We start from the raw sequence: 72,089 nt of genomic DNA on the forward strand, positions 1-72,089 counted from the left end.
TTGTAAAATTTGGTTGACTTTTGGTCTAAGATCATCCCTACTCCTTTTTGGAAAGAGGTTCCACCACTCCATATGATCTTATATGTCGTGTTGTTTTCTTGTTTTGACATGGTTCCCTGCTCTTTCCATCTCATCTCTGCCAGGCCAAGAATATTTATTTGGAGCCGTTTCATTTCTTTTAGAATGTTGTTTAGTTTTCCTTTTTGGGCACAGGTCCTGACATTCCATGTCCCAATTTTGGTTTTGTCACATTTGTTAAATTTATTTCGCCTAGTAACTGGCTGACGGTTCGGTGTGACCTGACGAACATCACGCTCCCAACCGAGCGAGGCAGCAGTCTTCCGTGAAAACATGCTCCTCTTTACGCTGTCACCGTTTAACTTTTTGGACTTATTCATGCAGTTAACTCGGCAAAGTTACAAGAATGGTTTGCCATTGCCTATTCTTGTCGCCCTCTGCAGTTGGCCAGCTTGACCTGTTACCGTTCGACACCACGAGGAGGTTGCAGTAGGGCTTGATGATGATCTATCTTTGCAGACTTGGCATCATCCATTTGTCTTCTTCCTATACTATTGTATTTCTACCTCCTTACGTGTTTTCCCCATCTCTCTTTCTCTCTCTCTCTCTCTCTCTCTCTCTCTCTCCTCTCTCTCTCTCTCTCTCTCCATCTATCTATCTATCTATTTATTTCTTTTTTTCTCTTTCTCTATCTCGCCTCTCTCTGTGTGTGTCATCTCTGTCCTCTCCCCCCCCCTCTCTCTATCCCCCTCTCTCTGTGTCCTCTCCCCCCTCTCTCTCCCTCTTAATTTATCTAGATCTCTCTTCCAACCCTTCCTTTATTCCACTATCTATAATATATCAAAATGGAACTAAGAATACGTGAACGGAAAACAAAGAACGCTAAAAGGATGTGTTTTACTGGGCACGGAAAGAATTCAAACACGATTTAAAATAGATAGTTACAGACAATTTTAAAGGTATGAGTGGGGTAACTGTTGCACGTTGGAGAATTGCGTTTTAGATTTTATAATAGATAGACTCGTTCATGATTTTAATGACATCAAAATAAAAACTCGAACCTAAACAGCGTGGCTCAGCAGTATGCTCTTTGCTTCGGACCCTGAATTTATCGAGTTTGACTACCTGCTGTGCTGTGTGGTCTTGAGCAAGTCACCCAGTCTAAGCGTGGTAAAGTTATGGCCTGACACAGACCAAAAAATGACGTCAAAATGCCAGTCTTTTGCCACAAAATCGTGAATTGTATTCAATAGTTCAACCATTGAAATAACTTGTTTCCATGAGCTCTACTAACGACTACTCACTAGGCGGTGCAAAAACCAAATAATGACGTCAAACTGCCAGTCCTTTTGGATTTCAGTGTCAGGCTATAACATAACGATGGCTACGGTCTAAGCTCACTTTGCGGCGGCAGTGTACTGCTTTGACGCCTGGTTATGCCAGTCTTCCCTTGGAATAGACCCGAAATAAGAATGTCTCCTCAAGGATGAATGAAGGGAATTTAACAATTTATTTATTTTATACACATGGCAGCGTAATCTATGTTGCCCTGGGACATTGTGTAGCCACTGGACATGGCAGCGTGTTCTATGTTGCCACATTGTGTAGCTAATGGACATGGCAGCGTGTTCTATGTTGTCACATTGTTTAGCTACTGGACATGGCAGCGTGTTCTATGTTGCCCTGGGACATTGTGTAGCCACTGTTGTGTAGCCACTGGACATGGCAGCGTGTTCTATGTTGCCCTGGGACATTGTGTAGCCACTGGACATGGCAGCGTGTTCTATGTTGCCCTGGGACATTGTGTAGCCACTGGACATGGCAGCGTGTTCTATGTTGCCACATTGTGTAGCCACTGGACATGGCAGCGTGTTCTATGTTGCCCTGGGACATTGTGTAGCTACTGGACATGGCAGCGTGTTCTATGTTGCCCTGGGACATTGTGTAGCCACTGTTGTGTAGCCACTGGACATGGCAGCGTGTTCTATGTTGCCCTGGGACATTGTGTAGCCACTGTTGTGTAGCCACTGGACATGGCAGCGTGTTCTATGTTGCCCTGGGACATTGTGTAGCCACTGGACATGGCAGCGTGTTCTATGTTGCCCTGGGACATTGTGTAGCCACTGGACATGGCAGCGTGTTCTATGTTGCCACATTGTGTAGCCACTGGACATGGCAGCGTGTTCTATGTTGCCACATTGTGTAGCTAATGGACATGGCAGTGTGTTCTATGTTGTCACATTGTAGAGCTACTGTACATGGCAGCGTGTTCTATGTTGCCACATTGTGTAGTGTAGCTAATGGACATGGCAGCGTGTTCTATGTTGTCACATTGTTTAGCTACTGGACATGGCAGCGTGTTCTATGTTGCCACATTGTGTAGCCACTGGACATGGCAGCGTGTTCTATGTTGCCCTGGGACATTGTGTAGCCACTGGACATGGCAGCGGGTTCTATGTTGCCCTGGGACATCTTGTAGCCAACTTGACAAACGACATAGTGGTAATAAAATTATAAGTAGACCCATATAGAGCCACAAGACTAATGGAACCAGGGTTTTTCTCAGTTTCTGTAGTATCAAAAGGAGATTGATTGCTTCCATTTTGATGGATAAAAGTATTTAACATGTTTCTCATTTTTCGTAAACATAGACAAGTAAATTAACTTGCCGGAGTACTGCTGCTGTTGTTGCTACTACAGCTACTACGACTACTACCACTAGAACTATTTCTACCACTACTACTACTACTACTACTACTACTACTACTACTACTACTACTACTACTACTACTACTATTTCTATTGCTACGACGACGACTACTACTACTACTACTACTACTACTACTACTACTACTACTACTACTACTACTACTACTACTACTACTATTTCTACTACTACTACTACTACTATTTCTACTACTACTACTACTACTACTACTACTACTACTGCAACAACAACAAAACTACTACTACTACTACTACTACTACTACTACTACTACTACTACTACTACTACTACTACTACTACTACTACTACTACTACTACTACTACTTACTACTACTACTGCTGCTGCTACAACAAGAACTACTACTAATATTACCACTACAATCACCACCATAATTATAACTACCACTATTGCAGCAAGGCTATTAGTACAGTACACTTTGTCCTCAGTGGAAGTAACTTACTTGATCTTGTTTACAAAAGACGGGGAACGTCGTGTGAAACTGATTTCGAGGAACCTTTAGAAATAGAAGGGGGAAAAAAAAAAGAAGGAAAAAGGCCGTTTTTGGTGATAAGATAAAGAGAAGCCACTCTGCCGTAATGAAATGACAGCTAAATTAGATACACAAGTCGACAGTTACATTCTCATAACAGTAAAGCTTTGTGTTAACTCCGGATTTGTTGGCCCTCCCCTGCATCATCAACTTTTTAGGAGTACTAAGTACATATGACAATAATAAATAATGATGATATTGGTGATGACGACGACGACAACAATCGTGATGAAAATGATGATGATAATGATGATGATGATGATGATGATGATGATGATGATGATGATGATGATGATGGTGCTGATGGTTGAAATAATAACAACAATTATGGCAATGTTCATAAAGATACTATTATTATTGTATTATTATTATTATTATTATTATTATTATTATTATTATTATTATTATTATTATTATTATTATTATTATTATTATTACCAGGAATCATTATTATCACTATCATTATTATTGTTATCATTATAATAATAACAATAAAATGGAATATAAATTGTAGCGTCTATAATTTCATTTTATTTGCTTTAAACGTTCATTTGTTTATTGTTGTGCTGAAGAAAGATTTGCACCTGAAACGTCCAATGTCTGTATTGTTCCCATCCGAAGCCTTTTTCCATTATCACCTTTTCGTTAGTATGTCAGAGTAGTATTATGTGTACGAAAATGGTTCCGCCATCCATACCCCCCCCCCCCCCCCCCTTCTCCCTATACCTACTCCGCAGACCACCTTTGACATTCTCCCGTTTACCCAATGTACATGAGAGAGCAGACACTTCCCACGAAGAGTGGGAACAATAATAACAACCATAATAACTAGGATGGATGGATGGATGGATGGATGGATCGAGGACTGGATGGTTTGACGGATGAACGAGTAAATTGATTGATGAATCAAGTTATGATTTATCTATAATATAATAAAAGAGTACATTATTTATTGATAGTGCTGTTTTTGTTAGTTTCTTGTCTTCTTTGTGTGCTTTTTGTGCGACTACAATGTGGTCTTGAGGTACGACACTCGCCATCGGTCCTGGGTTCGAGCATAGATAGTAGAACGCTACATTATAATATCCAGTCTCTTTGGTTCGAGTCCCGTTCTGAGCGTCGCACAGTTGAATCATTGTAAAAGGCCCTTTACTCACATTCTCGCATCGTACTCGGGTGTAAAATGAGTAACTGGTCGTTAACATCGTTGTCTGTGTCAGAAAAATAATAATAGGCGTCATGACTCGTCCTACATGTTAATAGTTGCTGTTGGTTAGGGACCCGTTGTAAATCGCTTTGCTTGGTTTTATAAGGCGCAATATTCACTAAACGTGCTCAAAGCGCTTTACAAAGTGTCCCTGACCAACGACAACACGTGACATGTAGGACGAGATATGACGTCTGTCAGGCGATGTTACAATATTTTTTTTACGACAGAGACAACGCTGTAAACGGCCAGGCACGCATTTTATACCTGAGTAGGTGAGAGAATGTGAGTAAAGCGCCTTTTCCAACAATGCGCCGAGCGAGGCTCGAACCTAGGACCTTCCGATCCAAAAGAAGGTGTCATACCACAAGAACACATAGTCGCACAATATTACTACCGTATCTACAACTTGCACCAGGCCAGCAGAATTTATATCATATCTATATTATTTTATATCCCCCCCCCCAACCCCCCACCCCCTGCGCCTTTTCAAATAAAATAAAAACCTTAAAGACCCGAGTTATACAGAAATTTTCTGTCGACTACCACAAGCACTATAATATACACTAAACAGCTTTACTTCTGACTCTGACTATAAAACATAAACATTTAAAATAATTTTCTTATCGGAAAACATGTACGCTAGGCATGTTGAATGGTTTATACTTTTATTAAATGCTATCGGCGAGCTCCAAAATAGGCAAAACCAGCGTTAATTTTAAAACGATGATGGAGCCGTAAGCTATGGGAAAAGCAGAATGAGAAAACGTGTTTTGACTTTGGCCATAATTGAATATAATGTAGAACACGATAAACTCATTAATAAAGGTGTTTACGATTCAAAATTACATCCAAGTCAAGATAAATGCTTTTTGTGACGCATGGGAATGATGATAATTTGGTATAGTCATCTCCACTAGTAAATTAAGTTTAATAAGTTTTGGTCGAAACAGTGAAAAATACTCACAGCGTTACTATGAGGAAGGATGAAGAATGGGCGCAAATAGTCCTTATTTCTTTTTTTTTTTTTCTTTTTCCTTTTTTTTTTTTTTTGTATTACAAAGATAGAAATACAATTGCTTTCTAATCTTTAACCAGTTAACTAACTGATACATTTTAAAAATCTGGCCAGAAAGGTTATTTTTCAAATATCGATCGATTATGACATTTGAAAAACGAGTTTTCTGGCCAAATTTTTAAACACGTGGCGATGCCCCAGGTTTAATTAAGAGTTTTTGCCAAGACGAGGGTCATTTAAATCGATCGATATTTGAAGAAGGAGCCATCTGACGGGGGAGGGGGTTTCCTAACAGATTTTAATGATTGTCGAGACGCTACTGAAAAAGCTGTCAAATATTCTCGTTAGCCGATCGTATAATAGTATGCAGATGACGTCACTCGGCCTTTGTTATGTTTTGCCATCCGCGTTTGTGAGTTGTTTCTCACTAAACTGTATTAACCAGACTATAAAAGTTCATGGTTACACAGAGTTTGGTGTTAGTCCCTTATACTTCGGATGGCAATGTGTGAACTCCTTGGTCAGCGCATTCTATCTATATAATCGATATTGTAAAGTAATTACTCCTCCGAGACTGGATTTTCCATTGACCTCAACAATTAGAGAAAGAAACCCCCTGGAAGAGAACGAGCAGCAAGAGCTCGTTTACCATGGCATGCCATTTGTTAAAGCCTCTTTGAATACAAAAGAACGAAGAAAAAGGCGTAAGAGCCCCAGAAGATATTGGTTAAACAAGATATTACGAAGGCAGTAATCATCCAAGGTCAATTAATTATCAACGAATACAATATTGCGTTACATCTACGTGATTCTATTTTTCCAGGTCCTTTTAAGGGCCGCCCAAATAATTCCGATATTTGTCAATTTCTCAATGAAACGATTGTTCAATTATTCATTAATTCCATTTCAACATCAATACTAAATAAAAATTAAATATTACATAGCGCTAAAATCCACCACAATGTTTAATGGTGCTTTACAAGACATAGGTGATATAGGAATTTTAAGACATTTGAATGTTAAATTTAGAAATATTAAGGGAAAGTCTTCGGTTTAGACTTTCAGCAATCACATGAACGCTTCTAGTCAAGACCGAGAGAGTATTCCAGATTGATGGTGCAGTAAAGTAAAATGCACGTTCCAAGAATTTTGTTTTGGACCTTTTTCTTTCTATGTTGTTAGCAGTGGAGAATATGAGGTGGTCTGTACTCCGATATCAATGGCATTAGGTAATAAATGACAATAACTACAACTTCTACTACTGCCACTACCACTACTACTACTACTACTACTACTACTACTACTACTACTACTACTACTACTACTACTACTACCACCACCACTACTACTACTACTACTACTACTACTACTACTACTACTACTACTACTACTACTACTACTACTACTACTGCTATTTCTATTGCTACGACTATTGTAAAAACAGAAGGATGAGTCATCATTCAAGTTCAACTAAGTGTAATCTGTTAGAATGTGGTGAGAACAGATCTTTTCTCCTCAGGCTTGCAAAAGACAAGAGTGTCACGTCTACCGTAATGTATTCAAGGGTAGTAGAGTCATTGAAAGGACATAAGTATCCGACAATAACTGACACATTTTTGTTGTTATGACAAGACGTTAAGCAACCTAAGACCTCAATACTCGGAGACCTTGATCAAATAGGCCCTTTGTCTTACATTCTTGTTTCGGTGTGCTAATTCTGACAATTTTGACGTTCAAACATTGCCGTGAACCTAAGTCTCTCCTCTCCTGTTCCGACCGTATATTTTCGTCTCGTCCCACGGAGATATTATTATAAATAGTCCTTCAGAGTCATTAGGCAAAATGGAGCCGGAGTTTATCTCAGTTCTTATAGCACGAAAAGGGCAGTAGCAATTGATTACTACCCTTTGTATAGGACGCTAGTCTATGGGAAATAATTTCCGCCAGCTTTAACAGGCCCAGCTACCCAATCACTGTCGGGTGGACACGGGGTCAGAAAAAAACCCAGACAAACTCGACTTCACCCGGAATCATCTCAGTCCCGTTGAGTGTGAGGCGAGTGCTCTACCAAATGAGCTATTGGAGCCCCCCCCCCCCCCCCCCCCCACGAACGATATAACGAACGATATAGCTTATGCTGCCGTCTCTTCAGTTTGAGAAAATTAACTTCAAATGTAAATGGATCAATATCCTCAACTTGTCTCTCAGGGCTGAGCCTGTTTGTTTTATATTTAACTGACATAGTCCAAGGAGAAATTGAACGCGTCAAATGGCATGAATATACAAGATAACAACAAACATTTCGGGCTCAGTCTAATTTACCAAAATTGAAAATGTGCATGTGAAAATGAAGTTAAGGTCTGGAGTTTCCGGCTTTCGCTTATTCTAAAAATTAGGATCAAGATTGTTAAAACTTTGATGTTATCACAGTCCTGCCGTACTCTGGAAAACCCCATATTTTAAAATTTGACTAGACAACTCGTCTTCAAATATCGATCGATTTAAATGACCCTCATCTTGGCAAAAAAGAAAACATCTCAAACCTGGGACTTCGCGAAGTCCCGGGTTTGAGAGGTTTTTGTTGTTGTTTTTTTTCCAAGATGAGGGTCATTTAAATCGATCGATATTTGAAGGACGAGTTTTCTGGCCAAATTTTAAAATATGGGGTTTTCCAGAGTACGACAGAGTCATATCTTACGTCTACTATTTTTACAGGTCTGATTACGGGAGACAATTATGGACGGGATTTTTATAATTTTTGAAGAAAACCCTGAGGTGGTTTGGGCGTTTTTCCATTTCAACAATAAAACCCTCTGTTTGATTAGACCAGAAAGTTTTCGTAGGTCACAATGAATACTCTGTATTATTCTGAACTCAAAATCTCTTTTGACCCTAAATTATGTTCTAGACAGAGGCATGTTGCCCATGTTGTTATTCAATTCTGTGGTTTCTAGGCGTGAAAACAATTATTTACTCGAAATCAAATGCTGAAATGATATCTTATTTGTAAAACAAATTTTCGGTACTTTTCCCATAATATGGACGGAGCTTGTCTCAGTTTATGTTGCGTTTTATTGACGATAACAAATTGCTTTCTTAAATTGGAATCGAACATAATCTAACGCAAAGTAATTCCTGCTAGATATAACAAAAAAAATAACAGACCCAATTGCCGAATTATTGCAGGCCTGTCAGAAATAATGTCGACTGCACTTTGAAACGATACCGATACACTTGTTTGTGATACGAATAGCCTACTCTGACAACTGATTAAATAAATCCCATTCATTGTAAGAGAAAAGGATTTATAATGGAAATAAAGGGCATAGTTTCCATGTACGTGTATGTATAATGTAGGATATTTTGTGTTTATTTGAAAATATCTATTCCAGCCATGAGACCGTAACAATGTGGTTATCGGGGGACTTTGTAACTACTTTGAAAATAACAATGAAACCATTCTCTCGTCTGTTTATAATTCATAGCACAGACGAGTACATAATAATATTTTATCAAGAAATATATTGTGTGCCATATTGTTAGCCGAAATATTTTAACGCATTCCTAAGCTTAAGTAAAAGGGTAAACCACTAATTTGAAGCAAGGGACCGCCATTTGAAAATCCTTTAGTTATTTGGCGGCAGATAATGAAAACAATCTTACACAAACATCAGATCTACGAGCGCATGAATTTACATAAAAGGTAAAGATAATACGCATGTAGTAAAGCAGGTAGGAAAAGATCGTTGGCTTGGAAATGCCAACTCTTAGGAAGGACTAACAACGTTCTAGCGACGAATACTTACCAAGCTCTGTATTTGGAAAAAAAAAGTTCCTCAATTTTTCATAATGGTTGGCAGGTCTTCATTGACTTATCACGGTTCTCAAAACTACGGAAAGTCGATATACCCACTACTGCGATAAAACCGTAGATTTATTTTTGTAAGATAAAACTACATAATCGGCGTCAGAAGTCTTATAATTCCCGACAACCGACTCATCTTCAACATCACACACACGTCATACTGTCGCCAATATCTTTCATATAGGATTCAGATTTTACCGGAATTCCGGACACGCAGCGGAGAGGAAGTATCAAAATGTCTATGAACGAGTAATGTAAACATACACTTGGTTCCTGCCCTTACAAGTTGGATGGTCTACACTCGTCCAAACGTGAGTTAATTCTGCCGTACTCTGAACAAAACACGTTTTTAAAATTTTGACCAGAAAACTTGTCCTTTAAATACCCATCGATCCAAATGAGCCTCATCTTACCATAAACTCTCAAACATGGGACTTCACTTGAAGTCCTACATTTGAGAGATTTTGGCAAGATGAGAGTCATTTCATTCGATCAATATTTAAAGGACAAGTTTTCTGGTCAAAATTATTTTTAAAATTAGAATACCAGTATTCGTGTGGTTTCAATTATGTTGCTCATGGTAGTGTTAACACCAAAAAGTGGCAGAGACCTGTTTGTCTTGTCTATATCAAAATGTAATTGTTTAAAAAAGAATCTATGGTGTGTGACTACAAAAAATGTATGAGAGTGATATCTACTAGGCTGAGCCAAATGTTAATTTTAGTAACATTAGACATAAAAAGACATCAAATTAAGATATTTTGAAAACATAAGGGAAGAATTGGTTTTCACCAGTTTCTAAAATAATCCGAAAACTGAGGGTTTGGCGTTAGAAAAAGGATCTCAGTGATATCTATATTTGTGTGTCGGAAAAGTGTCGCCAACGTTTACAAACTACTAAGCTTATTACATTTTATATTAGATCTTGGTGGCTTTTCTTTTTTTTTTTTTTTCTTGAGATCACGAATCTATCGGGTAATTTGATACAACTAAATGCTTAATGCATAAAAGGGGATTCCAAGAGCTCAGTGGTAAAGCACTTGGCTCACAAAAGTTGTGATCCGTAGCGATTCTGGATGGAGTCGATATTTTGTTCTTATCCCAGCCCCCCCCCCTCCCCACTCCCCCTCCCATTTCTGTTTACTTGCCCAGCAGTCAGTGGTAGGGTAGCTAGGTCTATTCGATCTATCGGAAAGTTCTTTGCGATATATTATTCAAATGGTAGCAAGCAGATGCTTTTAACGTTATACAGGATAAACTCCTACTCCACGGGTCTTTACTTATCGTAGGCACAGGCTTCTTGTGGAAAAATGACACCTGAGTAGATTGTGAACTAACGTTATCATTACCTTTGTGACCCACCGCCTCGAAACGGTGTTATGCCGGCATGATTTAGTCTTTAAAATTTATTTCATATGAGGCTTGTATTAAGTTATTTTTATTCATGGGAAGCAGAAGTCGTGACGTCAAACCTACCTCTCTTCCGGTTCACAACTCATTGGAAGTATGGAAATCGTCCTCCAGATAATGCATTAACAATTAATAGGTTGCATATTGAATTCATAAAGCGGCGTAACTCTTTTAGTAGCAGGATGTATAGGCAGATTCTTATCATTCAGAAAAGTGAGTGGAGCAGGCACTTTATGTTGGTAACAACAAGAGATGAGTGAGTAGGAAAGTGCCAGAAGACAATAGAGAATTTAAAAAATTTTAGCGGCGGTGATGGGGTTTGAACCCGCGACCGTATTGGTACGACAACTCCGCCTGGCCGGTGAGAGCATGACTCTACCGTATGAGCTATCAACGATCCCAAAAAAGATCGTCACTAACTCAGGTCAATCTTAGAGCTCTTCGGGGCGGTAGAAGACTGAGGATGGATAATCTTTGACGACCAGCATTATTTTAGGCTGGAAAATATGATGGTGTTACTCTGAAACCAGAAGATCAGTTGCACAACGTGTGTATCCAGTCCTCTAGTGTTTCACACCTCCAAAGAGATTGGAACCAGTTTTTTGACATCACAAAAATGTTCCCTATTGAGGACACAGGGACGGTAGATATCTTTACAAATACATATTAAAGTCTCTGTCAATTTTTCATATCTATTTGATATCGATGTTTTTTTCTTTTGAGTAATAACTGAAAATGCGTCAGTTTGTGTGTGTGTGTGTGTGTGTGTGTGTGTGTGTGTGTGTGTTAGCGTTATTTAGATTGTCATACTTGTAAATGTGAAGAGCATTGAGTATGACCTAGTCATGGGGTTATGCGGTACACAAATGCTATATAATAATAATAATAATAATAATAATAATAATAATAATAATAATAATAATAATAATAATAATAATAATATAATAATATAATAATATAATTATTAATTATTATTATAATATATTATATTATTATTATTATTATTATTATTATTATTATTATTATTATTTTATTATATATTATAATATTTAACAACTATCATTATAATATTACAACTTATTATTATTTATTACTTTATTATTATTATTATTATTATTATTATTATTATTATTATTATTATTATTATTATTATTATTATTATTATTATTATCATCATTCATCATCATTATTATTATTATTATTTATTATAATTATTATTATTATTATTCATCATCATTATTATTATTATTTTTAATATTATTATTATTATTATTATTATTATATTATATTATTATTATTATTATTATTATTATTATTATTATTATTATTATTATTATTATTATTATTATTATTATTATTATTATTATTATTTTATTTTATATTATTATTATTATTATTATTATATATTATTATCATATTATTATTTTATTATCAAAATCATCATCATCATCATCATCATCACCATCATCATCATCATCATTATTATTATTTAAAAAAATATTATTATTATTATTATAACTGTTATAATAAATAATAATAATAATAATAATAATAATAATAATAAATAATAATAATAATAATAATAATAATAATATAATAATAATAATAATAATAATCTGATGGTTTATCCAGTTACTCAGAAATGAATTGGGTATATAGATAATAATATGAGGTAAAGAAGATTCTCTAGAAGTTATGACATTAATCACAAAAGTTTAATTGTATAAAAATACAACCTTTCATCTTATCATGTTCATTTTTTTTGAAAAATGAAATAAAAAGAAAAAAAGACATCAAAAGCTCTGATTCTCATAAATGGCTGAAAATCGAATCATCTGATTTACCCGTATTTCTTTGTTAACGTTCTGTCAGTAATCGCATAATTTATATTTTCATGTCCTTATACCTTTCCGCTGTTGTTATAGATAAATCTTAAAAGCACTTAAATACATATTCCATTATTAGAAGCAGCAAATAGATGCAGTCGAAATGGCTCTTGGTTTTGAAATTGTTCAATTTAGCGTAATTATTAAACGGTCGAAGCTTCAATAAAGCAACACGGCCCATTTTTATTCACCTTCGCCCTTTAAATCTCTATGAATGTGCCTTCCATAATATAATGCGACACTAATGGTTGACAGGGGAAATGCAACGATGGCCGCCCGTTGTCATTCGTCTTTTTCATGTTGAGTTCGAAAAAGACGTCCGATTTTATTGCTGCTCCAATCATAAAAGATTTCCAAGATTTCCTGTCCCATCGATCAATGATAATGGTGATGGTGGCTGGGGTAAATTATGACGATGATTTGTGAATTATTACTGCTTTCTCCTCCTATATCCGCCCACTACTAACCCCGGTCAAATTATTTTACCATCATGGCATGTAAAAGTGTGGAAAAAAAATCTACCTCAATGAAAAAGGACATTTGGACATATGAATTTTTTCTTTTTGATTTGTGGCTAGTGTTGCTTTTGTCGTCGATATTGTCATGTTAATGGTGATATTTTTTTAGACTTTTAGTCAAGCCGATTGTCATTTTAATCACTTCCATATAAATAGAACGTTTCCCGGCATAACATGCGATCATATGCTAGGAATTCACTCAAATGATTACAAATGCAACATTATTATACATCACTTGACAACAACAATATATAAGTATAGTCGTGGCCAACAGTTTAAGTCCCCCCCCCCCTCTTTGAACTCTTGTGTTTGAAATTTCGTATTCGTTCCCAATGCACGCTCCCAAGGTCGCGCAGCGCTTTTCAAAAATTGCTCGAAAATATGAACGCAGGAGTTCACGCATCTTATATTATATACAAACGTGCAAAGGTAACTTTACATTTTTACACGCTAAATTACTAATGTATAACGATGTGTTAAATAATTTTTAAAATATTATGTCACCTAAAAGAGCATTTAATTAAAACACACACATGCTTAGTTATATTGCAATCTGTCAATCATAGCGGGAGTGGTGAAAATTTGTGTAAAACGACTTAATATTTTAACTTCAGAAATGAAGCAAAGAGGCATTATAAAGAATGTTACTTAAACAATCGTGGATGCGCAAGTTCTTAAATTCTCGAAACAGAATCCTTTCTTATTAACGCGCCCTGGTTGAACGTCGCCAGGTTGTCTTCTACTGTTTACAAGTTATCTTCTGTTTAAAGCAAAACATGTTGTCATGTGAAATCATTCTGTAATTTATTTGATTTCAATTCTTTTACTCTCGAAAATATGCCGAAACTGAGCCTCGAAGAGAGATCCCGTCTACTTGGCCATATTCATGCAGGAGCTGAAGTTGCAGAGTTTTTGATGTCAGAGCTACATGCTATTCTATTACCGCAAAGTTCAACAAGGAGAAAGCATGTGAGAGATCAAAGATGGAAAGATCAACCCCGATAAACAACGGTCAATGATGATCAAATATCATTTGCTCGAATAACAACCAGCCCTTTTCTTATGCCACTGACATCGTTGTGGAAAACAACATTTCAAATTGGACAATGTTAGGAAGACTTGCAACTGCTGGACTGAGAGCGAGAAAGCTTTCTGTGCAACCTAAACTGAGAATAGAACCTTGGTGCTCAAGCGGCAAGCTGTAAATCCAGACCCCAATCTTATTGAGCACCTCTGAGATCTCATCAAAACACCTATACTGGAACAATAGCGCCGAGCAATGGATGCTCACGTGATTTGCAACTTTTAAAACTCAAATGAAATGACTCAAAGAAGGTGGGAAGTTAGTTTTGCACATGTGTGTATTATTACTGTTAGTTTATAATTTACGTAGCTAATATGAACACTGTGATTTATGGTGCGGTAAAGGAAATTAATGCACTTTAACTTAAATTGTTTGTTGTTGCGGAATTATAACAAGGAAAATTCCTATTTTCAAATCCTATCTTTATGTTAACTTAGACGTCATCAAATTTGACTTTATTGTATCTTCAAAATAAATTAAAAAAATAAAATGAAAATTGGAAAAAAACAACAACTGAGTTTAAAACCGCCAATTCCCGAGCCTATTAGAGTTAAAATTGCAACTTTACACAAGAAAGGTACACGAAACGTATCAGCTCAACTAATTTAGGGTGTAGCAAGACAGCCCTTCACAATTCAGAGTAAAAATCAGAAGTGAAGGCAATTTTATGGATAAAAATCGAAGTGGTCGTCCCAAGAAAACGTCGCTGAGAGATGGTCATTGAGAACATCATTTCCAAGCATCCAACGGTCACATGCAAAGAAAACAGGCCTGTACTTTTGACATGTGATGTAGATGTGAGCCAACAAACAATTTTTCGACGATTAATAGATAGATGACTTTGGCCTTCATTCCCATTAATCCGCATGAAAACCCAGCCTGACTCTTAAACATGAAAAAAGAAATGCCCTGGGCTTTGACTTAAAACATGGAAATTAGACGAAAGAACAAGGGAGGAACGTGATTTTCATTGACGAATCAACATTTAAACAACAGTTATGTAAATTGTGATCTTCATACGACTCGACCAGTTGTGACTCGTTATGATGATAAAGCCACCTTTCAGACCACGAACACCCGCCATGCCAAATGATTTGGGGTGCATTTTCAAAAGGAGACAGAACCTGGTCTTTATCTTCAAGAGCCTTGGACTGTCCATGAATGGCCAGAATTACCAGCATTGCTAAAACAACCAAAAAAAAAAAAAATACAAAAAAAAAAAAAAAAAAAAAAAAAAAAAAAAAAGCTTAGGGACTAATTTACAATCAAATCGTTCACGTTTTATGTATAATGGTGCCCCATGCAGAAAAGCAAACATTGTTGAGGATTTTCTTAAAGAGACCAAGGTTGTTTCCTTTTTTTTTAATCTTAAAAAAGACCAAGGTGACATTTCAGGAAAAATAAAGCCGCCGACAAGCAGCCATCCAGCGTCAACTTGTTGAGACAATCTAACTGGTAAGGGCCAAAGACACTTCAGCAGAATATTGCCAAAATCTGATCACCACCATATCGCGACGCATTCAAACCATTCTTAAAGAAAATGGGGTCGCATGAAGTATTAGATAAACTGGATACATATGCTCGATGAATGTATCACATATTCATATACGTAAATATCATGTTTTAATAATATAGAATTGAGCTTTATTGTAGCTCTTCAAAAATGTAGTTTGGTCTTAAAGTTTTGGCCACAACTGTATATAAAATTTGATTTACAAGGGAAATAGATATCTTTCAAAATATAATGATAATGATGATGATGACGATGATAATGATGATGATAATAATGATAATATTAGTAATAATAAAAATATTGACAATAACTACAACAACTATACTACTACTACTACTACTACTACTACTACTACTACTACTACTACTACTACTACTACTACTACTAATAATAATAATAATAATAATAATAATAATAATAACACTGTGGTAAAAGTAATTTTTCAAAAACTTTAATTACTAATATACCCGTAAAAATATATACAAGATGGAAATGGTTTTGTTTGTCTAAATCAAAAGGTCTGATTTTTTTTCTTTTGTATTGAAGTGTTAATGAAGCTAGTTTCAGTTTTTCAACATTTCTAAATTGAAGCGCCATGGCACGTTTAGGGGATATGTAAATGGTCAAGTAAGTAAATCGTTTGCAATTAAAATAACTGGTGAAGTTGGAGAATTTGGACATAAAGGGCTAGTTAATTGGATTCAGTAGTCTGATGTCACGCGCCCGGCAACGGCGGCCATCTTGGTTCTAAACAAAGAAAATCTTTACTTTTTATTCTTCATGCTGGCGAGAACTTTTCATTCCATTTTCATATACCTTGTGATCAGAATGTGTAAAAGTCAAAACATGATCAAATTGATGGGTTTTTTTTTCCCTCTGGATACGCTTTTAAGCTCGCCGGAGAAATATTTCATACGGCGTCCGCCATTGTTCCGATAGTTTAGAGCCAGTGTTACTAAGTTACCATACGTCATTAGGAAGGAAGTGACGGTACGACTATTGAATCCTATTGGATTCGTCAACACTGAATGAAGGCGACACACGTAGCCTCTTTGGACATTATTTGCTTTATGATTTCATCCAATCGCTCCGCTCCAGGGGTTAATGGTTTCGCTCCCAGGTTTAATGGTTTAAAATCAAAGGGTTTTGGTGTCAAAATGCCATAATCTCTATAGCACAGATGTCCTTAAAGCCATTTGTGACCCATCGTCTCAAAACGGTATTATGTCGGAACGAAAAAGATGATTAAAATCCAAATTTAATGTTAAACTGGTCTAAAATATACATTGTTGACATTAGCACCCTAAAATATGGTACCCATTCTCCTCAATAAAACACACAAACTCAACACAAGTCTGATATTTCTGGCTATAAATCCAATTTTCAACATGTTTACCATACCGACTTAATACCGTTTTGAGGCGAAGGGTCACATTTGGGTAATTTTTCATGGGCGTCCTGATTGGTGAGTAGGTACTAAACTCACAAGTCATAACAGCAGCATCGATCCTGGGTCGAGTTCTTCTCTGACCTCATTGTTCACCCAGCATAAGCATGATGACCTGTTGATCTCACGTAAAATGATTTTTAAAAATAAAGCGTCTTACCCAACTGTTAACAAGAATTGTGAGTCCTTTGAGCGCCAAAATAAATAAATAAATAGATAAATAAATAAATAAATAAATAAATAAATAAATAAATAAATACAAATTTAAAAAATATATTTTCTAAAAAAAGGAATAGACTCCGACTCCAAGCTATGTAGAGCTAAAGAAATGAGATTACTTTTTTCATTTGCCAATGTTTACAGTGTAAAATTACAGTGTAATTTAATGGATAATTGTCGACACAAAAAGGTAAGAGAGAGAGCTACTTCAGTAACGAGTTCTTGATCCCTGTTTTGCCCCGTAATGGACATTCCTGAACGCCAGCGACCACGTTCGCTATTGTGTACAAATTTCAGCAGAGATTCAATTTGATAAACGGAAGTACAATCAAAATAACAGATCAAGACATCAAAGAGCAGCAAGGAGGAGGAAAAGGGGATAGGGACTTCTCCGTTTCAATGTAACAAAAAGTTGTTTTGATTGAATGGCGAAGGAAATAAAATGCTACTAAGAAGCACAAAAGCACAAAACCTCCCTTCTCATCAAATGTCAATTATAGTAAGGGTCTGCTGCCCACAAATTTATGTCTTACTATCTAATCCAGCAAGATGTTATCTTTGAAGTGGTACTGTCTGAAATATGAAAAAGTAACGCGTGCCCAAGGTCCTTGCTCTGTCAGGGATGGTGAAACCACAGCTGAACTCGATTACTATAGGAAGGAAACAAAGATAAACAATAACATTTCCTCAAATTTCCTGACCTATCTTTGTCAAAGTTTCTTCTTTTTCTCCCCCTTGTCCTTGTCCTTCACCTCCTCCTCCTCCTCCTCCTCCTCCTCCTCCTCCTCCCTCCTCCTCCTCCTCCTCCTCCTCCTCCTCCTACTTCTTCTACATTTCTGAGCTAGCAGAAAGGAATATGATAATGGAAAAATAGTCGAAAGAATTCGATAAACATTTAGACATAAAGTTAAATGGTTGAAATTCGTTTGTTTGTTTGTTTGTTTTTTGTTGGTTTTTTTGTTGGTATTAGAGGTTTTACGGCACTTGCAACGCACATGCGTCATTTAAGGCAGGACCAAGAAAAATAAGACAACATGCTTAGATAAAAGGGAAAACAGTAGTAGATGACAGAAGAAATATACCTCTGTATCTAGTCTGTGAGAAAATTCATCACCTCACCAGGATGAAAATTTATTTGTACTATTACTAAAAATATCTTATACAAAATATATAATACCTAACACATGCATGACAAGATCTAATTCATGCATAATATAAATCATATACTGACATCAGATATTTAACCGAGAGGTGATTTACAAGGGGAAAAAATCACTCCTCATAAAAGAATGCATGATAACAAAGGTCATACTCCAACGATATTAATAGTGTTGTGATCCCTAACCCTTTCTGCATAAAAAAAAATTCTCAGTCCATCCTGATAGTATGTGATCCCGATAGTTTTATACAGAATGCACGACACGGGATATAGTCACTGTCCATTGTCATCTTATTTCACTTCCGACAAAAAGAAACACACACACACAAACCCAAAACAAACAAACGAACAAACAAACAAGCAAACAATAAAAAATCAACAAAAAAAACAACAAAAAACAAAAACAAAAACAAAACCAAAAACCAAAAAAAAAAAAGATCCCTGCAAAACTTTAAAAAAAATAAAGGTACAGAAATTTACAGAGTGTATAATATAGCTCAGCGTATGAACTCTGCAAATTTTATGAAACAGCAAAGTTCGTGTTATTTCGCCAGAGTGGCGTATAGTCTATTCTTATACTTCGTCTGAAACCAATGGACATTAACACGACCTAGGAATCTCCATCAAAATGGATTCCGTCAAATGTTTACAGCGTGACTATCATATCAAAACCTTAATTACATAAGTTATAATGGAAAGATGATTCAGAATGAAGAAAAGCACAAAAACAAACCTCTTATATATGCCCCACCGTCTCAAAACGGTATTATGTCGGGATGAATTAGACACCCATGAGTGGATTAAAAATAAAATGAAAGGAATACAAACTTTGAGTGTTTATCAATAAAAGATATATATTTCTTCATTATAAGGAATAGAATTTGACCCAAACTTTCATATGTGTGGCTATTAAATAAATTTCTAACATACATTCTACGCATCCCGACATAATAAAGCTTTGAGGCGGTGGGCCGTATATACATTAATTAATCCATTCATTCTAAGCAAAAGACTTAAGGCGGGGCCCAGCATTCTAAAACAAAGACAACTGATTTTGTAATAGATTTTGGTTGTTAATTTTTTGTTTTTTGTTTTTTTTGTTTTTTAAGGGTGCTACGGCGTTTGTGGCGCATACTTTATGCCATTAAAAGGAAGTAATTAGAATAGTCAAATGATTCTAGATTTATTATTAAAAGCATACGATAGAAAGTAAGACAAAGGGAAATAGTTAAAATAGCGGACAGGAAGAATACACTATCACTATCACTATCAGTGTATTGGATACAGTTTGATATCACCTAAAGGTCTCATCCAGACACAAGCTTAGGATCCCACAGTACTTAACACAAAGATGTTGTACGATGAAAAACAACTACAAAAGAGGTCTAACTTCTACGTCATGGCACGAGACCGAAGTTCTAGAGCTCAGGTGATCGCTGGTTCGGATAAGTAAGTACGATGAAAAAAAATATCGTCTCTCAAAACTCCTTTATAATCTATACATTTGACTGTTTTCCTTCCAGGCATGGACTCTGGCCAGGACAAAACCGGGTAATATCATTCAAAGAGAAAGACAGAAAGCAGGAGAAGATACACCAATTTGCCCACAATTTGAGCAACTGATTTTGACGGTTAGAAAAGACACCAGAACCTATCGGCCAAGCAGGGTTTTTCCCTCTATATATTAAATTTGACCCGTATCACACGATAACACCACCTTTATTTCTTCTCATGCATCAATGATAAGAGTTGAATATATTGATAATATCAATAATAATAATAATAATAATAATAATAATAATAATAATAATAATAATAATAATAATAATAATAATAATAATAATAATAATAATAAATTTGACTCATATCACACGATAACACCACCTTTATTCCTTCTCATACACCAATGATAAGAGTTGAATATAATAATAATAATAATAATAATAATAATAATAATAATAATAATAATAATAATAATAATAATAATAATAATAATAATAATAATAATAATAATAATAATAATAATAATAATAATAATGACAACGACGACGACGACGATGATGACGATGATGATGATGATGATGATGATGATGATGATGATGATGATGATGATGATGATGATGATGATGATGATGATGATGATGATGATGATGATGATGATGGTGATGGTTATATTCCAAAGGATTTTTATATAACAATATACAAAAACATAATAGAATAATGTTCATGTAAACTACACACCTAGATTCAGAAAACAAACTACAGCTTACAAAAAAAAACCAGCAGGACAAAGTCAACATTCTTTGAAATGCAGTTTCATCGATTCCTACAGCAATAAGGACAAAAAGTGCGGCGGCACACAATCTGACTCAGCAGAAACAATCAAACTATGATCCCTTTTACGAGCACTTTTATCTTCAATCAAAATACACCGTGCATACACTTTTGAAAATTACGTCAATTATCGTATATTTTTATTAAAACTAGTTGAATAAGCATTTGAGTTGTTCTATTTTTTTACTCTAAAATTTAAAATAAACTATATTTTGTCCCTGAAATCAACTGCTGACCGTGAACCGAAACCCATAGCCACCTTAATTGCTTGCCTTACACCCGGAGTAAACAGCCCACAGATCCTCAATATCACTCACAATTTTAACACAGATTATTGAAAAAAAAAGGCATCGTATTGTCATGTTTTGCGATGCAATTCCTTTATCAGTGTGTCCAACCATTAACTGGGCCTGACCTATTTGTGTGTTTGACATGTACTAAGGGTATCTCAGGCCTTTTCATACGGGGGAATGAATAGTCAAGGGGACGAAACGGGGTAAATGTCAGAAAAAAAATTTGACTGGTTGTGCGGCTATGTGGTCTAGTGGTACGACACTCGCTTTCGAATTGGAAAGTCCTGGGTTTGAGCCTCGCTCGGGCTATAGTTGAGGCCTTGGGGACGTCTCTTTACTCACATTCTCTCACCGTACTCAGATGTAAAATGAATACCTGGCCGTTAACAGCATTGTATCTGTCCGAAAAAAATTTGTAATATCGCCTTAAAGGCATCCTACATGTTGGCTCAAAAAAGCTAAATTTTTAAAATATTTATTTTGGTTAATAATTTTTCGCTTGATTGGTTTAGGTCATATTTGTTTAATCGTAAACAGATTATTACGGTGGATGAATATAGATCGGAGGAAATCTTTCTTGATTGTGGGGTTCCCCAGGGTTCAGTACTTGGACCCGTTCTTTTTGTTTTGTACGTTGGCCCTCTGTCTAAAATCATCAGAAGTTTTGGTCTGTCTTACCATCAATACGCTGATGATACGCAATTGTACTGCGTTTCCAATACGAGAAATTTACAAGAAGTATCAGCCAATAGTAAAAATTGTATCCAAAGTGTTAAGAAATGGATGAATGAGAACAGACTGAAACTGAATGATGATAAGACGGAGGTGCTGTATGTGGGGAACAGGAAGTGGAAAAGTGAAACAGATTTGAAGTTGGGAGATGCCTCTATTCAAATTGTTGACAAAGTGAAAACCCTTGGCACATTCTTAGACTCTGGACTGTCGATGGAGCATCAGGTTAATAATTTGGTTAGATCTCTCTTTTTCCAACTAAAAAGATTGCTTCCATTAGACGGTTCATATCTGAGGAGGTGACCAAGCACCTGGTTGTGTCCCTCGTACTATCGAAATTGGATTATTGTAATGCTCTGTTGTTTGGCGTTTCGCAATACAATCTGAAACGTCTTCAGATTGTCCAAAACAGCGCTGCCAGACTAGTATTCATGAAGCGTAGGTGCGACTCTGCCGGACCTCTACTTCATGACCTGCATTGGCTGCCTGTTGGGAAAAGAATTAAATTCAAAGCTTGTGTTTTAGTGTATCGTTGTCTTGAAGGTACTGCCCCTTCCTACCTTTCAGAACTAATTGAAAGATATTCAAAACCCGCGCCCTTACGTTCGGCCAGTGATTCCACAAAACTAGTTGTCCCTCGAATTCGGAAAAATGCTGGAATGAGATCCTTTTCTCATTTCGGACCCTCTATTTGGAACGCCTTACCGCAGAGCATTCGTGAAAAAGAATCTTTGTCTATTTTTAAACGTTCGCTTAAAACATATTTGTTTCGATTTTAGTAGATGGTATGAGAAGCAAGATAGGTTTGGTTTGTGTTGTGTGTTGTGTTGTGTGTGTGTATGTGTGTGTGTGTGTGTGTGTGCTTGTGTGTGTGAATGAGTATGTTTCAGCCAAAGTAATTTGTAATTTAAGCGCTTAGAGTCTGGTGTCTCGGAGTTATAGCGCTATATAAGTTTTCAGCATTATTATTATTATTATTAATGCTTAGTAACGGGCGAACCATCAATTATGAGACACTGGTAAATCCTGTATGTTCTATTGAGTATACTAAATATAATTTCAGAGAACACATAAACCCAAAGATTCATATTTCGGATCATTTTAACTTTAAAGTTTACTTTATTTGAGATTGTGGGTTACATTTGAAAAATAATAGGTGAGAAAAAAAAGCGCACAATATAAATAAATGCGAATCACGCGGACAGACATGATTTGTGAGAAATGCGTAAAAGTTAAGGTGGTTCTCACAAACTGTTGTTGTTATTGTTGTTGTTGTTGCGCTTTTTAAAAATGAGCTTTTATATAGAGCAATATTCACTAAACGTGCTCAAAGCGCTTTACAAGGGGTCCCTGGCCAATAACAACATTTAACATGAAGGACGGGACTTGACGCCTGTTAGGTGATATTACAATTTTTTCGGACAGAGACACCGCTGTTAACGGTCAGGTACTCATTTTACACCTGAGTACGGTGAGAGAATGTGAGTAAAGAGCATTCTCAAAGGACTCAACTATGTGCCGAGCGAGGTTCGAACCCGGGACCTTCCGATCCGAAAGCGAGTGTCATACCACTAGACCACATTATAGTTGTTGTTGTAATAATATAATTACTATTAGCAAGATGTTTCAAATTCTTAGAACAAGAATCAATTTTTAAAATGCAACATTTTAACCTGGGAGGATTTAGACTAAAATCATGCATATTCCGTTAGAAAGCGTGACAATTTAGTATACAGATTACCAAGACTCATAAGAAGAAAACATGCTTTTGTAGAATCACTCGACTTTTTTTTTCTCTATAAGAGCTATATTAACCAAGGGAAATAACCGTGTGAATACAGATATTCACTTTATATTTATTGTACAGTGGTCTCCGTTTATAAGCTGTTTTTCGGGAATCAAGCCTAGCGTGATTTAGTCGATCAAGCTCTTGCATATCAGCGGATTCGAATTTTTATTTATTTCATATTTATTTATCTATTTTGTTGTGTTTTGCTAAGTCCATTATCAATGATCATATCAAAGTAAATATATCTTTTTCCTCTGAGTTTCCAAATATGTATATTATCTATTAAGGTATGCTCCTGGAGATTGGAACCGGAGTGGATGCTTGCTTAACCTGTTTTTGATATTCTATTCGTAAACCCATGAGAGCAAATATAGACAAACATATGTGTGTCGATATATCTAGTACATTTAATATCATTTTGAAGTGCTACGTCAAAAGTCATCAAATCCAACCCCTTGGATAAACCATTAATCTTAAAAATACTGTGGTATTGTAGATAGTGATAGACATGTATGTAATGATAAAGGAGGTAGAAAATATTTTTAGTATTATGATAATCATAGTGGTGGGTGATGAGATGATTTTGACAATAACAACGATGATGACGACGATGTGATGATGAAAGTAGTAGTAATGGTGGGGTAGTAGTAAATTCAGTTGATGATTTAGATGGTGAGGAACAAGATGACGATCATTATGATGTAAATAATGATGATGGTCATAGTGTAATAAATTATATTCTTGAAATGGAGGATAAAAGTCTGTGGATACTGCAGTGTTAAGAGCGACAACGTGTGTGTAGGTGATGATGATGATGATGATGATGATGATGATGATGATGATGATGATGATGATGATGATGATGATGATGATGATGATGATGATGATGATGATGATGATGATGATGATGATGATGATGATGATGATGATGATGATGATGTTGATGAAAGCGAAGAAGGTTGTGGTGAAAATAATGATACGAACGAGGATAATGGTGATGAAAATGAAATATACCATGACTCTCCGTAAGGATGGAGCACGTATATTTGGTGTACAATTGAAGACAAGAAACGTTACAAATATCCGTTTTGTTAGATGTGCCTTATTCAAGGTCCTTTCATGTGTTTAGTAATTGAAGTCTGTGTCTATTTACCATTGACTGTCTCTACTGGCAAGCATGTGTTGTTCTAAGTAGCTAAGCAATGGGAGCGATCTATATTCATGTTTTCGTCCAACCTAGTCCTCGGTCACACGATTTGTTGCTGTACAACGATTGGACATTTCTCAATAACTGGAAACACGCTGCTCTGTTTATGAAAGGTGTAAACATACCTTGAGTCATGCTGAGCAAAATGACCAATTGTGACGTTGGATATTTCTCAAATTGTGAACACTTTTCACTATGAGGGTCATTTTGAGCACACTTTGCAATGTGACCAATGACATCGAGCACATGGAAAGGTAATATATATCATCGCCATTGGTTTATCGTTGAAAATACTGACTTATGACTGCCTGTACTAGTGGACGTCTGCTATTCTGTCTCTATAGCCGATTGTTTATTATTGAAGACAGGACGGGTTATGAATATCTCTCTCTCTCTCTCTCTCTCTCTCTCTCTCTCTCTCTCTCTCTCTCTCTCTCTCTCTCTACTGGTAGACCTGTGTTATTCTAGGTCTCTATAGCTGTTTTATCATTGAAGTTGAAGATATGACAGGTTATAGCTGTCTTTACTGGTAGAAGTGTGTTATTCTAGGTCTCTATAGCTGTTGTTTTATCATTGAAGATATGGCAGGTTATAGTTGTCTCTATTGGTAGACCTGTGTTATTCTAGGTCTCTATAGCTGTTGTTTCATCATTGAAGTTTACGATATGGCATGATATAGCTGTCTCTACTGTAGAGAAGTGTTTTTATTCTAGGTCTCTATAGCTGTTTTATCATTGAAGTTGAAGATATGACAGGTTATAGCTGTCTTTACTGGTAGAAGTGTGTTATTCTAGGTCTCTATAGCTGTTGTTTTATCATCGAAGATATGTCAGGTTATAATTGTCTCTACTGGTAGACCTGTATTATTCTAATTCTCTATAGCTGTTGTTGTTTTATCAGGCAGGTTATAATTGTCTCTATTGGTAGACATGTGTTATTCTAGGTCTCTATAGCTGTTGTTTTATCACTGAAGTTGAAGATATGACAGGTTATAGCTGTCTCTACTGGTAGACGTGTGTTATTCTATGTCTCTATAGCTGTTGTTGTTTTATCAGGCAGGTTATAGTTGTCTCCACAGGTAGACATGTGTTAATCTAAGTCTCTATAGCAGTCGGTTTATCATTGAAAACATGACAGGTTATAGCTGCCTCTATTGGTAGACATATGTTTTGCTGGGTCTCCATAGCTGCTGTTGGTTTACCATTGATTATATAGCGTGTTATAACTGTCTTTACTGGTAGACGTGTGTAATTTTAGGTTTCTTTATCATTTGGTTTACTATTTCAGGTATGACGTGTAATAACAGACTGTACAGATATTCGAGCTGTATTTTAGGTCTTTACAGTGGTTGGTGTAACTTTGGAGATATGGCGTAATACCACTACCTGTGCTGGTAGGTATATATTATATAAGCCAAAGTCTCAAATACCAGTCGGTTTCCTTAGAAGAAAACGTTTTCTATATGTTTACATTGGTAGACGTGCTTTATTCTATGTCTCTATACAGCATGTTTGAAATTGAAGACAAGCTACCTGTTTTTCTTTCACCATTTGGTTTACCATTGAAGGTAGAACGTTATTACAGTCTCGTCTGTCAGACGTGCCATTCTGTTTCTATATATATAGATGGTTTACCTTTAAAGGTATGACTTGTTATAACTTTCTTGTCGATTGGTGTCTTTCTGGGTCTTTGTACCAGATCGTATACCATTGAAAATAAGACGTGTTTACAAGAGTCCAGACTAGCAGACGTTTACTATTCTTGTCCTCAAGATGCAGCTGATTTACCACCGGATATTAAAAACGTTTTAACTCGGTATTGGCAGACATATGTTGTTTTAGGTCTCAAAGCTGATTATTTTCCAATTAAAGACGGGATGTGGTATAATTGATGGACTTTAGGCTGTTCTTTGTCTATTATCTCCGTGATATTACTGTGCTTACTGGCCAGTGTGCGGCATTCTGGACACCTGAGTCAACAGTCAACTGTTTACTGACGAAGCTGAACCATGTTTTTGTCCGTTTTTTTACAGGTGTTATTCAATTGAATGTAATAATCTGTGATGGGACAAAATAAGAAGAATGTTTATTATCATCTATATTGAAATGAGTAGGTGACACTGAAAAAAGAAAAGAATATTAAAGACTTCAAACTTATATTGTAAAATATTTATCAAAAATGCCCATTAAATTATCTTCAGAAAAAATATATTCTTTAGGACCCTTCTCGAGAAAACCAGGTCTTGTTTATGGAATATGGCGCTGCAAATTGAAGAATATGAGATAAGAATCTTGCTCAAGGAAAAATTTGATAACGATATCGAATCTCAAACTCTGGTGAGTGCTATGTCTTATCCACTCGGACATTTCATCTGTGAAATGTGATAAATAAATAATAATCATAGTCACGGAATGATTTGAAACCTGCTAATCCAAGGCCAGGAATTGGCCTCTTACTTTTACCAATCATTACGTAAAATGACATCTGAGCTAGAGGATTTTTGTCTATCGACTTTCATCAAATCGGTTATGGATTAAGCTCCCTGAAGAATGGAAAGCAGAAGTAGTGACGTCACACATTTCTCTCTTCCTGTTAAAAACTCATTGGAAGTGTGTAACCAGTCCTCCGGACAATGCATAAACGATGACTGGGTTACATATTGAATCTTAAGGTGGCATAACTATCGTCTGATTTTTTACTAATGGCGAGTATTTTTGGTTTTTCTCAGAAACCCCTTTATCAAAAGTTGTAAAAAATTGTGCTAACCTCTCTGAATTAAATTGTCTTAACCGAATATAGATTTTGGCCATATTGATGTAATTTTGAAAATGTTTTCTTCTCTAACTCCTATTTAAAAAAGCAAACTAGATCTAGTCTAGATACTCTAAAACTGCTGTTATAGAATTAGATATTGTAGACTAGCAAATATTTAGACAAGTTATGCACCACAAAGTAAGAAATTATTTTCATTGTATTCCCCAAAAATCTCGCACTGACACCATAGTTCCTGCAATAGAATATGAGGTCACAGCGACGTACATTAATTTGCAGGTCTGATGACCTCATTCATTATGGGCTCATTGTTGTAATTGAAATCTCAAAAAATGACGCAAAATATTGTCCATTACAACAATGTTAAAAAAGGCCCATAATAGACCTGCATTAATGTAAACGTCGAGTCACAGCATACTATTTTCCGAATAAAAACAACATGCTTTAACTGTTATAAAGTCACAACTTATGCAGTTTGCATCAAAATTTTGATTTATTGCATATTAGCTACATCATGTCACAATTAACGAACACTGATAGGAAATCTCAAGCTTTAATAAATCAGTTGAAATAATGATTATATTATACTCAAAATTGTCAACTTAACAATGAATATTGTTTATATGACTTTGAAAAATTGTATCTGTGCATGAAAGTTTCACTGAGCATTTAAAGGTTGTTAAAACATATAAGCTCTTAAACGATGCGATACGATACGAAACCTCTTTCAGTTTCACTCCCGTAACGCTGCGAAAAGAAGTCTATTTTTATCTATTAATAAGCCATTAAAGAGGATCACTCTGGAACTTGGAATTTCACAATCAATTCTGAGAAGGTAGTCACGAAACACGACAGAGAGATCACCGATTAGGAACGACGTGGTAGGGAAATGATCCTAGACAAATTTGATATGGATATCATCCAAAGATGTATGAAGTTGGGTGAACGTAAACATACAGCCGACAAAGGAATGGACGTCTGATAATTCGGGTAGAAAAAGGTCCCTGGGTTCTGGACAGAATGATCGTTGTTATTCTTGCAGGTGGTGAAGATATTGGATTTTTAGAAGGATGCCGTGCAATTTTATTTCTTCTCTGCATCTGGAAATTAGAGACTATCATTCTGGGTTCAATGTAGAGGTGTTTGAAGACTGACCAAAAAACCGTTTGCTGCCTTACCTAGAAATACCCAGCTGTAAGTAATGGGCAATGCTTGCTACAATTCGATGGCCCATGATCACTTCAAGGCGCCAATTTCGGCAACAAAAAATTCTGACATGATTTCATATCTTCAATCGCGCAGCATTATATATTCCGACCATTTATCAATGGCAGAATTATACTTCTTACCTACCTTACTGGAGTTCCGTCTCCCTACAGAGGTTGAATGTCATGGAACGCCATTCTTCATGCTCAAGGCCAATACCGAGCAGTCGATTATCCTTTTTGCCAGTTGTTGCCTCCACATTTCTTATCCAGGACTTTCTTGGTTTGCCCCGTGCTTTTCTGCCAGCTACTTTCCCCTCTAGCACTGGTTTTTGGGTGGTGTTGTGTCTCCGAATGTGTCCATAATAGTTCAATTTTCTCATTTTAGCCAACCGTTTTCTGGACCCTTGGGCTGCATCAATAAAAACCAGAATGTTTGATTTCTTTCTGGTCCATGGTACTCTCAGAATTCTTCGGTACAGCCACATCTCAAAAGCATCAATTTCTCCTCCGTTATGGTCCATGTTTCACAGGCATACAAGAATGTGGACCATACATAACATTTTGCTATACGTATTTTATGTATTTAGCTATACGTACTTCTTAGTGTAAAGAAAACAAAATCAGGAACAGTTTTCAAAGCAGCCTGTTTAATCAGGGAGTTTTGACACGAGGCTGTGCGACTTCCAACATTTCTTGTTGTTGTTGTTGTTGTTCTTCTTCTTCTTCTTCTTCTTCTTCTTCTTCTTCTTCTTCTTCTTCTTCTTCTTCTTCTTCTTCCTTCTTTCTTCTTCTTCTTCTTCTTCTTCTTCTTCTTCTTCTTCTTCTTCTTCTTCTTCTTCTTCTTCTTCTTTCTTCTTCTTCTTCTCTTCTTCTTCTTCTTCTTCTTCTCTTCTTCTTCTTCTTCTTCTTCTTCTTCTTCTTCTTCTTCTTTTCTTCTTCTTCTTCTTCTTCTTCTTCTTCTTCTTCTTCTTCTCTCTTCTTCTTCTTCTTCTTCTTCTTCTTCTTCTTCTTCTTCTTCTTCTTCTTCTTCTTCTTCTTCTTCTTCTTCTTCTTCTTCTTCTTCTTCTTCTTCTTCTTCTTCTTCTTTTTCTTGAACACATGTATTTGTGGAAACACTGTATCATAAATTGATGAATTTCTACTTTTGACCAGTCTACATTAAGTTTACATATGTAATTCTCTTTGGCATAAACAGATTCTATTTCACAAAATTTTGCAATCAAAGTCATGTTAGAAGAGCGTAATGTTCACTTTTATCTGTATTAATCAGCACAGTGTATTGGTAGTTATAAAATGTAGATGCCTGATATTCAAGGATTGCCATTCGTTCCTTCATATTCAAATACTATCTGTATATCAAATATGTAATATCAAATATGTTTTCAATTAAGCGAGCATTCCATTTCAACAAATTCCTTAAAAACAGATAAGCGGAAAATGAATAATTTTGATACTGTAAAACAACTATGCGTTCCGATCCTTACCATGCAGTTATCCATTTTTATATAGCTGTAATATGCAAAATCCTTTCCTATTGTTTTAAAATTCATAAAAAAGTTTTTCATGTTAATATATGTTAATCAAGACAAATTGATTCAGAAGTTCATATAATTTTTTCAACTGTGCATTGAGGGACTGTTGAGAAAAAGAAGAAAAAGACGTGCCACTTATTAAAAAACTGACAATATTTTAGTAGCAGGATGAATGCGCAGATTCTTTTGAATACGGGGCGTAAAAGAGCGTGAATGGACCGTCTTTATTGACGACCAGTATTGATTTAGGCTTGAAAATAAGATACCATCATTCTGAAACCAGAAGATCAGTTGCACAATTTATGTCATGTATCAGGTCCTCCCGAGGACTAATTTCACACTTCCAAGCAGATTATAACCAGTATTTTAACATCACACTATTTGTTCCAATTGATAGAAACTGAAAACAATACCGAATTAAGAAAACAAATCACATAAGGTAGGGTGCCCGATATTCGACACTGAACGAAAGTTCGGCACTCTTTGATAGGCTGCTTTCAAATCTGTTTTTCACATAAATTTATGTTTTCGGACATAAAAACATTGATGTCACCTTAACCGCCAACAAAATTTTTCATTTGCTTTCGATGTCACCTACTTTCCGATTAAAAACTTTGAAAATTTTTTTCACGAAATTCGCTTCAACACCCACGATTTCGTAAATTCTTAAAGGGTGGTCCTTAGTTCGACACTGTTCAGGAAAAGCCGGTGTTTTTGAGATTTAGAGACTTCTGTTTATTAAAACTAAGTATCTTTTTATTCAAGATACCTTTTCTGTTCCATCTGTGTCATATGTGTTGCAATTCAGTCCAGAATATAATCAAAAACGGACAAAAACACATTTTCTACACATTGCGAATCGCACGTTCACGTTTAATGAAGGGGGTGACGTCATTTGGACACACATTTTCCGGTTAAATTTATCAATGCATATAATTAAATGTGAACCACCGCCTCTATTCGGTATTATGTCGGAATGAAACAAGTTTCAAAATTGAATTTAAAGTAAAAACCGACTACAGGAAAACAAAACTTGACCCTAAAGAAGGTTTTTTAAAATACATACATTCTTTCCTTTGGGCCAACCAATTCAAATCAAATTTAATTTTATGATTTAGGCTTCAAAATCAATTATCAACATCATGTTTCACGCCGAAAATGGGGAAGAGGGCTGGTGTTTTTGGGGGATTGCAATTGGTAGGGTAAACAAATCACTCAATAATAAATAATAATAATATACTTTATTCATCCAAAAAAATGGAAATTCGTTTACAGAAGTGGCATGCATAAAAATGTATAAACACAAAGTTGAGAATCTATGGCGACAATGTATACATACATACATACATATATATATATATATATATATATATATATATATATATATATATATGCAAATGTACAAACATGTAAAAATATACAACCAAGAACCAATAGCAACACCTTATATATTAATTTGATAAATTGAGATAGGCCATGCATACCTCTGGCCTTTAGTCCGAACTTGTGAGTGTATATTTAAAAGATAGTATTTAATTTAAATCACAGTTGGGCGTTAAAAATTCGATAACCATGTGGCAAAAAATGAATTAAGGTGACGAGTTGTCTTTGTTTTTATAGATATAAGGCGACGGCTCCTCCTATTTACCAATAGGATTCAATAGTCCGATGTCACGTCGCCCAGCAACGAGCAGCTTGGTTCTTAAGAAAGAAAATCGGTACTTTTTATTCTCCATGCTGGCTAGACCGTTTTCACGTATCATGTGATAAGAATGTATAAAAGTCAAAACATGATCAGATTTATAATGTTTTCCTCCTCTGGATACACTTTTATGCTCGTTGGAGAAGTATTCCATAAGGGCATCCGCCATTGTTCCGATAGTTTAGAACCAGTTGCTAAGTTACTATGCGTCATTAATTCAGAAAAGTGAGTGGAGCAGGCACTTATGTTGGTAACAACAAGATATGAAGTGAGTAGAAAAGTGCCAGAAGACAATAGAGAATAAAAAATTTTTTCGCGGCGGTGGTGGGGTTTGAACCCGCGACCCAATTGGTACGACAACTCCGCCTGGCAGGCGAGAGCGCGGCTCCACCGTGTGAGCCATCCACGAACACAAAAATATTCGTTTCAAACCCAAAGTCATTTCTAGATCCCTCTCTCACCCACTTCTTGAGATCGCCGATTCGTTTGCCACCATCGCGAAGTAATTTTGACCAGCAGTTAAGCTTAATAGCCAATATTCTCATCACAAACATATAACATAGAAACGATTGAGACATTGAGTATGCTCCGGTGTATGGGGTGAATTTTTAATTCAGAAAAGGTTCAAACCCCACCACCGCCGCGAAAAAATTTTTTATTCTCTATTGTCTTCTGGCACTTTTCTACTCACTTCATATCTTGTTGTTACCAACATAAGTGCCTGCTCCACTCACTTTTCTGAATTAAAAATTCACCCCATACACCGGAGCATACTCAATGTCTCAATCGTTTCTATGTTATATGTTTGTGATGAGAATATTGGCTATTAAGCTTAACTGCTGGTCAAAATTACTTCGCGATGGTGGCAAACGAATCGGCGATCTCAAGAAGTGGGTGAGAGAGGGATCTAGAAATGACTTTGGGTTTGAAACGAATATTTTTGTGTTCGTGGATGGCTCACACGGTGGAGCCGCGCTCTCGCCTGCCAGGCGGAGTTGTCGTACCAATTGGGTCGCGGGTTCAAACCCCACCACCGCCGCGAAAAAATTTTTTATTCTCTATTGTCTTCTGGCACTTTTCTACTCACTTCATATCTATGCGTCATTAAGTGACGTCACGACTGTTGAAGGCTATTGAGACGATGCATTACGTTCAGGTAAGCCTACAACCCTAGAAAGAGGAGAGCTAACGCTAGCTCCTCTTTCTAGGCTACAACTAAAGACAACGAAGGGTTTTGCTGGGCCTAATTCATGACTATAGTGGTACCCGATTACAACGCCGATAGTGGACTACCCGTTGTAGAAGTATCCCGTTATATACAGGGTGTGTCTTTTTTACGAAACCCGCCGAAACCCGCCGAAACCCGACAAAACCCGACGAATCCCGACAAAGTTATGGGAAGTAGGTGGCAGTGGGGAGTGAACCTGGAACTCAGGGAAGTGTACACCATTGGGGAGTGAACCTGGGACTGGGTTTCGTAAAAAAGAACTAGTGCTTTTTTACGAAACCCGCCGAAACCCGCAGAAACCCGACAATATCCAGCAAAGTTATGGGAAGTAGACAACTGTGGGGAGTGAACCCGAGACTCAGGGAAGTGTACACCAGTCGGGAGTGAACCTGAGACTAGGGCTATTGGCCGGTTTCGGCGGGTTTCGAAAAAAAGGTATTAGTGCTTTATTACGAAACCCGCCGAAACCCGCCGAAACCCGACAATATCCGGCAAAGTTATGGGAGTTTGGCAACAGTGGGGGGTGATCCTGGGAATCAGGGCGGTGTACACCAGTAGGGAGTGAACCTGGGACTTTGTAAAAAGGATATCAGTGGGAAATAAACCTGGGACTAAAGGAAGATGGATACCATTGGGAGTTGAAGCCGGATATGGGAGTTGGGTACCAGAGGAGAATGAACCTGACACTATAGGAGGTGGGCGCCAGTGGGGAGTGAACCTGGGAATCAGGGAATTGCACACCAGTGGGGAGTTAACCTGGGAATAATCTAAAAAGGATATCAGTGGGAAATAAATCAACTCCCAATGGTATCCATCTCCCTTTAGTCCCAGATTTATTTCCTACTGATATCCTTTATACATATTCCCAGGTTAACTCCCCACTGGTGTGCAATTCCCTGAGTCCCAGGTTCACTCTCCACCAGCGCCCACCTCCTATAGTGTCAGGTTCATTTTCTTCTGGTACCAAACTCTCATGTCCGGCTTCAACTTTCAATGGTATCCATCTCCCTTTAGTCCCAGGTTTATTTCCCACTGATATCCTGTTTACATAGTCCCAGGTTCACTCCCCACTGGCGCCCACCTCCTATAGTGTCAGGTTCATTCTCCTCTGGTACCAAACTCTCATATCCGGCTTCAACTTTCAATGGTATCCATCTCCCTTTAGTCCCAGTTTTATTTCCCACTGATATCCTTTTTACACAGTCCCAGGTTCACTCCCCACTGGTATACACCGCCCTGATTCCCAGGACCACCCCCCACTGTTGCCAAACTCCCATAACTTTGCCGGATATTGTCGGGTTTCGGCGGGTTTCGTAATAAAGCACTAATTCTTTTTATCGAAACCCGCCGAAACCGGCCAATAGCCTTAGTCTCGGGTTCACTCCCCACAGTTGTCTACTTCCCATAACTTTGCTGGATATTGTCGGGTTTCGGCGGGTTTCGGCGCGTTTCGTAAAAAAGCACTAGTTCTATTTTACGAAACCCGCCGAAACCCAGGAACAGGTTCACTCCCCAATGGTGTACACTTCCCTGAGTTCCAGGTTCACTCCCCACTGCCACCTACTTCCCATAACTTTGTCGGGATTCGTCGGGTTTCGGCGGGTTCCGGCGGGTTTCGTAAAAAAGATACACCGTTATATACATGCATATGATATCATGAAAGGAGGTAATACTGAAGGAAATAAAAAACGCAAAAAGTAAATCTGCCGTATGATTTCACTTTGAACGTCCTTTTCTTTCTTTTTTTCAATTTTTCATTTTGAAATGTCCTTTCAAGTACCAGATGCAGTAAATATTTTTGTTTGTTAGTAGGCTGAAATGACCGGGAATAAGAATCACATTAACGCCATGCAATATCTAGAAATATTTCATGTCCAAAATCATAGTGTTTTTGTTCAAGAAATGCTGATAAGTCTGTTACTATTAATCTTATCTGGACTCATCTTTTTCATAAAGATTCTGCACCCAAGTTTAGTTTGTTTTTGTTGGTTTTTTTTTTTAATCAGCAATCGTGATTAGTCGTGATATGTTTATTTGATTGTGTTTTTCGGATTTATTTCCACTTGTGGTTCTTAAGTCAGTATTTTTTTAAAAGTTAAAAGATTTAGATGAAGTATTTACCTGTCCACCGCTCAGTACTGACCAATAGCTACTCCACAGGGGCGGGGTTATTGGTCAGTACTGACCACAGAATAAAGGGAGTGGTACTGACCATACCCCTGACCTATTTTCAATTGGTGGCTTGCCATAAAGTTAAACCGATATTCAAGAGATTTTGAAGTAATATGGCTATCACTAAACTAAATAATAGTACTGACAAATGGGCGTTAGAAAAATAGTTGTCAGCACTGACGAACAAGCGCTAAGGTACATCGTTAGTACTGACCAATAGCCATGGTCTTGTTTTAATGGACAGAAGTGACATATTCTGGTTTGTAGGTCGAGGGTGATTTAAATACTTGAATTGAGTTTTTATTCAACTAAAATGAGACTATGGTCAATAGTGAGAACAATTATAGTTTCTTAAAGGAACGAGAATTAAAATGAGACATTTCTACTATTTCTAGTCGCTTTGACTATGAATTCCTTTTTTATGCAACTGGCTCACCCGGCATTAAACCCATTTCAGACGATGATCACATATAGACTCTAAATAGAATATCCTTTTGACTATCTGAATTAATTTGGTTTGAGTTTAGAGTTGCCATATTGCTTTTTTTTTATGCCGTTGTATTCTTGGATTCAAAACACTATCATGATATTTGATTAGTTCTATATTAAAATAGTGAGCATGCTGATACTTATAAAAATTTTTTCCCTGGCTTCATGTTACCACAAAGCGCACAGTTAAATGTATTTTGGTAGGGTAAAGCAACCATGATTTTACTGTTATTATATTGTCAGAATCAACCAAAAAATACCCGGCATATCATCACTTTAGATTGGTTGCTTTCATTCCATAGCATAATATTTTATCGAAATTTTACGTCTTTTTTCTCCTCGAACCAATTATGTTCCTAAAAACAGCTATGTATTATTATTATCATCAATATAGCAATCAATATATTTCTTGGATGTATAATAATGGAGATATTGCAAAGAGTGAAAAGTGAGTCAGATATTGATGAAAAATTGATGAAAGAATAAGTTTTAAAAGAATTAATTGATTATCTTTGCCAACTATCTTCTCTTTTTATGATTATTGTATAGATATCTTTTCCATTGAAATTATTATACTGAACTGTAATTATATATCGTACAATAATTTCATTTGCGTTCGTGGAATAAATCTGCTGTACAATGACAAAACACCTTTATTACACCTTGGCAAGAAAACTCTCACTTTATACATACATCGATAAAGATGTTTAAAATGAACATTTACACAGCGTATTTCCACGGATTTACCAAGAAAACTCTCACTTTATACATACATCGATAAAGATGTTTAAAATGAACATTTACACAGCGTATTTCCACGGATTTACCAAGAAAACTCTCATTTTATACATACATCGATAAAGATGTTTAAAATGAACATTTACACAGCGTATTTCCACGGATTTACCAAGAAAACTCTCACTTTATACATACATCGATAAAGATGTTTAAAATGAACAATTACACATCGTATTTCCACGGATTTACCAAGAAAACTCTCACTTTATACATACATCGATAAAGATGTTTAAAATGAACAATTACACAGCGTATTTCCAAGATCATTGCACTTCAAATTGTTTCAATTATTCTCTCAGCAGGCCATATTATGGAACCAAATTTCTATTTCACACAGTATCAGTCGCCTGTTAGACGTCCTTTCTGTACTAACATCTTTACATTATTCGTCACTGACTCCAGCCAGGTACTCATTCATATCTGAGTCGAGTGTAGCAATGTGTGTTAAGTGCCTTACCCAAGGACACTCGTGGAGACCAGAATTTTTCCACGATTACTGTCACCATCCGGCCACCTAGTTTTAAACTGTCATGCGTTATAACGAACAAACAATTATAAACTCGATTCGGTATGGGGGTTGCGGTTAAGCGTGGCCGGCGATATAACTGGTATTGCACTTATCCAGATACATAGATTTTCACCACTTCCATTTTATCCTCCACCCATAAGAGAATATTGGTTTTGAGCCGAAAGTAGTGATGGCAAAAACATTTTTTTAAAGGAAAAAAAAAAAAAAAAGAAAAAGAGAAGGAAAAAGAAAGTAATTAAATTGAAAGAAAATCAAAGCTCAATTCAAACACCTGAGCCCATATTTTTAAAAATCAAAATAATTGTTTTGTTTATTATCTGTTCCTACCAAAGAATCCTAGAATATCTAGTCGTCTTTGGTTTCCACGTAATTACATGGTAGGGAAAATAACAATCATAATTGAAGGATCTCTTTAAGATGTACCGAGTCCTACTGATTTCTTTTGCTCTTTTATTTGGAGTTTTTGAACTCACAACCATTTTACACACTCTTAATAATATTATTTATTGACTTTATGTGGCCCCGACAGGGAGATCTTTTAACTAGGTCATTGACAATCGCATTGTATTATAATCCTTATCGTCACCATTATTATTATTATTATTATTATTATTATTATTATTATTATTATTAGTAGTAGTAGTAGTAGTAGTAGTAGTAGTAGTAGTAGTAGTAGTAGTAGTAGTAGTAGTATTCTTACTATTTTTCTTCTTCTTCTTCTTCTTCTTCTTCTTCTTCTTCTTCTTCTTCTTCTTCTTCTTCTTATTATTATTATTATTATTATTATTATTATTATTATTATTATCACTATTGTTATTATTATTATTATTATTATTATTATTATTATTATTATTATTATTATTATTATTATTATTATTATTATTATTATTATCATCATCATCATCATCATCATCATTATTATCATTACTATTGTTGTTTTATAATTTATATAGTCATCGTTATTTTCATTGTCATACCTAAGCATCATCACACTTATCCCGATATCATCATCACTATCAAATTCATCGTCATTATCATCATAAATTTTGTAGCTATTATCCTCATCATCCATCCATCCATCCATACTCGAGTCTCCTCTGCCAGGGGGACGAAAAACTCCACGGCGCCTTTGACAATCAATTATTAACCCTCTCCTTACCACCTTTAGGAAAATCGTCACATTTGTTACGACACAATATACATTTTTCTTATATTATTCAGATTTATTTTGTTCATCACAAACTTTGAAGAATGATTTTTGTTTGATTAATAAAAACATAAAGTTGTTTTGTAGAGAGCTAGTTTGATTACAAAAATCTATTTTTCTGCTGGGTAAGCCTGCCAATTTGGGAAAATGCTGAAAAGGATTGGTAAGGAGAGAATTAAAATGGGTTTGTCTCTGAGTGATGTTATCTCACATCAACTGCTGGTTGACAGATATTGACAGACAAACCCCACCCACTAATCAATGAAATGACTGCTGCCTTGGCCAGGATTCAACAAAACGTTATATAATTGAAACTACATGCGCTTCCCGCTTCCAGCTCTCGGCGTCATCATCATCATCCCCTACAATGGGTAAGAATTTGTGACCATCTGAATCAACACTGTATTGTGTCAGAATGATTTAGATGCGGAAGATTGAAGTTAACTTGAGCTTTATATAGCGTAATATCCACTAAACGTGCTCAACGCACTTTATAAAAGGTCGCTGGCCAATAGCAACACATAGCATGAAGGACGAGACATGATGCCTGTTAGGCGCTATTACAATTTTTTTTCCCGACAGAGACAACGCTGTTAACGGCCAGAGACTCATTTTACACCTGAGTCGGCGATATAAAGTGAGTAAAGAGAATGTTTTACAAGGACTCAACTATGCGCCTCTCAAAGCGGGGCTCGAATACAGGACCTTCCGATCCGAAGACGTGTGTCATACCATTAGTAGACGGCTTAGCCACACATTACCACAGTCACCAGCAATGGTATGACGCTTAGGTTCAGTTTATAGAATTGACAACAACACTGCGTGCTCCGAAAACAAAACAAAAAAAGAAAACGAACAAAAAAATAATAAATTTATAAATTAAAAAACAAAAACAAAACAAAACATACAAAACACTATTTAAAAATTTGACCAGAAAACTCGTCTTCAAATATCGATCATGAAAATGACCCTCATCTTGGCAAAGAACTGTCAAACCTGGGAAAGGGGAAGAGGTTTTTAATGTTGTCGGACCACTCACCGGCCTCGATTAGAGGTGCGAAGACAATTTAAACTTATAATCCATATCAAAACCATTCTTTTTCACAGAAACATTTTTGTAATTTGATTAGCCACTGTTGTAATTGTTTTGTTTATGTCCGTCGTTGTCAATATGAAGTGTCAACATTTTCCTTTTCCAAACTGCTTACTATATTTTTTATTCTAAGGCGCATTGAAAATTATCTATGTAATTTTGTATAGACGGTCTATGTAAATATAATAATAGTATGTATATTACTACTACTACTACTACTACTACTGCTACTACTACTACTACTACTACTACTACTACTACTACTACTACTACTACTACTACTACTACCGTCTCCGTGGTTTAACCAGAGTGAAAAAACTGCCAAAAGGGAAAAAAGGAATGCAGAGGCATCGTGGAGAAAATCGGGCCTTGAGATTGACCGGCTGATATATATAGCAAAAAAGCATAAGTATAAAACCACCTGCAAAAGAGCAAAAAGAAACTATTATAACACAAAACTGTCATCAGTGAGGGACACTAAGGAATTTTTCTCTGTTTCAAAGGAACTTTTAGGGGAAGAAAAGGGCATGTGTCTACCCACTAATATCCCGGTAGAAAAGCAGCCGGATGCATTTTCAGATTTCTTTTCGGGAAAAATATCGAAAATTCGGAACAATTTGGACCTCGTGCAAAATGAAGATATAAATTTCCACCCTTTTTCGGGTTCACATGGATTCTCTTGTTTTAAAGAAACAACTGAAGAAGAGATTTCTAAAATAATTTTTTCATCTTCCTCGAAGTCATGTGATTTAGATCCTTTACCAACTAATATTTTGAAATTATGTCTTCCTGAATTGATACCTTGCATAACTTATATTATAAATCAGTCACTTATCTCAGGACAAGTCCCAGATATCTATAAACATGCAATTGTAAAGCCTCTCATAAAAAAGCAAAATCTCAATGTAAATGACCTTAGTAACTACCGTCCCGTCTCAAATCTGCCATTTCTTTCTAAAATCCTTGAAAAAGTTGTACTCAGACGTCTTTCACAACATCTCCATGAAAACAATCTATGGGAAAAATTTCAGTCAGCTTATCGTTCTTACCACAGCACAGAAACTGCTCTGTGCTGTGTTGCGAGTGATTTGCTTGATGTTTTAGATAAAGGTTCTGTTTCTCTTCTGACATTGTTAGACCTTTCGGCGGCGTTTGATACTATTGATCACGGTATTCTCATTAAACGACTTAATATAACCTTTGGCTTGTCTGGGACTGTCTTGCAGTGGTTTGAATCTTATTTAGATGGCAGAAAGCAACAGGTTATGATTTTAGATAAACTTTCTCGTCAACATACATTGTCTTTTGGTGTTCCTCAAGGCTCTGTTTTGGGTCCAATTCTTTTTGTTTTGTATACTTCTCCATTATCTAATGTCATCACTGGTCATGGGCTGCGCTATCATCTCTATGCAGATGATACGCAACTTTATGCTACTGATAAAACTAAAAATCTCGAAAATATTGTGAAACGTGTGGAAGAATGTGTGACGGATGTGAAAGAGTGGATGGATGCAAACAAGTTGAAAATAAATGAGTCAAAAACAGAAGTGATGATTGTGGGAAATAGAGGGCAGTTGAAGGTAAATGATGGTCTTGAGGTGTTGATTGGGGGTGAAAAGATCAAAGTTTCAAAGACTGTGAAAAATTTGGGTGTCTATTTTGATTCAGAAATGAAAATGTCAGCTCACATTTCTGCTCTCTGTAAATCTTTATACTTTCAATTGAAGAAAATCAGTTCGATCCGTCAGTATATTGCAATTGGAACATGTAAAACATTGGTTGTTTCCCTCATTTTTTCGAAACTAGACTATTGTAACTCGCTGCTTGTCAACTTGCCTCAGGCTTCTATTAAACAATTGCAACTACTGCAAAACAGTGCAGCAAGATTAGTTTTTGGCCAAAAAAAATTTGATCATGCAACCCCTTTGTTGGCCTCTCTCCACTGGTTGCCCATTGAAAAGCACACATATTACAAAGCAGCGTGTCTTGTTTATAAGTGTTTGGCTGGTATAGCACCGGCATATCTCACAGATCACGTGGTCATGTGTAAATTTGAAAATTACACTTTAAGATCATGTAATGACCAAACGAAAATTTCGGAAAAAAGATCAAGAACAAAATTTGGTGATAGATCGTTTGCTTGTTTCGGCCCCAAGATTTGGAATGAACTACCACGTGGTCTGAGGGAGTGCAAGTCCTTACCTACTTTTAAAAAGAATCTCAAGACACATTTTTACTGTATTTGTTTTTCTTGACTCTATATGAATCCTTGATTTGGCTATGAATTATTATTGTTGTTATTTTATTTTTTTTTTTTTTCACTTAAAATTGATATTTATATTGTAAAGTGCCCAGAGCTTGTGTTTTACACGAGAATGAGCGCTATATAAATGTGTATTATTATTATTACTACTACTACTACTACTACTACTACTACTACTACTACTACTACTACTGCTACTACTACTACTACTACTACTACTACTACTACTACTACTACTACTACTGCTGCTACTACTACTACTACTACTACTACTACTACTACTACTACTGCTACTACTACTACTACTACTACTACTACTACTACTACTGCTACTACTACTACTACTACTACTACTGCTACTACTACAACTACTACTACTACTACTACAACTACTACTACTACTACTACTACTACTACCACTGCTACTACTACTACTACTACTACTACTACTACTACCACTGCTACTACTACTACTACTACTACTACTACTACTGTTGCTACTACTACTACTACTACTACTACTACTACTACTACTACTACTACTACTACTGCTACTACTACTACTACTACTACTACTACTACTACTACAACCACCACTTCTACTGCTACTACAGTGCAGAACGGATCAATCGACAACGGTTATATCGACATCACGCTTATATCAACATGACATCAAAGTCCAGTTTTTTTTTCGCAATATAACAATAACATAAGTCAATAAAAATCACCTAAAATGACATAAATTTTACCACAAGATGGTTATATTGACCTTGCGGACCATTGATACCGACAATAATTTGTCTTTTAAAAAATGTATTAATACAATTTAAATACGGTCAATATATCCTGCAGTGAAATAAAACATACCAGCCAAAGAAAATGCAGAGATATCACGCTGTGATGTAAAATAACAGCCAAAGAAAATGCAACAAATTTATTGTTCAATGACATACAGTGAATCGCCATTGATCATAACTGCGATGTTAGCAGTCAAGTCTAGTCCTGTGCCGTGTCAGCTTTTCTCGATACTGATACCAGTAATGGAATTCCCAATATCAATATTACATGGCTTTCAACAAAAAGGCTGATGCGAAACGCTCCCCACATCACCCACTATGTGCAAGACTGTCAATCTATCTAAGCTGCCCTGGCCAATCCCGGTCTAAGTGTTGGTAAATGAGGCAGACTTCTTATCCCCACCCTCTCCCCCCAAAAAATCACTTTCTCAATTTCTCTTATATGCAATGCCAATGTTCAGCTTCTCGGTGTCGATATTATCGGCAAGGTCAATGCCACTATTACTGGTACTTAGTCTCGATACCACTCGACAATAGTTAAATTTTAGAAGACGCCATTGATGCCGATGTGGTTTCAGATTGCAGAGAGTGCACCGTTTCCCGCCATTCCACTATATTAGCTATCAAGACCCTATACTATTTTGTACAGCAACTTCACTTATTTGACGTCCTTGTCAGTGCTGAAGAAAGGGTCCATAAAAATATTTTTTTGCCTTCGGAGACAGACCACAAAAAACAGACTTAGTCAAATAAAGTGAACCGTAATAAATTTCAAAATCCGCTCTTTTAAAGGCCACCAAATCATCAATATTTATTTCCCTTATTAATTCGCTCTTGCTCTTGGGGCGCTGCTCTTCGACTGACGCCTGCGCATGCGGTATTCCGTTCTTCCCTCGAAATAGACCCTAAAGACAAATTTCCCCTGTGGGATGAATGAAGGGAATTTCAACTATTTCATTTATCGCATTTTAATTTTTATTCAACATTCCTATCACACTCTAGGGACTCTCCATTCATCCACTAACACGTTTTCTTTTCATTCAAATTCCATCCACCAACGATAACACACGCTACAATATAGAGAGCTGAGCCGGTGTTACCAATACTTAGCTTCTATAACCAGGACAAATAATTCGTTTGGACAGAAAAATAAATAAAAACTTACCGCTTACCGTCAAAAGCAGTTTAGATTTGAAGATACATTTGTTTTCTATCAAAAAACATTCGATACTAGACAATCCTTGATGAATTTCAAAAGTTGTGTTTGAAATTATATCCTAAATATTTTCATGCTAAATCGTGTGTTTTTCTCGTCTGACCCATAGGTTGGTGCCCCTAGTGCCAGCCGCCTGCCGCGCAATAGCCGCGCAAAACACAGGTTTTTTAAAAAGTTTATTGAGAAAAAGATACGGAAAAAAGTGTCCCTAGATAGGTATGCAATTTGGTGCATAAGTGCAGTAAAAATTGGTGCGCAAAATTAGTTCGTAGAGGATGCGAGACTGTGTGTGTGGTGTGTGTGTGTGTGTGTGTGTGAGTATGTGTGTGTGTGTCTCTTTCTTTCTTCCTTTTTTTTTGGGAGTGCCTACGTACACGGTAACGGGGCATCTAGCCTCAGGATCTATGTACACGTAAACCGGTTTACCGTTGCAACATTCTGTCAGTGATGGTCCTCGCTGTCGTGACCGCGCGCGCTCGTGTGTGTGTGTGTGTGTGTGTGTGTGTGTGTGTGTGTGTGTGTGTGTGTGTGAGTTGTTTTTTTTAAATCAAAACAATTTTAACCATTAATGGCGAGATTCCATCTTACACTCCCCAAACTCCAGATCTTAGTCTTAATGGTATCATTAAAAGACAAGCTTTGCGATTTATAGTTTAATTGAAGCCCGAGTCGAAATATACTCTTACTACTGCTCTCTTGGTGGAAACGATTTATTCTGCATAAGCAATCTGGAGAAAAAAATCAGTGTCACTGTAAAAGGTTAAAATTTCACGAAGTACGCTCCGTGAACACCGCTGTAACAATCCTTTGATCTACGTCATCAGGCAACCCATTGTTTCTTTCATCTTTACCCATTCCCCCTTACTATCCCCCCATCCCCCCGCCCATCTCTCTCTCTCTCTCTCTCTCTCTCTCACCCTCTCTCTCTCTCTCTCTCTCTCTCTCTCTCTCTCTCTCTTGTCATAATGTTATCCCTTCCCCTTCCCATCTCAATGTAAAATGAAAACGTTCTGTTGTTTGCAGATACATGTATGATTGTTTTGTTTTCTCTCTCTCACTAGGCTAGGATTAAAAACCAAGACATCAGGTAATGGGTGTCTAATGCCAAAGTATAGATTCTCTCTTTGGCCAATTTAGTCACGCATGTGGCAGTCCAGCTATTTACTATGTTCTGCCTATACCACACAATAAGTGGGATTTTGGGGGGTGGGTACGAAAGAAATCAAGGTCATAAGTAACCGTGCACAAGAGCTGTATAGGGAATTGGTTTCTGGGGGTCTTGCAAATACCAAATATTTTATGGAAAGCTTTTTCGAACTCCAAGACGTCTGGTTTGTTTTGCTATCTTGGAACAAACGAAACAGAGATGTCTTGATGTGTGGCCTAGTTGTCTGATTTTGTGACCTGGATGTAAGGTTTTGTGACTTAGATGTATCCTTTTGTGTGTGCAAACCATGCGGGTAAGTACGGCGATAGCTTGCCAGTTGAGGAAAAAAAGGAAGAAGCAGCGTATCCGCATTTGAAAAACAAAACAAAACAAAAACTGAAAAAACAAAACAACTTAACCTTTTAAAGGCGAATATCAATCTTACTTGGACCAAAAATAAAATCTTACCGTTTTCATCAAAAGACAAAAAACAAATTACAATTTAAAAACTTGAGCTTTTATATAGAGCAATATCCACCCAACGTGCTCAAAGCGCTTTTTATCAATATTCTTACTGCTCTTATGGTGGAAACGTTTGTTTTTTCTGCGTTAAAAAATAATATAAATGAAGACTATTATTTGAAAAACAAAAAAATCAGTGTCACTGGCAAAGGGTTAATTGCAGTACTCCTGCATCCAGTGAGACTCCTACGGCACTTGCTAATCATAAAAAAGGAAATAGCAGCAATCAACAATACTAAGGTGAAAAAAAAAGAAGAAAAAAAAAGGTGGGTAGGGGGAAGAGCAAACCCAGTAGCAATGCAACCTTTTAGCGGCGAAATTCGATCTTTGACCTAACACCAAATCTTCTATCATCAAAAGACAAGTAACGGCAAAACTATTATAGACAATTGAAGTCCGAGTTGCGATAGTCTGACTACTCTCTTGGTGGAAACGCTGTATTCCCCGTTAACAATAATAAAGATAAAAGCAAGCTACTATCTAAAAGCAAAAAATTAGCTTCGCTGTTAAGGGGTTAAGAACACCTGCAACTGCAACTGCCAGCATCCTTGAGATGTCTACGTCACCAAGGTCACCAATCGACACGTCTCCCTCTCGTCGGCATGCACCCCCCCCCCCCTCCACTCTCACGGTGGTGGTGGCGGCGGATAAAAAAGGCCTTTTTTTCTTTTATTCAATCAACTTGACTGCTGGTGGACCCTAGGCCTCTCTACAAGTCCAAGATATAATACTCACTTTTTCTCTTCGCCAACGAAAATATCTACCCCCTACCGGTCTAATTATTTGTAGCAGACGACAAATTTCTCAAAAAGGTCACGTGACACTGTAAAAACAACACAGGAAGTCCATGAAAGCTTATTTACGACATTTCCTTTGAACCGTGTAAACAACAAAATTTCGTTTTCATTCGACTCAACGGGTCAGATTGGCCGGTATTTTTTAACGAACTAAAGTTCTGAAAAATCAAAATGTTTCTTAGAAAGGTGAAAGATGCTAGTTTTTGAAACAGAGGTAGGTTTTTAAAAAAAATCTTTATATTTTACGTGAATGCATGCTCAAGGCGAGTTGGACGTGCAGCGGAGGTTGGTCGGCCAAAGGCCCACCTCTCTAGTCACTAAATTTTGTGTTTTTGTTTTCAACGTTCCTCAGTATATTATTTGCCGACGAAGGGTTGGTATTTTAAAAAATCCACTAAATGTGCTGAAATCGTTTTACAAAGGATCCCAAGTCAACGGTAATACTTAACATGAAAGACGAGACGTGACATGTCGTCTCCTAGGCTTGTTCTTTGTTTTCCGACAGAAACAATGTTGTTAATGGCCATGTGCTCATTTTACACCTGAGTACGGTGATATAATGTACATAAAGAGCTTTTCTTTTAGGAGGACTCAACTATGCGCCGCTCAGATCGGGACACGAACACTGGATCTTCGGTCCGTAGGCGAGTGTCACACCATTAGACCACATAGCTGAAACGCTAAACGTTTGTACTATTTCTATCCAAAGCCTTTCGAGTTTCACCAATTCATTAATATTTTTACAATCCCAGGATTCTCGCAGCTCCCACGACTCGTATTTCTTATATTAACGAGTATAAAATGTGACCCACTGTTTTACTTTTGTTTGTTGCAGTTTACACGGATGTTGTGGATAGGATTTTGTCCAATTCCACAATGGCTACCACTACAAGTTTAAATTATACTCGTAAAAATTATGAAATAGTTTTTTTTCCATTTACTCAATCGACGAATTACTTTCTTCTCTATGGGATTCAAGCATCCATCTCTTTCATAATATCGGGTTTTGGCATTGTCTCAAACGCAATCAACATCGTCGTCTTCTATCGCCAAACAATTATGGCGGATAGCTGCACACCAATTCTTACATTCCTTGCAGTTTCAGACTTCATCTACTGTGTATTTGCATCCATCTCCTGCGTGTTCATATTTCATTCAATGGTCTTTCACTTTGTTAGGGGAACCAAGTTTAATGATTCTGAAATTCATCTTTTTGGCATAATCCCCTCTGTCATCAAACCAACAACTACATTGATGGGCCAATTCGCTAGCTGGATTGTTTCCTTTCTGTCTTTTGAAAGGATGTTTAGCGTGGTTTTCCCTTTCCACGTAAAAACAGTATTTACTCCTGTACGTTCGTGTGTAATCGCACTTGTATTATTCATTCTGATTTTTATTACCAATATACCAAGTTTGTTTCAATTTTACTTATTGAAATGGGGGGATTTTGAACTCTCTATGATGTTTGTTTTTCTAGATATGTACATTGGCATTATAAATGCCGCGATATTCCGACCATTAAACGTCTTTCTCGTAGTACTTTTCAACATCATCATTATGTGTAAAGTATATGTTTCAAAGAAGTTCAGACAATCAGCAACGACAAAAAGGTCGAATTCGGCCTCCACTAAGGATCCAAAGAAAGTAAAGGAGATAAAAGGGAGAGAGCTGAAATTGATATACATGGTGATGACTATTTCCGCAATGTTCGTCGTTTGCTATTTACCGAGCCCTGCACATACGCTTTTCTATTATTTAAAAGATGATTCTGAGGTTGAAAAAATACTAGGTGCGTTTTGGCAAGTATTTGAGTTGATAAATTCGAGTTTAAATTTCATCATTTACTACAACATGAGCTCCAGATTTAAGGAAGAGGTTACAAAGCTTCGAATGTTATGTTGGAAAACTAAAAACAAGAAATGATTACGATGTCATACAGAGTAACACAACTATAATATTATATTATAAGTTACCCGACAAAACCGAATAGCTCATTCAATGCCTATTCTGTATTATATTGCAATCGTTTTCCATGAAGATAGAAACAACATAAAATTCTTGAGTTCTGATAGGAAATGTGAAATGGTGAAATTACTGAATAACTAAATGAAGTATTAGTGGTTTATGTCAGAGGAAGGGTTATAAAACATTTTCAGATAAAAGCAAATTGTTTATTTAAAAAGTACACGAGAGGCAATTTACTTTATGTCACGTCCCATGCCAGATGATCTGCCATAAAAAAAAAAGTAAAAGAGTAGGAATCTGTTACTGTTACAAATACTTCAAAAATGCTCTTGTTTTAATTTTTGCTTTCACATGGAAAGAATTTTTGTATTTATATGATTTTATTAAAGTTTTTAGGTATGTGTTATGTTTGCTCTTTCTACTATCAACTTATTTCTTTCTCGTGACCCTTTTTAACATCATCATCATCATCATCATCATCATCATCATCATCATCATCATCATCATCATCATCACCATCATCATCATCATCATCATCATCATCATCATCATCATAATGGTATGTAAATTGCGTGAATGAAGACAACCGGCAACGCATAATTCGAGAAAAAGGTTGACCACGGACTCCAGTATTGATCAAAGAAAGGAAAGGCAATCATAGTGAGAGAATTGTAATAATAATATATTGAGTGATCAACAGGTTAAAAACAACAAGGGAGCAAAGGATTAAGAATTGCCACAATTTTGAGTCTGTCAACATCGATTTTCAGGCTTTTTTGGCCATCACCAGGACCTTGTGAAACTTGTTGTGTTCTTGTTGTTGTAGGAGTAGTAGTAGTAGTAGTAGTAGTAGTAGTAGTAGTAGTAGTAGTAGTAGAAGTAGTAGTAGTAGTAGTAGTAGAAGTAGTAGTATAGTAGTAGTAGTAGTAGTAGTAGTAGTAGTAGTAGTAGTAGTAGTAGTAGTAGTAGTAGTAGTAGTAGTAGTAGTAGTAGTAGTAGTAGTAGTAGTAGTAGTATGTAGTAGTAGTAGTAGTATGTAGTAGTAGTAGTAGTAGTAGTAGTAGTAGTAGTAGTAGTAGTAGTATAGTAGTAGTAGTAGTAGTAGTAGTAGTAGTAGTAGTAGTAGTAGTAGTAAGTAGTAGTAGTAGTAGTAGTTAGTAGTAGTAGTGAGTAGTATAGTAGTAGTAGTATATAGTAGTAGTAGTAGTAGTTAGTAGTAGTAGTAGTAGTAGTAGTAGTAGTAGTAGTAGTAGTAGTAGTAGTAGTAGTAGTAGTAGTATAGTAGTAGTAGTAGTAGTAGTAGTAGTAGTAGTAGTAGTAGAAGTGGTAGTATTTAAGTAGTAGTAGTATAGTAGTAGTAGTAGTAGTAGTAGTAGTAGTAGTAGTAGTAGTAGTAGTAGTAGTAGTAGTATAGTAGTAGTAGTAGTAGTAGTAGTAGTAGTAGTAGTAGTAGTAGTAGTATTAGTTGTAGTAGTAATAGTAGTAGTAGTAGTAGTAGTAGTAGTAGTAGTAGTAGTAGTAGTAGTAGTGGTTTGTGATAGTAGTAATTTACTAAATCAAATGAAGACTCACCTGTAAGGTGGGGATGATATTTGGTTATAATTCCATAAACCCCAACATTTCGGATGACTTTACGCACGGAAAGGAAACACGAACAAGCGACGTCACTCTTCGAAGCAAACAGAATAAGAGATTATTTAAGTTGGTAAATTCCATAAACCCTCAACACTGTGGTTGGCTTTCCATGAGACTTCGAAGCCATTGAAGATTTTTAAAAATTTAATGGCGACAATGAAGTATAGATATATATTTCATGTAAATGTAATTCTGAGTCTTGGAACACACACACACATTTCTCGAAAACCAGTATAATATTAAGTGTTCAGTAAGCTAATTAAAAGAAGAAAAATCAAGAAGCACAAGATGTAATTCAAGCACAGTCAAACATATTCAAAGACAATTATGAAATTCAAGTAAGTGAGCCTATTGATTTATACAATCATTGTAATCATTGGCAAGCATTAAGAATGATGTGCACAACATGGCTTTATCATGCATGACAGTTTAGTCATATTGAGCAGCGAAGGTTCTATCATTTGCCAATCCCACAGTGCTGAGTAAAACATTGGTATCAGTGTTGAAAACTGCAGCTGATGTTGAGGCAGCCCTGGAAATGTGAGCCTTGAAAAGCTAGTATCTATACCTGATTCAAACAGCATGGGTTCAATCCATTTACTGATAGTTTGAGGGCTCACCGAGTGATGAGAAGACATCACACTAATGAAAAGGTTACTGGAATATCTTAATGATTTCGTCTTGGATATGTAATCTAATAAATATATCACGACAACACTATTGTCAGAGTGATATTGGGACACAACTTCACAGATTATCCTAAGATAATTAGGTATAGGTTGGTTCAGGCATGGATTGACAAAGAAAGTGACATTATTATATGGGCACCACAATAATCAAGGTTTAGTCATGTAGGGTCTGGCAACCATAACTACAAACAAGAGCACATAATGTCACACATTTATAAGTTTCTATAGGATTTTTTTTTGTTTTTAAGGCTTTTTTTTGTTTGTTTTACGGCGCTTGCAACACATTTAGGTTATATCAGCGCCAGTAAAAAGGAAGAAAATGGGATAGTAAAAAGTTCTAGAATGACAACTAAAGCACCCAAGAGAAAGTAAGACAAAGGGGAACTGAGCGGGAACAAATAGGGATCAGATGTAGATTCCAAGAGCATACCATCAATGTACTTAGTTTGAGATCACCTATAAGTCTCATCCGGACACAAGCACAGAATCCAACAAAGAGGAATACACTCAAATGCTTACATTATACATTCAATACAACAAATAGAGTAATACATAAATAGAGAGATGCTTTACAAGGAAAAAAAAAATCTCCCAAAACAATAACTATGCATTTGACTGTTTCCCTACCAGCCAGGACTCCGGCCAGGGCCAGGACAAAACCAAGTAATCTAATTCCAAGACAAAGACAGAAAGCATATTGGAAAACAGATATAAGGGTAGGTCACTATGGGAGGTCAGGAACCCCACCCAGGCATTTATAAGTAAGTTGTAACTTAAAATTTTCATGTGGGAATAGCTTATTATTAGCTATTAATAGTTACATCCCAAACATAATTATATTAAGGTTTAGTCTTAAAATAATATAAAAACCAATAAGTGGATCATGAAGGATACTGATACAAATAGCAAATCTTACAGTATTGAAGGCACTCAAGTAACATATTACATAATAATCTGAAAGTATTCAAATTATTCTGGACACAGAAATCATCACATATTTAATGTAAACCATAGATTACTTCCTGGTATTGTCCCTCAAACTACTATGAACAATGGTATATTGGCCATGATAATTAACAATACCTAATCTATGTGAAGAGGATGTTTTATTTTGGAGTCTGACACGATTCTCAAAAGAACTCACGTGGTAAGTAAGCGAAGTGAGGCTCTATGAGCATGCTTGGGAAACTAGACTTAAGTTTTCTAAAGTAGCACCATTTTAAACAACTTAGGTGATCTATTCTCTACAACCTTTTATATAACCCTTATAATAAGGATAAAAGGAGGGAAAAGGTAACAAAACATTTCCCATTTCATCATTTCATGAAAAATGCATTGACAGCACATGACTCAGGTTCTGGAAGTAATAAATAAAATTTCTTTTTATTCCTCCCGTAGGGGAAATTTGTCTCTAGGATCTATTACAAGGTAAGACGGGGATAACCCAGGCGTCAGCCGCAGTGCAGCGCCGCAAATTGAGCTAGGGCCAAATTTCTTGCTCAAGGCCTCACAGCACAGTGGCGGGTGATCGAACTTGGTACACTTCGGGTACGAAGCAAAGACAGAAGCACTGAGATATGCTGCCCCATGGTAGTAATTTGACAGTAGTATCTACTCGCAAAGAGGTCTTTTGATGGTTAACCAAATCTGAGCAGATATCTTCAAAGACTGTGGGAGTCAAGAATCCATGCTGATCTAATATCAATATATTACTGCTTAGATAATCTGCATCATTATCTACACTGGGAATATGGCATGATCGAAGCCAATTATTCCTCTTATAACTATTGCACGATAACAGGAGATCCCTTGCAATATAACATAACAGAAGGAGTGTCTCTCATATTGTTAATATAAGTTAGAGCTGTAGAATTGTCTGACAAAATTCTAAAATGACCATCAAATACGTTTTACACTGATCCAAATAGAAGCATCTTTAAGCTCTAGGGCATTGATATGAAGAGATATCCTCTTCGTCCTCTCCTCTCTCCACAAATCAGTAGAGCTAAACTCATTCATGACAGCTCCATATGCATAATTAGACGAGTCTAATGTAATGTCCTAAAGGACGCAATTAGGTTCAGGAAATTCTAATGAGTTCAAGACTGGAATAACCCAGGCGTCAACCGCAGTGCAGCGCCGCAGACTGAGCTAGGGTGAGGTGACTTGCTCCAAGGTCACAAAGCCCATCGCGTACTCGAACTCGGTACTTTTCGGGTACGAAGCAAAGACCGTACCGCTGAGCTAAGCAAGTCACCTCACCCTAGCTCAATATGCGGCGCTGCACTGCAGTTGACACTTGAGTTATTCCAGTCTTCTTTTGGAATAGACCCTAGAAACAAATTTCCCCTATGTGGTCTAGTGGTATGACACTCGCTTTCGGATCGGAATGTCCTGGGTTCGAGCCTCGCGCTCGGCGCATAGTTGAGTCCTTGAAAAGGCTCTTTACCCATATTCTCTCACCGTACTCAGGTGTAAAATGAGAACCTGGCCGTTAACAGCGTTGTCTTTGTTCGAAAAATTGTAATATCGCCTAACAGGCGGCATGTCCCGTCCTACAATTAAATGTTGCTGTTGACCAGAGGCCCCTTGTAAAGCGCCTTGAGCACATTTAGTGGATATTGCGCTATATAAAGCTCATTAACAAAAAAGTAAGGGAATGTTACTTTTTTTTTTTTTTAACATTAGCACAAGATTGCCAAAACTGAATTGTGAAGAACGGACAAGGTTGCTTGGACAATTGGAAGCTGTATACGGTGCAAATAAACAGGGTGGATAATATTTTTAACATATCTCATATGTCAGCCTGTCGCTTTCACTGCAAGCGTTTTTTTGAGTGGGTCAGTTAAAGATCTTCCAAGGCAAGGATGGTTATGCGAGATATTCTTCACATGCATGAAAAAGGCCCATTCAAAACAACTATTGCCAATCTGCCGTTGTTTTCGAAAACACAGTACATGCAATGTTAACCAAATAGCACATACATATAATACTGTGGTCTTTAAACAAACGGCAGCAATGCTTAGGGGTAGGCAATGTTAAAGACACAGCATGCGACGTTATTTAACTTCTAGAGGCAAGTCTGCGTGCAAGACGTCTTCCGGCTGTTGGCTGATGTTGACCGAACAGCACCGCATGAATCGTGAAAAATTAATGGGCTCACAGCCACATACAATGGACTAGAAAAATTGTCACAGACAGTTGAACGCTCAATAAGTACTGCAACCACACGCCATTCTGTTTGCAAACCACCGTGGCAATAACATTTGAAATCTTGGTCCTCGACAATTCCCACCCCATAGAGCCTACACCATATTGCACTTATTGAGGGACAACAATAATAAACCCTTAATGTGACCAACCTGCACCGACACTACATTCGAAGCCCGTGGAATAAATGCGGTCTCAGATTTAAACTCTTAAAAACCGCCCAATCAAGAAGAGACAACGGTAAACTTTTTTTTTACTTTTGTACCTGAAATTTGAACCAAGATAATCACCAAAACTGTGTAGCTTTACAATGTCGAGAAAGCGTCAAGGAAGGCCCTTGCTTGATACTGAAGGGGCTAAATAAAATATTGATTACTAAAACCATTTCTGCCAAGATGCGATTTTCAGTTATTAAAAGTCGTTATTTACTTTACAGCAATGGCGTCTCACCTGTCAATAAATCTGTGATTTTATTAATCCTCTTGCATTCTTCTTTCAGTTGATATAATATGACACTTGTGGATTTATGTTGTATTTAAAGAGGGTGACAGAAAACAAAAATGTAACTTACTTTGATCACTACTGTATGTATATGTATATATATATATATATATATATATATATATATATATATATATATGTGTGTGTGTGTGTGTGTGTGTGTGTGTGTGTGTTTGTGTGTGTACATAGTGATGGCCATTTTAAAAAATTGTTTGCTGTACTCCGTGTCCTGTTCTAAGGTTCTCTTATATTTTCTTATACAATCCTTACGATATTTGGGGAAGTGTTAGAGTCGACAAATTCATAAGGGAGCGTTCACATATTACGTCATCAAAAATTTGCCCTTTTTAGACCCCCCCCCTCCCCCAAGTCATCACTTGTCATCATTGACCTGACACCCCCCCCCCCTCCCCCAACAGATGATGACGTCATCTAATTTAATAAAAACTAAAAGATAACTTTAATTTCACAATATTTATTATTCATTTTTCAAACCATAAACATTGATTATCAACGTTTGATAAAACACATTCAGACATTTTATTAATTTCAGAAGCTGTTGATAATTTATGTTTTACGATACAATGGGGACATAAAATTTAAATTTGCAAAGATAAAATCTAACAAACATTATTTAAATTAGGCTACTTGGTGCAGGTGCTATTAAAAAAATTTCAGAAAGTGTAATTTAAAATAGTATAGGAGGCAAATTATTTTATAGCATATTAGTCTTTTAGTGGAATGAATTTCTGTTTCAATTTCCAAACATAAAATTAATTGATTCAAAAATGTTTCTGCCTTGGACCTCTGGCAATGTACTATAAATAGTATCATCAATTTCATCTTCATCGTCATCACTTTCTCCCATTTGCTGTTCTTCTTGTATGCCGCATTTTCGTGAATGGTCTCTCATTGCTGTGATCGAGGAGTGATACAATGAACATTTAGGGCAAGTTCGCCTTTTGAGAAGTGATACCCTTTTCCCATCTTGTTTCTTGAGAGATCAAAGGGGGTAATCATCATAGCAATTTATCTTTAGCTGTTTTGAAAGGAACAAACTTTGAAATAGGCTTCCAAATCTTCCATTATTGCCTATCTCCAAACCATCATCACATGAAGCAAGTGGTACAGGTGGTGGCAGAAAACGCTCTGGAAAAAAAGATGAATAGTTAGTACGCCAAGGTTTGCAGCATGAGTTGTCACTGCATTTCACTATTTGCAGCAGATATTGGGATTGACGAATGTGTTTTATCTTCCAATCATCTGTTTCTTGAAATTGAAGTTTGGGTCTTGGATTTTCAGGTGGAGGGATGAATTTTCCAACTACTGGGTATCCATCTATTATCGACTCGGACCAAATATTGGCTAATATTTTTCCAGCAGCTTCAAAGTTCCTTTTTTCCAGATCAACATCAACAGTCTTGTTGCTTCCATCAAGATGACGTCCATGAATATCAAATGGTAAGATGACAGATGCTGTATCCTTTGAAAGCGGTGCCATTCTTCTTTCCACCTCATTATAAGCACTGAAACCTGGAGCGTGTGTAAAGACAAATACAGCATCTATATCCAGCGCCTTGAAATGTCTCTCCCAAGCAGCGAGTATCTGTCCGTTTTTTGGAGCCTCATCTGGACCACCATCCACTGAAACAAATACTAGGGGTTTGATTTGTCCATTAACTTTGCTGATGACGTCGAAATTCTTCTAAATTCAAGACTGCATCGAAATCTTCAGCATGGGAGAGAGCACTACTGCTGTCGTGCTTGCCACTGCGGATTGCTACATACGTCGGACCACTGTAACCAATGGTTCCATCCTCTTTTAGGGAACATCCAGCATAAACTGATAGTATTAGTTTATGTCTGTTTATGCAGTTTGAGCAGTTCAATCGGTTTTGATGATTCCATCATTTAATTAATTTTTCACCTTTTTGCTAATTTATTTGGAAATCCATTTTTGAAGCTCTTGCATTTAATAAAATAGGCCTAATTTGCCTATGCTTTGATGACATCATCTTGGGTCTGACCCCCCCCCCCTCTCCCATGTCAACACATGTCAACATTTGGTAGACCCCCCCCCCCCCCCCCCCCCCCCCTAGCTGATGACGTAATATGTGAACGCTCCCTAATTAGACTTTATCATAAACTTCAATACCTCAGATTCAAGGAAACATTTTTTTTTAAACGGTTGTAAATTGTAACCTAAATGTTGAAGGGATCAAAATTAGACAAAAGAAAAGTATAACAATCAGGTCATACATAATAGCTGCTAAGTGAACCGTCAAAATAAAGTGGTTCACTTTGTGCCTATTCTGTAGGAGTTGCATTTGAGCCCAGTAAAAGAAAGAATCCAGAACAAAATCTATGTATTTTGTTACAAATCGTACAATACTTAAGTCACAGAATTCCTAGAATACCCAAATGAAACATTGGAGGTCTATGTTATCCAGATTCAAACTTTTGTGCTGATGATATAAGAACTAAAATGGTGACTACTTCTGTGAACCAAAAGAATCGGAACCAAGACACAAAACTCTATGTTTAATCTTAAATATTTATAATCCGGCGAACGCGAAGAAGAAGAAGAAGAAGAAGAAGAAGAAGAAGAAGAAGAAGAAGAAGAAGAAGAAGAAGAAGAAGAAGAAGAAGAAGAAGAAGAAGAAGAAAAAGAAGAAGAAGAAGAAGTTTATAATCTAACATTTAAAAATTTTAAAATCTCTCTGGTGGTCTACAAAGGAACGGTGTGACGTCAACTTCAAGCATCCTAGAATAGTACTAGTAAGAAAAAGCCCACAGCTTGATGTAACGTGCCAACACACAAAACTATGTGTAACTTTAAACGTTTGTAGTCCAATTAATACAATTTAGTGAGAACTACTCATAAAAATAACTGGCTGAAAACAATTTTTAAAAAAGGCTGAGTGACGTCAATTTCGTTTCTTCTTTAGAACAAAAGCAAAAATTGCTACAGTGGAAAGATTGTTTTTTTGTTTGTTTTTTTTTTTGTTTTTAAGGGTTTTACGACGCTTGCAACACATTTAGGTCATATCAGCGCCAGTAAAAAGGAAGAAAATGGGATAGTGAAAGGTTCTAGAATTACAATTAAAGCATCCAAGAACAAGGCAGAGAAAGGGGAATTGGTTCAAATAGGGAACAGATGTAGATTCCAAGAGCACACTATCAGTGTACTTAGTTTGAGATCACTAAATATCTCATCCAGACATAAGACATAAGTACAGGTCCACGCCAAGAGGAACACACTTTTTTGTTTACAAACCATACATATGTGACAGGAAAAAATAATACAGTACATAACAGAGAGATGATTTACAAGGGAAAAAATATCATCTCCCAAAACTAGCTATACAGTTGACTGTTTCCCTCCCAGCCAGGGCCAGGACAAAACCAGTTATCTCATTCCAAGACAAAGACAGAAAGCATGTTGGAAAACAGATATTGGGGGATAGAAGACACAGGCATAACTTTGGATACAAAAATTATAATACGAAAGGAACCTATCTTTATTGATAGTACAGACTGTAGGCATATTATTTCTAAGTCGTTCGAGACAAGGAGTCAAGTCATCTTTTGGCACAAGGAACTGCATTTTGAATAGCTGCGGAAGGATTTGTTTGTTTTGTTTTTGTTTTTAAGGGTTTTACGGCGCTTGCAACACATTAAGGTCATATAAGCGCCAGTAAAAAGATAGAAAATGAGTGAAAGTATAGTGAAAAGTTCTAGAATTACAATTAAAGCACACAATAAAAGATAAGACAAATTGGAATAGGTTCAAATAAGAAACAGATGTAGATTCCAAGAGCACACTATCAAAGCCTACTTAGTTTGAGATCACCTAAACGTCTCACCCATCCAACGGCATAAGATCCCACGAAGAGGAAATACACTCAAACTCAAATGTTTACAAATCATATGTTACAAATTTTAAAAAATAACATTAGACGTCTACATAACAGAGCGATGATTTACGAGGAAAATAATATTATCTCCCAAAACTGTAACTATACATTCGACTGTTTCCCTCGCAGCCAAGGACTCCGGCCAGGGTAAAGACTAAACCAAGTAATCTCATTCCAAGACAAAGACAGAAAGCAATTGAAAAACAGATACAGGGGGATAGAAGACACAGCAAATATCTCCCTGCCACTATGGGAGGTCGGGAACCCCACCCAGACGGAATGATTTATTTTGTCGGGTTAAACTGGGTACCAAAAAGTAAATTTAGAATTAAATATTACGAGAAATATAAACTTTGATTTTTTATAATAATAATAATAGTAATGAAATAATAATAATAATAATAATAATAATAATAATAATAATAATAATAATAATAATAATAATAATAATAATAATAATAATATTAATAATAATAATAAAAATAATGATAATAATAATAATAATAATAATAATAATAATAATAATAATAATAATAATAATAATAATAATAATAATAATAATAGTAACTATAATAATAATTGTTATTACAATTATTATCATCATCATCATTATTATGATTATTATTATTATTTTATTATTACAATCATTGTTTTTATCATTATCATTATTACTAATATTATTATCATTATTATTATTGTTATCATTAATATTATCATCATCATCATCATTATTTTGCAATGCAAGAAATTGTGCTTTTATTCTCTAACGAATATATATTAATTCCAAGTTTGATATTTTGGCAATAAATGTAATGTCCAGCACCAAATTTATCTGGACAAAAAACCACATTGAGAGATTGGTCGCATAAGATAGGACACGACATGATGATGCGTGCAGGCACAATCATAATACATAATAAACAATGTGGACACTCTTGCTTTTAGTTTTTGGAATTATGGACGTGTTCCCAGCCGCTGCACGAGCTTGCGAGTTCGCGTTAGGAACTCTTTAAGTTTGAACCGATATCAATCGTGGGTGAAGTCGATTTTTTTATCCGACTCCCTGTCCATTCATCGGTAATTTTTGGGTACCTTGATCTGTTAAATCAGACGGAAATTACTTTGCGATAGAATGGTGTCCTATCCAAAGGGTAGCACGCAATTGCTATCGTCTGTTTCGCGCTACAGAAACCAGAATAAACCCCCGACTCCCAGCCGACTCCATAGACCTGATGGCTTTGCAGGGCAGAATTGTTATAATTTTAGCTCTTGCTGGTATTTCATAACGCGGTAACCATCATTATAGCCTCTTTAGTGTATTTGTTTTACCACTAATACACGAGTAACCATTTGTAAGATATCCCATTATATTTTTACTGTAATTCTAATTGATAGTTTTGAAAACGAATTTTAAGAATAAACATCACGCCGACACAACACTGTTTTGAGGCGATTGGTCACAAATATTGGTCAAATCTTGACAAAAGGCGCCGGAGCTATGCGGCTTTAGGGATCCAAACTTATTGAATGAAATAAGGAGCCTGACTTGTAAGTTCCAAGTTCTTGTCACACTCTGGGCAACTCAAAATTGAGTCATTTGAAAACACTCTTTACTTACATTTTCTCACCGTAATCAGGTATAAAATAAAACGATTACCTGGTCAGTTACAGCATTGTCTATGTCGGAGAAATAAGTGCAATAGCACTTTACAAACATAACCACTCGTCTTAAATGTTGAGTGTTGCTGTTGGCTTGGGACTCCCTGTAAGCTCTTTGAGCATATTTAGTGGATAGTGTGCTTATGCTATATAGAAGCTCATGTTTGTGCTATGGACAATGGGAGGAATAGAATTATAGATACTGTTCCCTCCATTGTTCATAGGCACAATCTTCTAATGATCATCCGAATGGAAGGTTTTTTTCGAGACTCAAAATTCCAGCCAAAATCATTTGTGCTAAACCGTGCATAGCTCTAGAGAAACATAGAGTCACTCAGCCCCATACCGTCACCTTGATCATACCGACACCAATACCAGTTGCGTCAAAAAAAAAAAAAAAAAAAAAACAGTTTCTCGAATCACGTAGTGTTAATTCCGACGATGAGGCTTAATCTATAGATGTCACTGGGCTTAATCCATGCGCAACCCCCTTTGTTTTGTCCCCATCTCGATCAGCGTACAGCCGAGAAAAGCTTTTGTATTCCAAGATCTGATTCACTTATTCACAAAGTTAAGAGAAATCTTCTTTCCTTATCACTAGCAGGATTATCAAATGGCCAATCAAATAAGCCAGAAGATGAGCTCTTTTCAGCGAAACAATAATGACTGGTTTATTAGTATTAGGTAGCAGTCTGTAAGTGTGTACTAAAGGTTGTTTACTCATTGGAACACAAGAAGCGGTTTGACAGGGGGTGTCGGAGTGCATACCGATCGGTCGCTTTTGTCTCATACCGTCCTCCTCATGAGAAGCGTATAAAAGTTAACCCATTGCCGCCCAAATCGCCCGTAATCGCCCGCTAAAAAAAACATCCCAAACAGTCCAAATCGCCCGATATCGCCCGCCAGGTACCCAGCATCTTTGAACCCGTAAACTAAAAACGTATGTAGAACCACTTCTTTTTATTTAGAAAACGAAAGTAGAGAAAGAGTGAAAGTGCAACTAGAAATTTCCCGATCGTTTTTATCTCAATTCGTTTGTCTGCTGTGATTTTTTGAAGTTTGTCAACCAAATCGGTTGTGGTAACGTCCTTTTTTTTTTTTTTTTTTTTTTTTTTTTGCTGGAATGGCGTTTGAATTACTCAATTCTCGGGCGTGATCAACGTTTTTTAATGGATAGTGATGATGATAGTACTCATTCAGACACTGAATCAGACATTGAGGTTGAGTTGGATGCGCATTTTGATGACATTGACAATGGGTTTCATGTGTTTTAATATTATTACATATTTTTCACTTTAACATTTTTTTTCTCAAATCAAAATTAGAATCAATAGTCAAAAACAATACATCAAATTAAAGGCCATTCATTCTTCTTTCCAAAACAGCTTTTATTTTGTTTCTAGCATGCCTCACATTCTTGCAATCAATTTTTTAATGAAGTGTACTATGACATTTGGAAGAGTTATCTCCCCTCGCATGGTCAGTGAGAGACATTTTTTCAGATTATGCCCGGGCAGCAATGGGTTAAAAAATAATGAACTTGACCAGCGGCGTGGCGTATTGACGGCATATGGTGGTGCCATGATAAGAAGAAGAAAAAAATTCTAAAACAGTGAACACGATTAAGAGGAGAGAGCACATGTTAAAAACTCTCTTTTTTGGAACGGTGGGGGGGGGGGGGGGGGGGGGGGGTCGATGGTTTCTACGAGTGGACAAAACTCACAAAAACAAATAATTCATGAAAACAACAAGCCACAACACTGAGATACAAGTCCGGTGTGAAAAGGTGTTTGTAATTATTCTTTGTCCACCATTTGAAGGATTGGATTTGGTAGATAATGCAATCAATATGTGATAAATGTAAATCAAAAGAGAAAAGAAACCTATGACAGAAATTACTTACTTTTAGTACTTGTAAAGAAAATCTGCAAATCTTTTTATAATTTGTTTATTGAAATCTGGAATGGCATCTATTTCAGCTTTGTGAATTGACAGAATCATTAACGAATTTAACCGCTCTTGTTTCATTGAATTTCGCAAGAAATTTTTAACTCTTTTAAGGGTGCTAAAACAACGTTCAGGAGGTCCAGAAATACGATGGAAGTGGTTAAGGTCAATATAGCCTATAGATGTCCATGATTTGTCAGTGTTTGTTGTATCTGTAAAAAGTAGACAATAAAAACAAAAGAAACGTTGTTTTGTTTTTTTTTCTAAACTAACTGTGAGCCATTCATGTCTGTCATACCATGTCACTGAAAAAGAGCGTTTACGAGATTTCCACACCTGTGTTAATTCAAAATCAGTTGGTTTGGTGAGGAGCTAGTCTTTTTATTTCTAATTTGTCATCTAGTGTCAATCTCCCAAACGGTCGGTGAAGCAAAGAGTCAACTTGATTCATTGCAATTCATTGTTTAACAAAACGAAACTTCAAAGTATATCTCAAATAATGGAAATCAGTGGAATACGATTAATGATTGCACAAATAAAAGGTAGATTCAGATCTTAAAGCATCACAAAGAAAAAATCACTCCACTTAAGTACTTAAGAAATCAAAAAAACACACCAAAGTATAACTGTTGACAATCTTCGCTTTCTTTCTCTGACTGACACAAATACACACGCACAAACACACACACACAAATAAACACTCATACACACGTAACCATCAACTCGGCACTACAAGCAAGAAAAATGTTGGTAAATTCGTCCACAATGCTTCGTTGCAAAGAATTACTTTATTCAATAATCGTGAAAAAGAGGTGGGGGGGGGGGGGGGTTTGATATGTCATATTTTTAAGTTTTATGTTGTTTTTCTTTGCTACTTACAAATAAACTTGACAATGATCAGTGTTTTTGACAGTAAATGTAATATTTTGGATGGCCGAAGTTACCCTAATTATGACGTAAATGGTGCAACATTGGCGCATCCCTCCAGTCCAACGATGGAGCTCTCAGATCCTGGCACAAGTCGAGGGGTTTTCCGCTATTTGAAGATAGTATAATTCGACCCAGTTTCTCGCTCAATCAGCTGTAGCGATACTAAAGGATAGTGCATTAATTGGAGCTTGGATTGCTTTGCACCACGGTGTTGATTCAGTCACTAATTCGCGCAGTGTTGTCACCAACACACGAGTCGGCGCAGTGCGTGAATCGGAATCTTGAATAGAGCGGAGACTAAAAAGGCAGTATGTTGTTGGCGAGTTGGCGAAAGACAGTGGAGTTAAAATTTCTGTTTTATTTTTAATTAAATTATGCTGTTAATGATTTTTAAAAGATTGGTGTGGTGTCTGGCACCATTCGATCCAATGGCCCCACGCCACTGATAACTTGACGTCTATATTATACATATTTTTTGGCTATATATCTAGATCTAGCTAGCTTATATCAATTTGTTTAATCTAACCTTTTGAGGGCGGAATAATTGCCTTACAGTTTTCACCGAGAGATTCGTAAATGTGGTGTGACTTGAGCGTTGAAATCGCATCATAGTTACTAGTTGGTGACAGCTACAAATCTATCTATATTGGTCCTAATGTTAATTGCAAATTTTGTTCAGTCGGAATCCACTGTGTACTCAAAGGATTAACAAGTAAAGAAATAAATAAATAAATAGATTATTAAATAAATAAATCAATAATTCCCTTTATTCATCGCAAAGGGGAAATTGTCTTTAGGGTCTATTCCAAGGCATCGGCCGCAGTGCAGCACAGCAGACCGAGCTAGGGCGAGGTGACTCGGGTATTCGAACTCCGAACCTTTCGGGTACGAAGCAAAGACCGTAGCGCTGAGTCCCGCTGCCCCATTAAAAGAAAAAAAATACTTTGTAAACAAAGATCCCCCAGCTACTTTCGATAATATGCCAGCACCAAACAACTGGTACAATTAGGCACCAAGGATCCAGGCACCGAAGTATGTCTCTGGGAAAACCGTCAGTGTCTTCCAGGAGAAGAAGGCCAAGGAAGCAGAAGACAAGAAGATGGCGCAGCGGAAGAAAAAGATAAAAAGGGCAAACATGAGGGAGAAAAAAGAAGCAGCAGCAAAAGCAGAGAAAGAAATTGAAAAGAGCAAGACCGTCGACCTGAAAAGGAAGCAACAGATTCAGAAAAATCTGTATATGTATGAAAGTTCGGGGGATGAATGGATGGATGTTGGGGTGAATGAAAGTGTATGATTTACGTGTGGGTATGACAAAGATCGTCGGGATGGATGGATGGATGTTGGGGTGAATGAAAGTGTATGTTTTACGTGTGGGTATGACAAAGATCGTCGGGATGAATGGATGGATGTTGGGGTGAATGAAAGTGTGTGTTTTACGTGTGGGAATGACAAAGATCGTCGGGATGGATGGATGGATGGATGTTGGGGTGAATGAAAGTGTATGTTTTACGTGTGGGTATGACAAAGATCGTCGGGATGGATGGATGGATGTTGGGGTGAATGAAAGTGTGTGTTTTACGTGTGGGTATGACAAAGATCGTCGGGATGGATGGATCGGATGTGTCTTGTAAGCAAGATGGTTTCACAAGTGGTGTTCGGGTGAACAAATGAGAGGGTTGAATGTATGATAGAGGAAGACGTGAATGAGTTTCAGTTTCTCTGTGATGTTTGTTCTGTGCGAAAATTAATCATGAAAGTACCTTCCCCACACCCCTCTTTTTCCCTGCCTCCGTTTTTTTTTTTTTTTTTTTTTTGTAAAAAAACCTCATTTTTAGAATAAACGTTCAATCAATGTTGAACTTTGCTTTTTGTTATTCTTGCTTTCGACTCTTCCATCAATTAAAAAATGGGCGCCAAAAGCAATAGTCGGTAAGGGGGTGGTCGATAAATTTAGTTGAAAGAATTTTGGTTTAAGCTACAAGTACTTCGACCAGTCGGTAGCACCACACAAGTTTATTAACTCAAAAGAAAGTGTCGCTATACGATACTGACGGGTCGCTTTGAGGCAGAATTTTCTTCGATGTGTTATTATGGGGTGCAGAGAGAAATTGATTTCAATTCAAGATAAGACACTTTTACTTTTAGATTTTGCAAGCGGGCAAACCGGTTACTCGTGAGCTTCATCTGGTACAAATGGCCTTATTATTTTGCAACAATAGTTTTAATTTCGGCGTAGGAGTGCATTTTTTTTTTTGTGTTGACGTCCGTCATAAGCCTTAGGGTGACGGTAAGGGGCAGAGAGACTACCCTTTTTTCAGTGAGTAAATGGGGTATTAAGTAACGTAGAGACGTTGGAGCACGAGTAAAAGCAACGTTTGTGTTACCCAACACAATCGGTAATCAAAATTTCAACCCATGCCTTCAATGTTCGACATTGCTTTAAGAAACTCGATTACATGACCAAATTTTAAAAAAGTTGTACATTCGAGTACGCGTTAAGAAACTTGATTACATGACCAAATAAAAAAAAGTCGTACACTCGAGTACGGTTTCCTCGAAGGCATTCGAATATCCCGAACTTTATTAATCTGTGTAAATCTTCGACAAATCCTCATGGTAAAATGGTTTAACAAAATGTCAAACACTGACCTTTGGACTAAAAGCAAATGAATGTCCTGGTGCCATTTTCATGAACGCGGACTACGCTTCGTTTCTGAATATCTCTGATTTTAATCAAGGACTTGAAAAAAAATTCGGATTTCATGTGAAGTGACTAAGCAAATCCCACACTAAAATCACGGCACCTTCGGACTAAGTTTGGCCAAATTTTAGTCATTTGCTGAGGCAGGACTTCACAAGCTTAATCCGAGACAGTTACGTCATAGTGTCAACAAGATAGCAGCTATTTTTAGATGAGAGAGCTTCGATTCGGAAGGAAAATACGTCGGTTACGAACGACAGGCAAAAAGTGTCCTGTCGCTATTGACCCAGGCTTTTTTAAAAACTACAAGATAAGTGCAGAACGTCGAGAGAACACACTTTCTCTTTTTTTTTTTTTTTTTTGTGTTCAATTTGGTTGAGTTTCATTGAAACTCCCATTGTCTTAAATATAGACCATAGACACCATTGTAGTCAAGCAGTCCAAAGTCAATATCACGTGATTTGATTCGTCACGACAAAAGCAAGTTAAAATAAAAAAGAACGAAATATTAGTTATAATGGATGTGCTGCTAGGTTCCTCTTTGGAAATCTTTTGCGTTGACAGTATGAAGGCGGGTATTTTACATGCTATCTTGTACTAGAGAGCGGGATGTTACCGTGCGGGTATGTGGCCTAGTGGTATGACACTCGCTTTCGGATCGAAAGGTCCTGGGTTCGAGCCTCGCGCTCGGCGCATAGTTGAGTCCTTGGAAAAGGCTCTTTACTCACATTCTCTCACCGTACTCAGGTGTAAAATGAGTACCTGGCCGGTAACAGCGTTGTTTTTGTCCGAAAAATTGTAATATCGCCTAACAGGCGTTATGTCCCGTCCTACATGTTAAATGTTGCTGTTGACCAGGGACCCCTTGTAAAGCGCTTTGAGCACGTTTAGTTATATAAAAGCTCAATTTAATTTTTAAATTAATTTTTTAGCACAAAACAGTCGAATTAGTCGCCGTCCTTACAACGTCCACTTCTAGGCAAGAGGCTAGCTAGTCCGAGACGAGAAAACGTTCATGAAATCCGATTTTTTAAGTCACTTGCTTCGTTTAGGTTTAGTCCAGAACAGACTTGGATTAGATGCCTTCACCAAGATTTGTGTGTCTCCAATCTTACCCGGAGTGATGCAAAGGTCTGTGGCAAGTTGGCAAGGAGAGATGAAGATGGAAGAGTGCTGTTGAGGCACTATGCTTCGCAAGGAGCCAATGTAACAGTGATCGATATTATAACCAATGTAATGTTTCTGATGCAGTGAATGGGGTGTCGTGCATGGCAAGGTGTAGAAAAAGTAAGACAAAGGGTTTGGTTTAAACGGGGAATAGGTAGATTCCAAGAGCACACTTTCAGTGTTCTTATTCTGAGATCACCCAAGTCTCATCCCGAGACAAGCACAAGATCCCACTAAGAGGAATACACTTAAATATTTACAAAGCATTATATATTTTTTTGCTTTAAAAATTATAACTCTATAGTTATAGAATCAGAATGTTGTATGTCTCCTCCGAAATAGCTTCATCGAACCTCTGTATTAGTAGTAATACTATTATTACGCTGACTAAACAGATACCAAACAAAACCTGTGTGAAAAAAAGACTGTGACTTGATTAAAGGTAAATTGGGCATGCTCGCTCTTCGGCTTATTTTTTTATTTTTTTATTGCTACATGTATGAGAAAAAAATGATACCAACAAATTGCTAAGAGGCAGTTAGGGGAGCCAATATCATTTTGGCATAAGTCATTCAATATGGCATAAGTCGCAAAAGGCTACTGTGTTATCTATGGTCTAATGTTTCTATGCTTGTTCTCAAAATTTGGTGGTTAATGGATAATTTAATTTGAAATAAAATATATTTTTTCTTAATTCCTCAAAACTGTCAAAAATGACGTACGCCAGAATGGTAGCAAAGTGACGACATGGTACATGTATGGCATAAAAATCCGATATAATATCTGATTTATAAGCATGAAAGGAAAAGGAGAAAAAAAACCCGAAAAAAAATGCCATAATGAAGAAAAAGGATAAAACAGATTATCTTCAACTTAGAAGCATTAGATCTGTATTCTTTATGTGGATCTTGCTTAGAAATTGCTGATAAGTTAAAGTTTAAGTGAATACTGAGCTGCTAGAAACTGTCGATTAAAAAAAAAAGTGAGATAAAAATTTTTTTAACGGCTTTGAAAAATAAAAAAAAATACTAAAGATGGAATGTTTCCGACTGTGGACCCTTCTTCATCCAAAAAAAAAAGTTAAAAAGGTAATTACTTCACATGAAATCCCGACTGTAGGGAGAGAAGTTTTCCCCGTCCTTCTGACAGACTAGACTTGCCAAGAACTTTTCTGTTATCTATATTTAACATGAAATGTAGTAACCGCATTTCAACTGTTTTTGTTATTGAATGAAGAAAGGTTTCAAACCCGAAATATTTTGTGTTTAATATATTTTTTTAAATATTCATTTTTGTACATGGACAGTCAGGTTTGTAAATCAACATATGAGAGTATAAATATGATTATAATGAAATCAGTGAGCATTAGGGTGATGGCGACATTCTGCCATACAACAACCAACATTTGACTAGGCTCAAAATCTTTTTTATTTAAATCGATCATTGCTATCAGAATATTGTAAAAAAAAATCATCATTTTGCAAAATAAAAATAATAATAGTAATACTGAACATTGTCAAATATAAGAGTAAAGAGGCTGAATTTTGAAAACAGGAAGAGGGCCTTTCTTCTCATCGTTTCATAAATTAGACCTGTAAATGAGCTCTATAAAAATTGACTGAAACTCTTCGACAAACTGAAGATTCAATTATTTTTTTTTAGAATAAGGGCATCATTGGAGAGGAGAGTGATAAATACAATATATCAAAATAGTGGGTGTTATTTCTTACTGGAAGTCTGGAAGTATGACTGTCATAATTTGATGTAGAAGGAATGCTAAATAAACATGTCATTCATATAGGTAAAGATGACTTCATCAAAGTCATATTCCTGCCTCTGGAATTTTTTTGACATAGAAAAATAATCACCATTATCATCTTTAACTTCTAGCCATGACCAATTGAATTTATTCCTCACGGGACTCACATCTTTATCGATGCTCGACAAGTCTGAATTGCGATCCACGAACAGCTCAGCCATTGTGAGAACATTAGAATAATGTAGCAATGAGCAAACTTGATTTTCAATCAGTAAATGACAGAGAAAAAAAAACTTAAATAAATATGACTTCAGGCCAATTCACTGAATTATTAAGTAGAAGTGAATTATCAAGAAGAAACTTCGGCAGGCGTAGCGGAAAAATTCAAAGAATCGAAATGAAGGTAAATCGCCACAAAACAGCAAGCTTGCTTGGGCTTGAGCAAAACAATGCCAGAAAACGTCCTGATTTGCACGGGAATTAATTAGGCTACTTACCATTGTTCCTTATGATCAGGTACTCAATCAGTGAAGAAACGGTCAACCAGTTTGTTTACAACGTGAGGCAATCGAAATAAGCTTGTAGCAATCTATCCTAACTTTCGATTTGAAGATGTCTACATAACGGACTTGCGGCTTTCGCAATTTACTTTATCATAGTTTTGAGACTCGAAGGGTAAATGTGGTCAATTTTGGCTTAGATGAAACAGTGAAATTTATCGCTCGGTGGCTCAGTTAAAATTGGCTACAGTTGGGATCACGACGGATTGGAAAGTGAAAAAATAATTTAACGAAGGATGTGTGAAAATACCCAGGGAAGTGTTCAGACACGCCTTTTATAAAAAGCGTCGCTTTGTCTTGGCAATATATACATCGTTAATATAAACGGTCCCCATGAGCTATGCGTAGCGCTGTGGAACACTCCTAATTATTTTACGGTCATTCGACTACGATTTGTGAATTCTTTCTTTTTTTATTTCTTTCTTTCTTTCTTTCCTTTTTTAAATATTTGAATTTGACAAATTGACTGATTTCAGTTAATTGACTGAGAATTTACAGGTCTAATAAATTAAATAATGTTTCGGACTTTCATCTTATATCAGTGCCAGTTCCTACTCTTTTCAATTTCAGATATCCCCCCAACAATCAGCCAGCCAAAACAATTTGACACTTTTTGATGCTATATTGAGAGGACAGCAGAGGTTTAAAAATAAATTATGCCAAGAAAGGAGGCTCTGGTAACTGGCGCTCTGGTAGGCTATCATTAACTTTTCATTTAGATATAGATAATGAGGGATGTTGATAATTAAACACGGAACTGAACAATTTTGACTCATGAACACATTTTTTATTATGATCTCTTTCAAGTCAGCTGAAGACATTGAATTTGATTAGACTTCAATTATTCTTTTTTTTGATAGAGACACATTATTGCAACAGTGCCACATTATAGACATATCATCATGCGTTAAAAACACATTATTGCAACGGTACCCTGTTTTATTTAAAAAATCATATTTCAACAACTAAATTTAAGTAATTTATCAAAGTAAGAAATATAAGGTAAGATGTAAAATAATATTCAGATCCATAAAGAAAAAATGAATTAATACCAGTCATAAAAAACATCCTGTAAAGAGAAGGAAAAAAACTGAATCATAGAAGGATCAATAAATGCATTACACTGCAGTCAAAATCTAAGTCTGCACCGAATATATACTGAGAAGTAAGAACATTAAAAATAATAAAACAGCAATATGAGAATAAAGAAACGAAGCATAAAATCACCTTACAAAGGGGGGAGGGGGGGGGGCATTATTACAAAATTAAAAAAAAAAGCTGTTGCCCTCAAACAATGTGATAAAATAAAACAGGAGGCCTCTGATAGCTCAATAGGTAGGACGCTCGACTTATTCAGAAATGGACTAGTTTCAAATCTGTGTAGGGTCTTTTTTTTTCTGAACTAGCTGTCCGTCCATCCAGCCGTATTTGGGGTAGCTAGGACTAGGAGAAACTTCTTGATGAGCTAGTGTCCTATTAACGGAGTAGCAAGCAAACATAATTATCCTACCAATGCTGCATTGAACAGGATAAACTCCATCCCATCGGACTTTGTGGATTTGAAGAATGACTACCAAAAACTATTATTACTATGATAATTTCATCAACAATTAAGAATTTAAAAAGAAAGGAAAGAGTTATGGAATATCGTTGAGGTAAAACTATCATTTTGAAATAACAAAAAAGAATTACTTAATATCATAAAGAAAAATAACAATCTTTTTTTTTTTGAAACGATGCTTAGTGTAGTTACAAATCAGAAGGTACAAACAATTGTGTTTAAATCAAAAATAAAATAAAAACAGGTAAAACTTTACTCGGGGGTTGATGACATATATAATTCAATCAGTTTTATAGTCTTCTGTAATTCTGCTCCACCAAAAATAAAATTGATCTATCCTGACATTAAAGGGGAGAGGTGATCTTAAAGTATGATCATAAATGCATTGCTACGCGTGTTATAACAATGTAGTAACTTTCGTGTATCAACATCGCCACCTATTTACAGGCCTTATAAAATATTAAGATATGACAATTTTTTTTTAATTTGATGAGAAATAGTTCTTAATTTTAGTTGTGTAACAACATGTAAAACATACCAAAAAACAAACAAAAAAAAAAAAAAAACAAAACAAAAAACAAAAACAAAAACAAAAAAATCAAAGAAAGAAACACACAAAATGCTCACTGCAAAAATTGAGACATGAAAATAATTTTATATACACAGTCATAAAAAAATGTCAGAGAGTCTTGTAAAAGAATCACACACACACACACACACACACACACACACACGCATATATATGCGTATATACATATACACACACACACACACACACACATATATATATATATATATATATATAATATATATATATATATATATATATATATATATATATAAATAAATAAATAACCGGTCTATTTGATGAGTCAACTAAAGAATATCCACGATATAGAAAGTGCGTAGTTTGGTAAAAGTCAGAGGAAAAGTTAGTATGATTCCTCTGCTTGACTTGTAAAAGAAATGTTTACCATAGAGAGCAACTTTCAGATATACTAAGGATATTCTTAAACCTTTGCTTAAAACAGACAATGATATTAATCATTTCATTCAATTATTTCATTTGACAAAATCAGGAGAAAAGATCAAATAAAATATTTTAAAAAGTAAAAACAACCAAAAAAAACAGCACTCATAAAAAAATTCTCTCCCCCCACCCAGAAAAAAAAACACAACAAAAAAAAAAAACAAACAAATAACAAAACCACAATAAGTTTCCACGAAAATATAATTTGAAAGACCGAAATGCAATGAGATCGCTTTCACACCAAAAGTCAACATATATATAAACAATTATCCATGCTCTAAATCATTATTTCTTTGACTATCTTACACCATTCTCTACGGTTTTTGTAATTCGCAAACTAAACAGGGTCATGGTATAACAGATACATTTTCAAATGTCTTATTTGAGTAAAAGAGCATCATAATTCATA

General features: G+C 36.3%; 1 protein-coding gene and 1 long non-coding RNA gene across 2 annotated transcripts; one reads left to right on the forward strand and one right to left on the reverse strand.

The window, feature by feature from the left end:
* Positions 1 to 32,302: 32,302 nt before the first annotated feature.
* On the reverse strand, positions 32,303 to 37,386 carry LOC144974133 (uncharacterized). Its single transcript, XR_013645646.1, has 3 exons — positions 37,336 to 37,386; positions 37,125 to 37,246; positions 32,303 to 32,393 (listed from the first exon to the last, which is right to left on the reverse strand). It is a non-coding gene; the product is annotated as an uncharacterized LOC144974133 (long non-coding RNA).
* A 1,494-nt stretch (positions 37,387 to 38,880) lies between these two features.
* Positions 38,881 to 48,838, forward strand: LOC144974134 (uncharacterized). The gene is made up of 2 exons (XM_078917035.1): positions 38,881 to 38,985; positions 47,285 to 48,838. Exons 1-2 carry the CDS (start codon positions 38,982 to 38,984, stop codon positions 48,370 to 48,372), a joined length of 1,092 nt encoding a protein of 363 aa, XP_078773161.1. The 5' UTR covers positions 38,881 to 38,981; the 3' UTR covers positions 48,373 to 48,838.
* The last annotated feature ends 23,251 nt before the right edge of the window (positions 48,839 to 72,089 follow it).

This window comes from Berghia stephanieae, chromosome 5, assembly GCF_034508935.2.
Source record: "Berghia stephanieae isolate SIO BIC M18660-M18661 chromosome 5, UCSD_Bste_1.3, whole genome shotgun sequence".
Lineage (NCBI taxonomy): Eukaryota > Metazoa > Mollusca > Gastropoda > Nudibranchia > Aeolidiidae > Berghia > Berghia stephanieae.